The 71,735-nt window shown below is 42.4% G+C and overlaps 1 protein-coding gene and 7 long non-coding RNA genes across 9 annotated transcripts; 3 read left to right on the forward strand and 5 right to left on the reverse strand.

Moving 5' to 3' along the window:
- Positions 1–6,752: 6,752 nt before the first annotated feature.
- On the reverse strand, positions 6,753–11,971 carry LOC144990357 (uncharacterized). The gene is made up of 7 exons (XR_013654339.1): positions 11,341–11,971; positions 10,259–10,341; positions 9,879–9,954; positions 9,423–9,533; positions 7,854–7,881; positions 7,618–7,737; positions 6,753–7,189 (listed from the first exon to the last, which is right to left on the reverse strand). It is a non-coding gene; the product is annotated as an uncharacterized LOC144990357 (long non-coding RNA).
- A 20,464-nt stretch (positions 11,972–32,435) lies between these two features.
- Positions 32,436–33,252, forward strand: LOC144990373 (uncharacterized). The gene is made up of 2 exons (XR_013654360.1): positions 32,436–32,650; positions 33,110–33,252. It is a non-coding gene; the product is annotated as an uncharacterized LOC144990373 (long non-coding RNA).
- A 324-nt stretch (positions 33,253–33,576) lies between these two features.
- LOC144990368 (uncharacterized) lies at positions 33,577–34,764 on the reverse strand. Its single transcript, XR_013654355.1, has 3 exons — positions 34,241–34,764; positions 34,024–34,111; positions 33,577–33,946 (listed from the first exon to the last, which is right to left on the reverse strand). It is a non-coding gene; the product is annotated as an uncharacterized LOC144990368 (long non-coding RNA).
- Positions 34,765–36,734: 1,970 nt separating this feature from the next.
- On the forward strand, positions 36,735–37,497 carry LOC144990369 (uncharacterized). Its single transcript, XR_013654356.1, has 2 exons — positions 36,735–37,159; positions 37,247–37,497. It is a non-coding gene; the product is annotated as an uncharacterized LOC144990369 (long non-coding RNA).
- Positions 37,498–50,614: 13,117 nt separating this feature from the next.
- On the reverse strand, positions 50,615–53,702 carry LOC144990353 (ATP-dependent RNA helicase DHX15-like; the record flags this gene model as incomplete). The annotated part of the gene is made up of 6 exons (XM_078943578.1): positions 50,615–50,735; positions 50,819–50,988; positions 51,084–51,276; positions 51,845–51,971; positions 53,165–53,356; positions 53,438–53,702. Coding segments are annotated over 6 exons (1,011 nt in total), but the record flags the coding sequence as incomplete, so codon positions are not given.
- Positions 53,703–54,156: 454 nt separating this feature from the next.
- LOC144990372 (uncharacterized) lies at positions 54,157–59,297 on the reverse strand. Its single transcript, XR_013654359.1, has 2 exons — positions 58,656–59,297; positions 54,157–57,817 (listed from the first exon to the last, which is right to left on the reverse strand). It is a non-coding gene; the product is annotated as an uncharacterized LOC144990372 (long non-coding RNA).
- A 5,874-nt stretch (positions 59,298–65,171) lies between these two features.
- LOC144990361 (uncharacterized) lies at positions 65,172–67,656 on the reverse strand. The gene is made up of 4 exons (XR_013654345.1): positions 67,440–67,656; positions 67,266–67,342; positions 65,961–66,099; positions 65,172–65,247 (listed from the first exon to the last, which is right to left on the reverse strand). It is a non-coding gene; the product is annotated as an uncharacterized LOC144990361 (long non-coding RNA).
- Positions 67,657–70,046: 2,390 nt separating this feature from the next.
- LOC144990359 (uncharacterized) lies at positions 70,047–70,940 on the forward strand. 2 transcript variants are annotated; one of them, XR_013654342.1, is made up of 4 exons: positions 70,047–70,206; positions 70,319–70,353; positions 70,532–70,593; positions 70,752–70,940. It is a non-coding gene; the product is annotated as an uncharacterized LOC144990359 (long non-coding RNA). The 2 variants fall into 2 exon arrangements; XR_013654341.1 differs by having other exon boundaries at positions 70,048–70,202.
- Positions 70,941–71,735: the final 795 nt, after the last annotated feature.

A 71,735-nucleotide genomic window follows, 5' to 3' on the forward strand; every position in this document is an offset into this window, starting at 1 on the left:
GGCTCTGTGGCTGTCCGCTCTCTCTGTCCTCAAGGCAAAAAGGCTTTTTTTATTATTCAGTCGGGAAGTTGAAAACATACAAAATACGTCATTAGAATGGTGTGTTTTTGTCTAGTCTGCATTTCAGGTGTTGTGGCTCCATAAAAACTCCAGTACAGAAAGAAAACAGAGACCAAAAGTAAAAAACAGGCCTACTGGTGACCTCGTCACATATTATCTGCTACTGAGGGCAGGAACCAAGCATATGTCTGGAGTACAATATACATGCATAAATAGAATCCATTAAATGCCTAATAACAAGAACATAGAAAATACAATAGAACCCCTGTAATGCATAATGAAAAGATCATAGAAAATAATATGGAACCCCTGTTCACCTCAACAATACCCCTGTTTGGATCTCCTAAGAGATCCAAAACAAACATGAAATCAGAACAGACATAATCACACCTGGCCCAACTCACCACAGACCTGAAAAGGCATTTCACAAAAACACCACAAAATGTACGACTCCATAAATGCTGAAATCCCCCAAACAAAGAAAAGTACCACCTGTGGGGGTTCAAAAGGAGAGTCATTGCACCTGAAGGGCACAATTCAATTATCTCATAAATACCTGAAAAGATAGATCATGATGAAGGAGAAGAGAACTGATGATGCAGCTGCTTGGGTCAGCTGGTTCCATCAGAGATGAGAAGAATAAGGAAAAGAAAGCAAAGAGGGGAAAGGGAAAAGAAGATGCTTCCAGGAAACCAGTTCCCCAGAATCCGCAACAAAAAGGACCTGTGGAAGAGAAACCAGAACAGACATGAGGTGTCGAGGAGTTTGAGAAGCCGCCTCTAGAGGATGGAGCTGCTGCGGATCAAGAGGACAAGAAAGATGACGTATATCAGGACAACCTGGGGTTAGAGGAAGTTGGAAAGTGGTTGACATGTCTGACGGGCCAGACTTATTGTGAAGATGTGTTACCCTTTGCTGTGCCTGTCTACACGACCCTCATAAACCACAAGCACAAAGTCAACGTGACCCCGGGTTCTCAAAAGAAAATCAAAACATACACAGATCACAAGATAAACAACACTTATATACAGTTACATACAATCAAAACCCTCCAAACAGTTCTTGTTAAGAGAAGAGGACCAGTCAGTTCGAATCGATGGTTACGAACGCAAGGTTCAATTGAATGGGAAGGAAACTCAACCACTGTCAGGTGGGAGTGAAACTGCACCACCTGGATCCTTTCCTCTTCTGAACTTGGCAAAAGGTGGGAGGGAAACTCAACCACCTGAGCTGCTCCTCTCTCTTTAGTCCCACCACTAGGGGTGCTCCAGCCCTATTTTTGAGGTGGGGGACTTTAGGAGAAAATGACTCCCGTGGCTAGTGACCCGGGGATTATTCTGGCCCTGTGTGAGTTGAACATTCTTGGGAAACCGCTGGATCAGCTGCTGCCTGGAGGTCCTGCTGGACCCGTGTCAAAGGGTGCTGAGTTTCCTCTGCTGCCGTGCACTGGCTCCAATGAAACCAGGTGCCACCTTGCCCTTGGACCCTCACTGCATGCGACGTTCTCTCCGCAACATGGAACGGCCCCGTCCAACGTGCCCCCAACCATCTCAGTTTGATGACCCTCATCAGCACCCAGTCGGGACCTGCGTCAGTCTCAGTGGTTACACCTTCTGGTCTCTTCGCCGCCTGTTTGGAGAAAACTGATACAAAACTATGGAGAGCATTTTAATAATCAGGGTGAGACATTGTGTTATTTGAGGTTCCCTGAGCATGGAAACCGTGACTGTGGCCCTGTAAAAAGTTCTGTCTGCTACTCATGTGGGTCAAACTCACTCTCTGAATAACTGAGCATCTGATTGACATCAGAGTATATGTTAGTGCGCCAATTCCTTTTAATTTGGTCTGTGCACAGATCTTGCCCAATTTAATTTGAATGTTTGATTTATTCTCGCCACCTTTCCTTGTGACAGTGGGCGTTCTAATGTTTCAAGTGAATGTTTCAGGCCTAACAACCTTTTGCAGGTCCTGGTTTCTGAAATGGATTCCATTGTCAGACCTGACTATTATGGGAAAATCATGGCATTTACTATTTTATAATTGATTTTAAACTGATTTGCTATTTTCCTTCTTGGTGGGCCATGCCTCTGGCCACCCAGGAAAAGCATCCAAGCACACCAACACATGACTGTAACCTCCGATGGAGGTCACCATGTCTGTTAAATTAATTATGATTTCTCGCCCTGTCGCTGGTTCCACTGGAAACCTCCTTGCTTTTGTTTGTTTTTCTGGTGACACCCCCTTTTTGTAATCTTACCACCTCATCGATGCATGGCTCTGGCTCCCACTCTGTTTCTGAAAAGCTCTGCTCCTTCTGCTTCAGGTAATCCTGCTCGGCAACTTCTGCTTTCTGAGCTGATCGGGGACCTGTTAGTCTTTCTGCCTTTCTGACCACATTCTGATCATTCTGATCTCCCACTACTGCACATTCTGATCTCAATGCATCCTTGCCATGCCTGAAACAACAACCATCTGTATGCAACTCTTTGCTCCCTGTGGACCGCACATCTGACCTGATCTTTTCCTGTTTTTTTTCACCTGTTCAGCACACACGTGTTTTTTTTCACCTGTTCAGCACACACGTGGTGTTCCTGTGGTCATTTGGTCTGTGATGGTGATCCCTTTGTGTGTGAATGTAATATTGGGTGCTTCTAAAATGTTGTTCAGAGAGAGAGTGAATTCCTGAAAGTTTACGTAAGCCACTCCTTCATATGTGGTCAGTATTTGTAATGGGTGTCCCGTGACTATGTGCTAGCGAGGTTTGGTTACTCCAAATGTATGTTTGATGCAGTTGTGATGTCTCTTATCCATGTTTTCTAACATAACACTTTGGTACATAAGTATTACTTCTCCTCCCCCTTTTCTCTGGAACAGAACACTGTTTGCAAGATCTTCTGTTCCAGAAACATCAAGGAAAAAGGGTTTATGATAATCTGGTGTTGTCAGCTCAGAGGCCGCAGCCAGGGCCTATTTTAGTTTAATAAAAGTATTTTCAGCCTCTGCAGCCCAGTGAAGGTCTGACTTCAGGTTCTTCCTATTTTGCTGTCTGACCATGTCATGGAGTGGATGGGTCAATCCTGTTTAATTGGGAACGTAATGTCTGCTGCATCCAGTCAGACCTAAAAATGACAACATCGTCGACCTTCATGTGCTTAGCATAAGACGCACAGCTGATCTGTGGGACTGGGAAATAATGTTCTAAGAAATCTACTTGTCTGCGGCACACCTACAATTTTTGCGAACCTTAGATCCTGTGGCTGTATTACGGCTAAGAATTACGCCTGTGGCGTTTAAACATGCATTCACTGTTTGAGCTGTTACCAAAATTGAATCCACATACTGGATGAGAGTGACGTTGCCTGGCAGGGGACAGTCAGAAGTTTGTTAGATAGTTAGTTTGAATCATATTATGTATGTATATAGTATGTATGTGTGTGCTGTACGCCCATCATCCTGTTTGATACGCAGTTCCCAGACGAACCTGCTTTGTCACAGCTCCTTCTGACACCCTCTCAGAAGGAAGACGTTGTCCTTACTGCTCTGTCCTGTCAGACGTCATCAGATCCTCCTTGGTGTGTTTCATTTGCTTTTGTATATGCAGGTTCCCCAATGACCTCTGACCTCATGCTGTCTCCAGAGTCCCAGCTTCTCTTTATCTACCTTCAGCCATGTCACCAACACAACTCCAATTAAACAAAAATGTAATTCACACACCCAACTACAAATGGTATTTTTAAAACACAGACAACGCAAAGAATTATACAGTCCATAACTTTTAACACAATCAAAACCTTTACCCAAAAGCACAAAATACAAAACACAACACTTAGGTATAACCCTTAAACAAAATAAACCCTTTTAATGAAATAAGACTGTTAGTGTGTAACTAGTATTAACCTTCATGTCCCCCCCTTTATCTGTTTTTTTGTCTTTTTTTTATTCACACACACACACCCGGACTTTGTCCGCGGGCCCGCTCCACCAGAAGAGCTACACAGGAACGTGCAGCTGCACCTACCTCTCTGTGTAAAACCTCAACCCTCCACTGCATTACAAAATAATATTACAAAATATTCCTATTCTGATTTAGAATTTCTCAACAACATCAGACTTATAAACAGGACAGTTCTTAATTAACAATTTAGGATAAAAGTTGTCACAGTTGGTTCAGACATCGGCTGCTCCTCCTTTTCCAGCAGAATTTCCTCTCTATCTGTGCCTTCCAGGTCTTTTTATTTTTAACTCTACTTTCATGTTGCGTGACCCTCATTGACATTTTATCTAACAGATTTTCTGAAATGTTGTGGAAGTCCAAATGGAATTTTTAAAGACCAGTAAAAGAACACCTCATCATATGTTCTGCACTTTGCCACCACACCACCAGCCTAGACCACCAATTTTAATCCTCCTAAAACTGCACCCTCACATTCCTCTCTGGCCCATCCGGGGCCCAACCATCATTGTGAGTTTCTCTGTCAAATTCTCCCTCTATATTACCTACTCTATATACATATTAGGACAAGCTCAAAAATGCCAATATAGTATAGGATCCATTATTCTACTGTTGTATTCATGTATCTATCAAAACTATATCCGTATGCTAATATAGTATTAGATTTATTATTAAACTATAATAGTTGTGTGTTTATTAATATTATATCATAATCCAGAGGTCTGTGCTCCAACTTCAACAGACTCCTGCTCGTGTTGACACCGCAAGGTTTCCAGCAGAGCTGCTGCTTCGGAGCACACATGGCTTTCACACTCACATACGCAGCCGTGCACTTCATTCACACCAAAACCACATAGCACAACAAACAACACTGCAGAGCCTATACTATACTATGGGGACACCAAAGGCACTTTATAGTGATAATGACCCAAATAGTCATGTTTAGACCTTTGCCCCTTAATTTTGGATTAGTAAACCCCGTCAGTCAAGAAGCATTCTGGGAGGGGGGAGAAATTTAGGAGGCAGCCATTTTGTATTAGCTGTGAGATCCTGCTGGCTGGTGTAAGTTGTAGAAGGTAAGTTGAATTTACTCTAAAAAATAAATTTAAGGAAGTGGGAGACATAATTTTTAATAATGTTATTTTTCATGGAGGAGCTTTGTTACCACTTTTATCATAGTTATCAAAGTTAAGGCTGCGGAGTGCGCAGCCTTTTCCCCTGCCGGCCGCAGCTCTCTCGACGGCAGCCAGGTAGGGGGAGGTGTGTTCGGTGTGTGTGGTACTTTGACGCCGCACGCAGATTCAGCGGTAAACTCTGTGAATTCTAATCATTGCGCAGAGAAGAGTGAGTAGTTGTGTCGTGGGTGTTTGCTCTCGATGGAGGGGCAGTAGGTGCTCGCGCGCACGTTGTAACCCCCCCCCCCCCCCCAGACGTTGCGGGGCGGGGGGGGGGGGGGGGGGGGTTCATCGTCACTTTAATGGACTTCCTTTTGCTAAATCCCGCGTTGTGTGCAGACTAATTTAAAGGAAAATGTGAGAAGCTACTGTTATTGACATGACATTATTCTATGGAGTTAATTCAGTCTCAATAATCAGAAATGCACACAACCGGTTTTACAAATGCACACGCTCCGATTCACAAATGTCATTTTATGCAAACGTGAAAAATAAATTCGGAAATACACACCCTGTGTTTCACAAACACACAGATTGTGTTTCACACATGCACACTAAATGTTTTACAAATGCACAATAAGTGTTTCTCACAAATGTGCACACTGTGTTTCACAAAAAACATTTTAGAAATTCACAATAAATGTATCAGAAATGCACAGTAAGTGCTTCACAAACATGATTTTTAGGTATACATGTGATGTGAACTCACAGATCATTCGAACTGCAGACTGTGCATTCAAAATCCCGTTCTCGTTTGTGAATCTCCCCGTGTGTGTGAGAGAATTTTCTACGGTGAATATTGAGACTCATCTGACGGAGCGGGTCAACTAATGTCACCATTGGCTAGTGAATCTGTCAATCAAACTCATCGGCAAAGCAGGCGGGTTCGCTTTTAGCCAATCGAATGGCCCCTTACACTTTCTCTAAGCTTTCTGCGGGTGGCAAAAGCCCCGCCCTTTTTTGATTCTGGACCAGTCGGTCGTTAGCGTGTTAGCCTTAGCATGGCTTGTCGGTTTATTGCCTTCGGTTGTCAAAAATTACTGGCTTGTGCAACTTTTCAGTGGACCTGGAAGCAAGGCAACAGTGGTTGAATGCAGTTGACATTGAATCCATCGAACTCTGTACTGGTCATGAGATTTAAAATGAATGTTTCACTCGGGATTGTTTGTACGTTATTCTCTTAGCTTTCATGCTAGCGTCATTTCAACACTCAGACACGGTTTTGATCATATGAAGGTGGAGGAGAAAAATCTTCAACTTCCACAGGTTTTGTGGAGAAACTGGCATCACTTTGCTCCGTACCACGCAGTGGGACTACATTACCTCAAGTTCATCTCACTGTCAATCACAGACGCCCAATATACACATCCCCTGCTCAGCCCGAGGTCACTTTGCTTGACCTTAATTTTATTTTTTTAATAACTCAAATGGCATTGATTTTATATTGTAACCATATACATATACACCTCTTGGCCAGGTCACCCTTGCAAAAAAGATCCTCATCTCTCTGGGTTTTATAGCTGGTTAAATACTACACAACAAAAGATGGTCATAGAACAACAAAGTGCAAACATTCACCCTTTATTGCAGAGTAAAATTCAGTGAAAACATGGACAGATTAAAACATCAAAATTTAAGCAAATGTGGGATCTCTACTGATTTGAATTTTATTTAAACTGGAACTAATTTTCATAACTTCCTTACATACAATGAAGTCCCTTGAACAATACACTAGTATTGATTTGAACTCTGTCTTACTCCCCTCAGTCTCTCTTCTTCTGTATGAAATTATGTCGCCTAAATTAAGTTCTAAACACACTGGACAGTAAAGATGTAGGTCCACTCCCAAACGGTGTGAATTCCACAATGGATTGATGTCGTCTTGCAGTTCCAACATTTGTGGACCCAAAAGAGGACTGTCCCATACCGGGACATTGATCCCAGGATGAGGTTCAGTCATGGATCCACTCCCCTCCCATTCAATCTCTGGAACCAGCATACCCTCACAAAAAAAAAAAAAAAGATACTGTTTATGAACAGCACTGTTTTTTTGTGTTTTAGATTATGTAGGAACAGTGACCGACTAATAATAACTTATATTGTTGCTGGCAGGCAGACCTCATATCTCCATAACTGTTTATAATTTGCAAATAAGTGAACCTTAACAAAGTAGTGACATTAGTACATCTGATGGCTCATAAGGCCATGCATTGTGATGCATTTTGAACTTGCAGATGTGCTATTCTTCCTACAAACAAACAATTTAGGGAAATTGTTTGCACCACACAACAATAATCCTTTTCATTCATTTTCGATGAAAATTCACTGTAGTCATTATGATTTCATGATACTCTTCTTGATACTTTCCACTTTAGTCAAACTGCACACAAATCAGTTGTCCAGTACAGTGAGATTAAATAAAGCATTTACCCGGGGATCAGAAACAGGGTTCTGGGTCAAGCCCAACTGCCACAGCTGATTTGGTGTCATGCTTTGCTCCGTCCTGATTGGATGGCTGTCCCACGCGTCACTAAAGACATCCAAACTGGCCTGAATGCGTGGTAGAAAAATGTAATGGCAGCAGAATACGTGATGTGACTGATATTGAGCAAGGCTTGGTCCTCAGGAGAGTGCAGGATGTTGTAATATAAACCAGTAACACTCACGAAGACATCACACCAGAGGAGCTCAATCCTGTATTTGGAAAAAAGCAAAAAGAAATATTATATTGTCAGATTTATTTTTAATACATCATTCACTTTTATGTATCAGGGCTCCAGACTAACTTTTTTCACTAGGAGCATAGTGGCCCCTAACTGAAAATTTTAGGGGCACAACCAGAAAATTTAGGGGCGCATACCGTAAATCAACATTCTAACCAAATCTACTAATTTCCACTGTATTACAAATAAATACTTTAATAATAGATGCAGAAATTACAATGTGCCGTTTCTAATTCAGTGTCATATTTTATTCTGCACTTTTGAAGATGCAATATGAAGGTAAACTGACAGCACCATCGCTGTCACGACAGTACAACTAAGTAAAAATAGTAAAAAAAATACCATACATTTAGAATAAAAAAAGTTTTTAGTAACAAGTGATTACCGTAGTAACCTTTCGTAATTTCACAGTTTCAAACAATACTTAAATGTATGTAAATATTAGAGGATGGAAATTCATGTTGGTGACACCAAATAGGTTTAGCCAAGATGCACAATAAGCGTGTTTGAGATCACCCAGATGGACGCAACACTGCACAGATCACCTGGTGTGTGACGTATATTTTTGTTTTTGCTCCAACATCACCTGTCAATCAAAACAAAAATATCCCGAGAAAGGGGTGAGAGCAAGACACCAATCAGAGCGAACGCAGCTGGAAATTTAGTATTGAACTGACTAAAAGCTGCCCTACAGACTACAAAACAATGCATTATGGGACATGCGTCCTGATGGGTTTTTTGTAGTTCACTGATCAATTAAAATAATTTAAAATACCAACTGATTAAAAAAAGGCTACATCCATTACAAAACATTAAAATAATTATAGAAGATGTAATATCACAGCTCATACTTAGGGGGAGAGGCATATTAAAACGAAATTGAATGTTAAGGACAACTCCTAATTCCTGGTCTCTTTCAGTCTCGCTGCAGCTTCGACTTCATGCGAGTTTGAGACCCCTGCTGTACACTCTGTCACTGGTACACTAGCTGCAGGTCGGAAGAACGAATCAATAGTTCGCTTGCTCATAGCTCAGACACACATATCAGGTTGTGATGATATTTGTCTCCGTTTCCTTCCCACGGATGTTTACGCGCGCTCGATTATCTCTAGGCCCCGCCCCTCCACATATTTTAGCCACTTGCAGTGACTTTCCCTATTCTTCTCAGACGCATTGGCCGCCTCAGGCATCACTCAATGAAACGCGAGTGTGTGCTCGCGTGTGCTCCAGTCTTATGAGTATTCGCGCGAGTGTGTGTGTGTGTCTGCTTGCGTGCGCTCGCGTCTCATTGATGATTTCATCTCTCATTTCATCGATCATTGACGTGCCCCTTCCACGTTTAATGTATAAAAATACGGAGGGTGGAGGAGGCAAATTTACTGGTAGCACATGTGCGACTGGGTGTAAAATTCAGTTGCACACTCTCAAATTTTGGTCGCAAAATGCGACCAAATGGACGCAGTCTGGAGCCCTGTGTATATATTAAAGCTTCTAAAACTAGGTTCAACTCACCGTTGATTGTGTGTACACTTTTCCCACAATGAACCCGTTTGTGTCAGTTGTACGTACTGTGAGCATTAACTCGGCTATGCCCACATTTCTCCTCCGTGATCTCCTCTCACCCTGACAATAACATGAAAATCATGTCTCAAACACATAATTACAAATGCATCGGCAATACGGAACACATCAGTTTAAAATGTAATGTTCTTATGTATGATGCCAATAAGTAGAATTTCTAGGTTAAAAAAATTGCAGGAGTGGGTTACATGTATCACTGGGGAAAAAATGAGGTGAGAGAGACTGTTAAGGGGGGGTAAAATGTTATTCATGAGGGGAAAGAGTTTTAGAGTTGCCTTTGTTTATGGAGAGGAGTCTAAAAAAAGTAATTTTATTTTGTACAAATAACCAAGTACTTATACTGCCTGATATGTGAATAAAATATTTCTTTATGAATGACATGAATACCTCAGAGGAAAGCCATAAACGTTCACAGCGTCACTGAAGAAGGCCAAGTGGGTGTCTGCACAGTGTTGTCTGCTATCTTCTCAGGTACAGGATACATGGAATACAAGTACAAATACTTTCAACTGACAGATGTTTACGGCGGCAAAAATGCTAAATTCCCAATTGACAGGTAAAACAGTAATACAATAGGATGATAAAATATGAAATAGAATAGAATAGAAGGGTATTTAATAATCCCTGAGGAAAATTTTTTAAAATGGCCATCTTAAAAAAAACACATAAACACACATGCATTACAAATAGAAATATCACAAAATAAAAAGATTGATAAAAAAAGGTAAATAATTGGAAAATCAGTGGGTAAAATTAAAAGAAATTACTTGTAAGATGCCCTGCCAGAGAGTTGTATTGCCTGATGGCACGAGGAACAAAAGATTGTCACGCTGTCACGCTTCAGTAATTCCTAGAGAATAAATAAAAACACAACAAACATGGATTAGATCATTTAGCTGTCTGATCTTAAATTACATAATTTTCAAATATATGAAAGGGGAATTTTTTTAAAACACTCTTGCTATGATTACTTGAGCTTGTAGTAAAGAACACCTTTAAAAAAATCAGAGACAAGACACTGATCACAGGAAGCCTGTGTGTAATATTTACAGTAACTTCTACTCTAATCACTGTTGACAGCTGATTTCTCCCATCCACCCTTTCTGTGACTACTTATCGACTACAAAACAGCCTAAAAACATAATGTTTGGGATTCTTGTCATTACGTCATTGGAAGTAAAGATACGGGGATTTTAGTGGCTGTTACTCTGACACAATGTCACAGGGCTGGTCATCACAATGAATACGGGTTCTAACGTTAGAAACTTAATGAGGCTTCTTTCATTCAACAGTGGATTCATGTCTGTTATATTTAAAAAATGCCGTTTTCATGAATGTCATATGAATTAACTTTGTTGCACAGTCCACCCCGTCTTAAAGTCTGGGTTGTGAAAATGCTGTGTCTAACTTTAACCCGGATCGCGTTTACATAAGGCAGCACACGGAACAACTAGCTAGTTAGCATAGCATAGCATCAGTGTTTAAACAAATCGCCGTCTCCAAATCAATACTTTTTATTAAACTTTCTTTGCTGCTGTAAATCCGGCATGCTTTTCCCCTTAGTTCCTTATGAATCATGTTAAGAACCTACAGATCATTGGCTATAGACGCTAGCTTGAACCGACACCGGCTTGAACTTCACTCACACTCACAGGCAGCCACAACTTGCACAGGCTAAGCAAAACAAAGCTGAGCTAATTTGCGGTGGGGGTACTCTGCAAACGACTCGGCTGCAGTGTTCATAAAGCATTCACACATGTCACTTGGCAAAGGAGAACGCTTCAACTTGGTATTCAATAACATTACAGGACGCACAATGAGGGAATGATCAAATAAATGCATTACTTACGGGCTGAGACTGATCCCGTTCAGAAGACCTCTCCGCCATGTTTGCCGCCCGCGTCCTTTCAACTGCTGTGCTGAACAGCTCCCTCCCTCGTCACTTTGAAAGTGAGGAGTGTAAGGGGCCATTCGATTGGTTAAAAGCGAACCCGCCTGCTTTGCCGATGAGTTTGATTGACAGATTCACTAGCCAATGGTGACATTAGTTGACCCGCTCCGTCAGATGAGTCTCAATATTCACCGTAGAAAAATCTCTCACACACACGGGGAGATTCACAAACGAGAACGGGATTTTGAATGCACAGTCTGCAGTTCGAATGATCTGTGAGTTCACATCACATGTGTACCTAAAAATCATGTTTGTGAAGCACTTACTGTGCATTTCTGATACATTTATTGTGAATTTCTAAAATGTTTTTGTGAAATACAGTGTGCACATTTGTGAGAAACACTTATTGTGCATTTGTAAAACATTTAGTGTGCATGTGTGAAACACAATCTGTGTGTTTGTGAAACACAGGGTGTGTATTTCCGAATTTATTTTTCACGTTTGCATAAAATGACATTTGTGAATCGGAGCGTGTGCATTTGTAAAACCGGTTGTGTGCATTTCTGATTATTGAGACTGAATTAACTCCATATTATTCAGCCTTTCAAAACCGTTCCACCTACTATGAGCTAGCTAAGTGGAAGTCATGATTTGATCTTCACACAGTGTACTTGTGTGTTGGCTGTCAAAGATAGATATAATTATTAATTTTGTTACTAGGAAGATATGTAAGCGATAAATGTGTAGCATAATTCATTTAGAAATGTCTAATTTGACATTTAAAATGGATTAATAGAAATGCTTTTTAATTTTCAAAATGAAGCTGCATTTTTTGACTCAAAATTAAAAAGAAAAAGCAATACTTCAAAATACTTTTTCATTTCCTTCCTCAACACAGCTTTTTCTGTCACTTAATTAAAATTAAAATTAAAATGGTACAGTAAACCCTTGTTTTTCGCGGGGGTTACGTTCCAAAAGGAACCCGTGATAGGCAAAATCTGTGAAGTAGAAACCTTTGTTTTTTCTTACCAATAATATACAATTAAAAACTTAATCTATTTCAATGTATAATAAAACTATTATACATTGAAAAGAAAGAACAAACCATTTTACAGGCTTAAGCATTTGTTTCACAAATAAAAGTACTTTAGAAACGTTTTTTTTTTCAACAGACCTTCTGTACTGTACTGTCAAATAATAATTTTAATCATCGATGTGAACAGAAGGCTTCAAATCGCGGAGATTAGCCCCGCCCACCGCGACCCGAGAGTAATTGAATTAAACAGGAGAAAATTTAAAATGATAATAAAAAATACAAAGTACAGTCGGACAAATAGTGACTCAGGTGTATTTCACTGCTCTTCAGACTGCACGAAGCTGCAAATAAATGTGTAAATATATGGGAATTACATCAGTCTTTATTTTGTTCTGGACACCACTGGAAACACAAATTCATATGATGGTTTCTCAGATCGCAGCAGCATTTCCGCCTTCAGCGATCATCGGGAGCTTCGTGCTCCGCTATGCGAAGGCAGCTGGCGGTCCGAAGAATTAAAGCTTGTCCGCGGTGCGTGATGAAAAAGCATTTCTATTAATCCATTTTCCATGTTAACCATGCGACTCATCCTCGAGGGAGGGTTTTTTCGCTGTGGCGACCCCTGATGGGAGAAACCGAAAGTGAAAGAAGAAATGTCAAATTAGACATTTCTAAATGAATCATGCTACACATTTACCAGAGAACGTCTTGAAAATGAAATGTCAAATACCATTTTCATTTTAATTAAGTGACAGAATAAACTGTGTTGAGGAAGGAAATGAAAAAGCATTTTGGTGGATTGCTTTTTCATTTTCTTTTTCATTTTCAAAAAATGCAGCTTCATTTTGAAAATGAAAAAGCATTTCTGGTTTTGACTTTGCTTTTTATTTATGCTACAGAGTCGCTTCAATAGGAAGTTACATCTATCATAACGGCTGGTTTTTTTTTTTTGTTTTTTTCCCCCCCAGAAACTAACAGAACGATAAGCAGTCTCCCCTCAAGTTGAGGAACGGTGAGAAATTGTTTCCTTATTACATTTTTTTTGTGTATGGAAAGTATAGTTAGATTGATAGATAGATATGCTATGGATTTTTTTCTGTTCCATTTTTTTAACCTTTGAATTCTCATTCTGAATGTTTTTTAACCCTAACATTTTTGATGACCCCGAAATTCAATGTTAAAAAAAAAATTCGAGGGGGAAGACACCGCTTTCCTTGTTTCACTAGAACTAGTCGATCTAAGAACACACTGATATCCAGCCAATCACATCATGATAACGATGTGTCGTCAGGGTTCAATACTTTTTACTAGAGGTAAGGTGTGAGGTATTGTCCCCTCACTCCTCAAGATCGCTGCAGTCAGACCCATCCTAAAAAAACCCGGCTCAGACCCCAATTCCTTTCATAATCTTCGTCCTATTTCTAACCTCCCCTTCATTTCAAAAATTCTTGAAAAAATAGTCGCCTCCCAACTTTCCCATCATCTCACCCAAAATGATCTTTTTGAACCCTTTCAATCTGGTTTCCGTCCCCTTCATAGCACAGAAACTGCCCTACTAAAAATCACCAATGACCTTCTCCTTGCAGCTGATTCTGGACTCATCACCATCCTCATCCTCCTCGACCTGAGCGCAGCATTTGACACCATATCTCCTCCTCCACAGACTTTCAGCCCTCGGTATCGAGTCCATCCCCCTCCGCTGGTTTCATTCTTATTTTTCAAGCCGCTCTCAGTTTATTCAACTGAATTCTTTCAAATCCCAACCCTCACTTATTTCATCTGGTGTTCCTCAAGGTTCTGTTCTCGGTCCCCTCCTCTTCATTACCTACCTGCTACCCCTTGGCAATATATTTCGTAAATTCAATATTGATTTTAATTGTTTCGCGGATGACACCCAGCTCTATCTGTCCAGTAAACCCAACTCTTCTATTCCACCTGCCTCCCTCTCCTCCTGCCTGTCTGAAATAAAAACCTGGTTCACCCTAAACTTCCTCAAACTTAACAGTGATAAAACCGAATTACACCTCGTAGGTTCCAAATCCACCCTTTCCAAAGTTTCTAATTTTAACCTTTCCATCGATTCCTCTCCAGTTTTCCCCTCCCCTCAAGTAAAGAGTCTGGGTGTCATCCTTGACAGTACATTATCATTTCAATCCCATATCAATAGCATTACTCGGTCAGCCTACTATCATCTACGTAATATTAATCGACTCCGCCCCTCCCTCACCATCCACTCCGCCTCCATTTTAGTTCATAGTCTGGTCACTTCTCGTCTCGACTATTGCAATGCTCTTCTCTTTGGTCTTCCCAACAAAACTCTAAATAAGCTTCAGTTAGTCCAGAATTCAGCTGCCCGCATCATCACCAGAACCCCCTCCTTCCATCACATCACTCCCGTTCTCCAGCAACTGCACTGGCTTCCAGTAGCCTTTAGGATTAAGTTCAAGATCCTTCTCTACACTTTTAAAGCCCTCCATAGCATGGCTCCCTCCTATCTCTCTAATCTCCTCTATATTAACACTCCCTCTCGCTCTCTTCGGTCTTCTTCCTCCCTTCAGCTCTCTGTCCCTCCGGCCCGTATGGTCACAATGGGGAGCCGTGCCTTCAGTCGCTCTGCTCCCCAACTCTGGAACTCTCTCCCCCCAGACCTCCGTAACACTGACTCCTTTCTGATCTTTAAATCCAGACTCAAAACCTATCTGTTTAAGCTTGCATTTCCGGAACACAGTTTCTCATTTTCTGTCAGCTGATTTTACTAATGAATCCAATTTATTTATTGTTTTTAACTTGTGATTTTATTGTGTTTTACCTCTAACTTTGTACAGTGACCTTGGGTGTTTTGAAAGGCGCTTTTAAATAAAATGTATTATTATTATTATTATTATTAAGATTTTCAGCCCGAGTCCGAACCGACCTGAAATTCGGGTACTAAAATGAATACCGTAATTTCCGGACTATAAGCCGCTACTTTTTTTCCTGCGCTTACGGCCCTGCGGCTTATTCAGTGATGCGGCTAATTTATGGATTTAATTGGCAGCCGCCATGTACGTACTTTCGGACTCAGTGAATGGTTTGAATTCCCTATCAAACACCAAGCAACAAGTCATTTGTTTTTCAACACACCTCTAAGCAGCCAAACAGCATGGACTTGACTTCAGGTCTTAGACACGTCAGTCATGGTTCAACAAAAAGAAACACGCATGCCCGGCCGCATCCCAGAACAGGGCTCCAGACTACCGTAAATTCCGGACTACAAAGCGCACCCGATTACAAGCCGCACCCACCCATTTTCACGTGTTTGACTGCTTTTATACATACACAAGCCGCGTCAGAGTACAAGCCGCGCATGTGTTAGGCAATATTGTCATTCTGACAGATCAAGGCCAGCATCCCAGAGTGAGTGCAATTTATTAGCACATTGTGGGTGGTGCCAGCTTTGCCTATGGCTCACGTATTTGAGTGTATCGACATCTGTCAAACAGCATGGACCTGTATTCTGTTCACAAGTTCCTCAGTTATGGTGTTTTTATTTCATTTCTTTTTTACTTATTGACAATCTAGGTATCATACATAAAATTACAAACAGTAACCATATAATCAACATTACATCCCTCAGTTATAATGAGGAAATTTACATCCGCGATTCCACATTTCCCATGAGTCTTAGGGGCTAAAGGCGGGGCCAACGCCCGGCTCGCCACACTGTTGTATGTGTTTAAGAATGAGCAAGTATCAGCAGTGCATGGAGGGGTGAAGGGGAAAAGCTCTCCTTCCGCTTGTGTCGCAGCAGCGTTATGGGAGTAACAGGACTGGTTAAAAAACACACCGGTAAAATAAAGCAGCGGCGACTGAAAAGGGCGCGCCTCAGCGCGATACGCGCGCCTCAGTGCGGCGCGTGCGTCAGAATTCAGAAGCCTCTGCACTCCGCGGACGCCTCTGCGCTCCGCTCCCGCCCCGCAGGCTCCTTGTCTCCCCTTCCTATCTACTCCTACACCTCTGGCCAGGGCGGCTTCAAGGAGGAGCACTTCGTCCCCATTGCGCCGGTGTAAGGAGCAAATAGTTTCTGTGCAGAGCAATCGGACTTAAAACTGTACGTTTTGTGTATGAGGGGCGGATGCGTTGTTACGTGTGGGAGCCATCAGACTGCCATCGGCCCCGCAGCTCAATCAGCAGGAGAAGATGTCTCCAGCTCACACGGAGGCTGTGAGTTTTTCAAAGCAAAATTCCGCTTTTACGGTTTCCTTAGAAACCGTAAATGGAGTGTAAATTCACTCCGTGCGCTGTTCTCTCCGTCACGCAGCAAACCGGCTTTTCCAAACCCGTTGGTGACGGTGGACTTTTTTACGCTGCTTTTAACGATTGCTTTTAACTTGAAAGCTTCATCATATTGTAGCGGCGATCACATGCACGTTGGGTCTAATGGCCCCAAAGGATTCTGGGATGCGGCCGGGCATGCGTGTTTCATTTTGTTGAACCATGACTGAAGTGTCTAAGACCTGAAGTCAAGTCCATGCTGTTTGGCTGCTAAGAGGTGTGTTGAATATAAAAGCCTTGTGCTTGGTGTTAGATAGAGAATTCAAACTATTCACTGAGTTCGAAAGTATGTACATGGCGGCCGCCAATTAAATCCATAAATTAGCCGCGTCACCGAATAAGCCGCAAGGCTGTAAGCGCAGGAAAAAAGTAGCGGCTTGTAGTCCGGAAATTACGGTAACTTTTTTCAATAGGAGCACAGTGACCCCTAACTGAAAATTTTAAGGGGCACAACCAGAAAATTTAGGGGCGCATACCGTAAAACAACATTCTAACCAAATCTACTAATTTCCACTGTATTATGAATAAATGCTTTAATAATAGATGCAGAAATTACAATGCACTGTTTCAAATTCAGTGTCACATTTTAATCTGCACTTTTGAAGCAACAACAACAACAAGGTAAACTGACAGGCGAAGGTAAACTGTAAAAGAACGGGCGATGTTCACTGGACATCAGAACAATCGATACAGATACCTGAGATCAAAGAGAGGCTCAAAAACTGAGCTATAAATTTATCTTGGTGACACCAAATAAATGCAGCCAAGATGCACAATAAGCGTGTTTGAGATCACCCAGGTGGACGCAACGCTGTTCAGATCGCCTGGGGGGTATTCCAGAAAGTAGGTTATGCTAGCTCCCACGGTAAGTTTGAGGCTAAGGAAGTTGATAACCTCAGTTTTCGGTTCCAGAAATGGAGGTATGTTTCAGGGTAGGTCAAGTTGCCATGGCAACTCATGCTCTGAACATAACCTGGTCGGGAGCAGGTTTAGTTGAAGGTTAGTTTGTTTACAGAGAGGTGAAGCAGCATGGCGTGTCCATTTGAAGATGATTTAGTGGATGAAGAAGCTCAGATAATACTTTTTACACCGTGAGAGGGTGATAAGACCACATATGGATGTTGGAAAATTAAACTTTTTTACTTTGATCTAACTTAGTTATTTGCTTCAGTTAAGATAATTCATTTTTTTGTTAAGTCAGTTTAAAAATAACACGCAGTTTTCAAACAGTTATTTTACTTTCATTCAAATTAATTCAATTAAGTAGGTGTAACGTTGGTCCTGCTGTTAGATCGGCACCGCAAGGGATTGTGGGATATCATTCCCCTTGCCTGTCTGGACAGATTTGGGTTTAAGTGTGGGTTTTTGACCAAATGTGTTTAGTTGTTTAGCTGTTTTACTGTGTTTTGCCATGTTTTTCTGAGTTATTTTGTCATACTGTGCTTATGTCTCTGCACCATGAGTAAGAGTGAAGGAGAGGATAATGAGTTTATATAGCACCCCTTCCAGGTAGTTCTGTAATGTCAATGACGGAAAATTCTTTTTTTCCCCCCGTCCTTTTTATTGTTATAAAAATGAGCATATCTGCCGGCTCATACTTAGACATATGAGAGATCAAGAAAATAATTAATTAAGATGGTAAAAATATTAATTGAATTGGAGTAATAAGACATTTAGTTAGATAAATACTTACATTTGAGTTGTAGAAACAATTATTAAGTTTTATAGACGTAAGAAATTAGGTTGATTAAATTTAACTCAATTATATGTTACCAATAGAAGTAATTCATTTAAGGTGGCAAAATTGGATAAGTCATATATACAGTAAACCCTTGTTTTTCGCGGGGGTTATGTTCCAAAAAGAACCCGTGATAGGCAAAATCCGCGAAGTAGAAACCTTTATTTTTTTCTTACAATTAATATACAATTAAATACTCTATTACACATTGAAGAGAAAGAACAGACCATTTTACAGGCTCAAGCATTTGTTTCACAAATAAAGGTACTTTAGAAACGTTTTTTTCAACAAATAACTTCTGTACTGTACTGTCAAATAATCATTTTAATCATCAATGTGAAAAGAAGGCTTCAAATCGCGGAGATTAGCCCCGCCCACTGCGACCGGAGTAACAGGATTAAACGGGAGAAAATTTAAAATGATTATGAAAAAAATACAAAGTACAGTCGGACAAATAGTGACTCAGGTGTATTTCACTGCTCTAGACTACAGACTGAGCCGCTGCATCCCGACTTTGCTTTGCAGTGTTATCTTCTTTTGAAGCCCGCGGTGCAGCTGTGTGTGTTTGTTCGGGAGAAGAACATAGTGATAGGCAGTTGTTGTCGCTCTTTTTTAGAGAAACGCAAAATTGCAAGAGAATTTGCACGTACGTAATGTAAATTTGGCAAGCTGCTTTACGTACCTGTACATTTTAAACTGCAACGTTATTTTTGTATTTATTTTTAACTGCAACGTTATTGACGCACAGGTAGAGAAGAAGCAGAGTGACTTTTTAGCCAATCAGAATGCAGAACACAATGCACGATGCAAATCCGTGAAGTAGCGAAACTGTGAAAAATAAACCGCGTTGTAGCAAGGGATCACTGTATATGCGTCACAAGGAAAATGGAAATAAGATCAGAAACTTGCGCGTTTACTTTGTCTGTTCTTACTACAAGCAGAAACTCTTTCTTTTGATGATGCAGCCGTGTTACTTTTTTGATGGACGTATAATCTTCATACGCCGTCATTAATCTCAGACTCCGTCTCACTGAAGTATAGCGCTTTCTTTTTTTCTCCACGCGTTTCCATGGTGACTCCAGAAATCGGTGATCTATTGAGAATGTCTTTATGTACCTGCTGTGCACGCACATTAACCCAGGGTTACCAAGTCGAGTGTAATTACGCCGACTCATACCCGGGGGGTATTCCAGGAAGCATGTTTAAACTAGCCTGACTTTAAGCCTGAACTCTGGCTGAAATCCGTCTGAACTTGCTTACTCTGGGTATGTCGGTTCCAAAAGACCGGATATGAGTTGGCGTAATTACGCTCGATTTGGTAACCCTGGGTTAACGCACGGTACATAAAGACATTCTCAATAGATCGCCGATTTCTGGAGTCACCATGGAAACGCGTGGAGAAAAAAAGAAAGCGCTATACTTCAGTGAGACGGAGTCTGAGATTAATGACGGCGGATAGAAATTATAAATCCATCAAAAAAGTAACACGGCTTGAAAAATAATTTAAATAATTTAGTTAAATTAATTCAAACTCAATAATTGTTTATACAACTCAAATGTACATATTTATCTAACTAAATGTCACATTACTTCATAAATCTTTTTTCCATCTTAATTACTTATATTTCTTGAACTTTCATATGTCTAAGTTTGAGCCGGCAGATATGCTCATTTTTATAACAATAAAAAGAACGGAAAAAAATGCACGGAGTGCAAAAATTCACCACAGTGTATTCCATCACTGTCATAACAGGATAAGGTGGTAGGGGTGCTATATAAACTCATCATCCTTTCCTTTACTTTCACTCATGGTGCAGAGACGTATGCATAGTAGGACAATATAGCTCGGCAAAACACGGTGAAACACAGTAAAACAGCTATACAACTAAACACATTTGGTCAAAAACCCACACTTAAACCCAAATCCGTCCAGACAGGACGGATTTGGGTTTATCTAACAGCATCATCAAAGTTACACCTACTTAATTGAATTAATTTAAACGAAAGGAAAATAATTGTCTGAAAACTACGTGTTATTTTTAAGGTGACCTAACAAAAAAATGATTTATCTTAACTGAAGCAAATAATTAAGTTAGATCAAAGTAAAAAAGTTTATCTTTCCAACATCCATATGTGTGTGGTCTTATCACCCTCTCATGGTGGAAAAAGTATTATCTGAGCTTCTTCATCCACTAAATCATCTTCAAATGGACACTGCATGCTGCTTCACCTCTCTGTAAACAAACTAAGCTTCTACTAAACCTGCTCCGGACCAGGTTATGTTCAGAGCATGGGTTGCCATGGTAACTTGACCTACCCTGAAACATACCTCCATTTCTGGAACCGAAAGCTGAGGTTATCAACTTCCTTAGCCTCAAACTTATCGTGGGAGCTAGCATAACCTGCTTTCTGGAATACCCCCCCGGTCTTTTGGAACCGACATACCCCGAGTAAGCAAGTTCAGGCGGATTTCAGCCAGAGTTCAGGCTTAAAGTCAGGCTAGTTTAAACATGCTTCCTGGAATACACCCCTGGTGTGTGATATATATTTTTGTTTTTGCTCCAACATCACCTGTCAATCATCACAAAAATATCAGGAGAAAGGGGCGGGAGCAGCAAGGCCCCAACCTACCGAACGCAGCTGGAAATTTAGTACTGAACTGACTACAAATAATACATTATGGGACATGTGTCCTGATGGTTTTTGTAGTTAAGTGAGAAATTGAAATAATTTAAAATACCAATTGATTAAAAATAGGCTACATCCATTACAAAACATTCAAATAAATATAAAATATATAATAACACAGATCATACTAAGGGGGGAGAGGAATATTAAAACTAAATTGAACTGAACCCAATGATCCAGGCGAGCCGCTGGTTCATCTCAAACACGTCTATCCTTTGCATTTTCACCACGTGTTTTACGTGCGTCTCGGACTAAACCGTGTTGTTGCTCGAACATCTTTGATGCTAAAGGCCCGTTAGCTGTCACGCATGTAGGTGTGGGACATTTATTCTCCTCAGCTGACCCGACTCCTGCGAGAGCGGTGAGCTGCCCTAACAGCCGTGCATAACCCGTTTGGTTGGGGGGATGCGACGCCGCGCGCTTAACCGTAACCCCCGTAACATCCGGGTCTGTGCGGCCCAGAGAAAAGTTCAGCACGGACTGCATGCATTTAGAAAATTACGAGCGAATAGATACGTTCTAAAAAGGAAAGTAAGGAACTCCTTCATGTGATCCGGGGAGGGGGCTGTCAGGTTTCCTGCTTTCAAGCCCGGTCATTGTCACGCCCCCAATAGTCATTTACTCCACTGTGATTGGTTGGTTTGTCAGCTCCGCACACGACAATGAAAAGGTGTCATTCATACAAACTGGAAGGACGCATTAAAATTACACTTTCATTTCAAGGTGGGGGCCACAAATAGCCCGCGGGCCGCGAGTTTGAGACCCCTGCTGTAGACTCTGGCACTGGTACACTAGCCGCAGGTCGGAAGAATGAATCAATGGTTCGCTTGCTCATAGCTCAGATGCACGCACAGGTTGTGATGATATTTGTCTCCGTTTCATTCCCACAGATGTTTACGCGCGCTCGATTATCTCTATGCCCCTCCCCCTCCACGCATTTTAGCCACTTACGCGAGTGTGTGCTCTCGTCTCATGAGTATGAGTGCGAGTTTGTGTGTGTATTTGCGTGCGTGTGCGCTCGCGTCTCATTGATTATTTCATTGATCATTGACGTGCCGTTTCCACGTTAAATGTATAAAAAATACGGAGGGTGGGGGAGGGCAAATTTACTGGTCACACATGTGCGACTGGATGTAAAATTCAGTCGCACACTCTCAAATTTTCGCATTTTGCGACCAAATGGTCGCAGTCTGGAGCCCTGCCAGAATCCTTTGGTGCCATTAGACCCAACGTGCACGTGATCGCCACTACAATATGATGCAGCTTTCAAGTTAAAAGCAGCGTGAAAAAATCCACCATCACCAACGGGTTTGGAAAAGCCGGTCAGCTGCGTGACGGAGAGAACAGCGCATGCTCAGGAGGGAATTTACCTCGGAGTCACAGTGACATGAGTCCATCTATTAGCAGCTCCATATATATGAGATGATCTTTTAAAGGTATGTTTATTATTGTTTTGTTATGGTTATTATGAAGCCCCTCTTTGCTCATCATTTTATTTTTAATGATCAGTGCTTTTTGTGGCAGAACGAAGTATGGTTATGTGAAGGCTAACATGCACTACAACGTTTAGCCTGGATGAACATGAATCCATGCGGGAAAAGCTGCAATCTGCAGCTTGGCTGCACGTAAATATGTGGGAATAACATCAGCCTTTATTTTGTCGGGACACGACTGGAAACACAAATCGACGTGATCGTTTTTACGATTTCTAAGGACTGAGCTGAAAAGCTCACAGCTGGAGACATGTTCTCCTGCTGCTGGTTTACATAAAGCTGCGGGACAGATGGCAGTCTGATGGCTCCCACACGTAACAACGCATCCGCCCCTATCCACAAAACGTACAGTATTAAGTCCGATTGCTCTGCACAGACACGATTTGCTCTGTCCACCGGCGCAATGGGGACGAAGCGCTCCTCCCTGGAGCCGCCCTGGCCATAGGTGTCGGAGAGGATAGGAAGGGGAAACAAGGAGCGCGCTTGGCGAGCACGGAGCGCAGAGGCGTCAGCGGAGCAACAGTGTTTGTTATGAAAGGAAACCTCTGACGCACGCGCCTCGTTGCTTATTTTACTGATGTGTTTCTTTTAACCAGCCCTGTTCCTACCATAATGCTGCCGCGACACAAGCGGAAGGAGAGATGCTCTCCCGTTCACCCCTCCATGCATTGCTGCTATTTGCTCATTCTTAAACACGTACAACAGTGTGGCGAGCCGGGCGTTGGCCCTGGCTCTAGCCCCTAAAACTCATGGGAAATGGGGGATGAGGTGCGCATGGACAACATTGCACCAGATTTGTTGGATTTTTTAATCTCCTTTCTAGAGCCTTTCTGTGAAGCACAAGGAGAACTGGAAGGAGATAAATATACCACACTGAATCTAGTTTGCCCCTGGAATGAGAGGTTAAAAAAGCACTGTCAACCCAGTTCTGCGGATAATCCTCAGCAGGCGTTTGTGCGCCACAGGCATTCTGAACTTTTGAATCAAAAAGTCAAAATACATATGTTGCACAAAGTTGCACTATTCCTGTGGCCTAACTTCAACAAACTCAGAATGATGACACCGACAGAAGTGTCAGAGGAGCATGCACATGTCCGCACACTTCTGGAAGAAGAAGAAGAAGAAGATCAAAGAGGAGAAGCCACCACTACTTTTGAAAACGAGGAGGACGAGGCGCACACGTTCAGCCCCCTTTCTCCACCTGCAGCAAAACGAAAAAGGGCTTCTTTTTTCAGTGAGTGGGAAAATACGGATGATGACGATGATGCTCCTGTTCAAGATTAGGTTAACTTGTATATTAGTCAAAAGCACGCCATGGCTGATCACCGAGATTTGCTTGGCTGGTGGAGAATAAACTCGAGTATATGCCCGAAATATGCCAAGTTAGCAAGATCCGTGTTGTGCATACCCGCAAGCAGCAGCAGCAGCAGTGAGCAAGATTTTAGCGCAGCTGGCCGTACGATAGATTAGCGGAGAACTTCACTGAAACCTGGTACAGTGGACGCAATCTTGTTCCTGCAGGACGACCACAAAATATAAACAAGGTCAGTAATATACTGCTGTTCAAATCACCATTTTAATTATTGTCTGAGGCTTTAATTATTTCCCTTATTTCACAGGAATAAAGACCAGGACACGTCACGACGAGGCCGCAATTTGCAGACCAGGCAGCGGTTTAAACGCTTTCATTGTATTTATATTTTGCACAGTTTGTAACGTTTGTTTGTTCATGTTTGCCATTTTTTTTTATTATACATTCACTAAGCTTTTGTTTTTTATTCAAACATAATAGTTTTTCTTGTCTGCCCTTTCTTGTTTGAGTTATTTGTAATTATTAGTAGGCTTATTTTTACGCACTTTGTTTGGTTCTTTTTTTTTTAAATAATGTTCTTAACACATTATTTTTGTTCTTATTTATTCAAATTAGTAATGTTTTATTTTATGTAGCTTGCTTATTTATATATTACTTTATAGTTTGATTTTTTTTATTCCAAAAGCGTGTTCCTGAAAATGTTCCTATTTATTTTGTTTACAGCAGGTTGTTTTTTGTGTGTTCCAATGCAAATTATTAAGATAAAGAATGTTATTCTTTATTAATTTCTCTAGTTTATTCATGTAGATTTATTGTATTTCTGTGTTCTTGCTCTTAGATCATTTTGTTAACTTTTTTCCATGTTCAGAACAAGTTGAAGATAGAGAAAATTAAAGCTTTTATTTAAAAAAAAATTCATTTCCAGAAAGAACCTTAACATTCATTAATGAATGAATGGAAACATTAAAAGCATTGTTACTCTTATCACTGTTAAATACATATTTGTCCAAATTAGCTTCACTGACTTTGAGTTTGAAAATTGTAAAGTTACTTTTTTTTTTTTTTTGTTAAACCAGTAAACTGAAACCTAATCTTTATTCTGGATTTTGCTTCATTAATGCTCACAGGAACAGCAATTGAACTGATAAACTTAGCCAAATTCTGGAGCGGATGGGAGATTTTGCTGAAGAGCCTGTCTGTGGAGATGGTTTGCAGCTGCTATCCCACAGCCTCCACCTGCTATGAGATCTTGAAAACTCCCAGGTCATTACAAAGACTACACATCTTTCAGATGTGATCTCCTTGCCTGTATCCAGACATGTCATCCAGGATTTGGGCTCCTGGAAATTCTTGGGTTTTTATGTTCATAAAAATTTTGTTACCAGGAATTTTGTTGCAGCATTGAATGTTTTACTCTTGTTAAAAAAACATTGAGTTTTTGCTCTCAAATAAACCACTGATTCAAAAAGATGTTAATGTACTTTTATTTTATTTTTTGTAACGACATGTTTTTGTGGTAACAATGGAATTTTTTTGTAAGGAATTTGTCCACATTAGTGTTCATCTAAAACTGGCATATGACAAAACTTTGGAGACGGATTAAAAAAAACACTAATAACCAATTAACTGATCTAATCTTTTTACATTTTTAAACCATTTCTCAGCTTTCTCCACTGGCCTCTTGTTTTTTTTTTTTTTTTTCACAACTGAACAGCTGCAATGTAAACATTTCAGCCAAAGGAGTCTGATTCAGCTCTTGGGTCAACTGCACTTCTTAAAGCTGCCATCTGTTCATCTGTCAGTGGGCACAATGCTGTTCGGCACAATGACGTCTGACTGGTCCTGATTAGGAAGTCCACTCTCCTCCCACGTAACCCTTGTGTTTTCCTATGACCCCACCCTTACATTAATGTGTTCTCCCTACCATGATAAAGGTGAAGAGGATTTCATGTAATCCATGGTCACCAGTGAAGATCACAAATATTGAAGAAAAAAGGTTCAGAGCACTGTTTAGTGGTTTCTAGATCAGTGGTCCCCAACCTTTATTGTGACACGGACCGGTATGTTATGTGGTGGACACACGCTGCAGCAACGCTGCAATAAAGGCAGAGACACGTGATAAGACGTACTCAGCGCTTTTATTTTGACACGTTGAACATTGTACATTGCAAAGGTGTTGTCATCCTCTCCCATTCCCACACTCATGGTGCTAAAGAGAAGTAAACATAACAGGAAGAAATAACTAAGGGTGAAACAACATAACTGCCAGAGGAAAGGACACGTGGGCAAAAAGAAACAACCTTGGTCAACCCTATTTGAGCTGAGTTCCTCAGCCTGCAGAACTCCGACAGCAGACCAAACGTGCACGTGACCGACACTACAGTACTACAAAATAATGACTTGCATGAAAACTCTGGTATTTTCCAAACATAACGATAAACAGGAATTATGACATGAGCTACGTCCTCTGCCCGCATCACTCCCTGGTCGCTATTATAACATTTCAACGTGCCTTCAAAATAAGGGCATGGAAAATCCGACTGACTACAATGCTGAATGGTTGGAGGGAATCTCCCGTTGGGATAAATCTGAATTTTAAGTAGGACTCCTGATACTGTCTATTAAATGTAGCTTTCTTTTTTTGGGAGTGGAATGCTCCTCTTCTGTCTGCTGGCTGGGCCTTTTCCCCTTGGCAAAGAAACTTTCCAAAAACATTTGTTTTTTTACTCATTTTGCTAGTTCCTGGGTTTTATTTTATCCGTATCCTATTACGTGACTGAGACGAGCGCATTGGCTGCGTCAAGAGTAACATAGACGGATGGAACAGAGAATGGGGCAATTTTCAAAATAAAAGATCTTTCAGATTCCGAAATTAATAAAACGGAAGTCATTTTCTGTGTGGCCCGGTACCAAATGACGTACCGGTCCGCGGCCCGGGGGTTGGGGACCGCTGCTCTAGATGTCCCAACGTTAAAGTGCCTAGGATAGCACAAGGGTTAATATGCAGAATCTCCATGTCCTGCAAGCCACAGAAATAAATAAATGGTAAAGAGCAAATAAACTGTCGTGTTATTTAAACTGAGGGAAGCAAATAAGGGTCCAACTGTTTGCTTGTTAGGGCGCTTTATTCGAACATTCGTTAGACAGCCTTCTACATGTGTGTCTCTCGGTCTAGCCACGCTTCCCGCTGCCCCACACCGCTGTGACGTCATAACAATGCGACCCTGTAGTTCTTTAACAGAATTATGTTTAACCAATGGCATAACACCACATCTCCCCTTTTTGAAATAGAACAAACAATCATTAGACTATCATTGTTTAACAACCCTCACAAGGAACTCTGCATTAAGGTTGAAGAGTGTTTCTATAGAAAGTAGTTATAAAAAAAACACAACTACAAAACATTCTTTTTCTCCAACATCCCTGAAAATGTTTCATATTCAAACAATCTATAAGTCCAGTCTGGTTGGTTTTATAACAGCTCTCCCAGACCTGGTTCTGGGGGTAGATGTCAGTTCAGATGAGTTCGGGATCAGCGACTCTGGTGGTTGTTGTTCTGGAGCACAGCCTGAAACCCGTTGCTCTGTGTCGCTCTGGCTCTGTTCGTGTAAAGTCTTCATGGCAACAAGGTGACGTCGATTTCTCCTTACTGTCCCATGAGGTCCTTCAACCATGTATGAGCGAGGGGTTGTGTGTCTGCTCACCACAGCTCCACTTGATCCTAAATCTGGTATCCATACTTCTTGTCCTGGAACAAGTTGGTGAAGGTTCCGTGCTCGATGGCGCTGATTAAATATCTGTGCATCTTTCATCCTCTTCTCGGTCTCCTTATGTGAAACAGCCTCCATGTCGGGAAGAGCAGGTTTTAGAAGAGCTGGAAGTGTCGGCACTGTGGTGCGAAGCCTCCTCCCCATGAGAAGCTGAGCAGGGCTGTATCCGTTCTGCAGTGGAATAGCTCTGTATGCGAGCAGTGCAAGATAGGGATCAGCAGCTTTCTTCAGGAGTTCTTTTATGGTCTTGACTGCTCTCTCAGCCTCACCATTACTCTGAGGATGTTTGGGACTGCTGGTGATGTGATGGAATCCATACGATTGTGCAAACTCTGCAAAAACAGCTCCAGAGAATTGAGGCCCGTTGTCTGTCACCAGCTGCTCTGGAATGCCGTGGCGTGCAAAGATAGATTTTAAATGGTGAATCACATTTGCAGACTTTGTGGTTGAAAGCAAAGCAATTTCCACAAATCTGGATGTATAATCAACTACCAGCAGGTAAGTTTTAGCTCCCAGCATGAACAAATCTGCTCCCAGTTTTTGCCACGGTCTTCCTGGGTACTGGGTTGGCAACAACGGTTCTGCAGGATTATACCTCTCTTTACTGCAGATCCGGCAGTAGAGAACTAACTCATTTATCTGTTGGCTTAATCCAGGCCACCACACCGACTGCCGTGCACGTTCCCTGCATTTCACGACTCCTTGGTGACCTTCATGCAGTGTTGTGAGCACCCCATTTCTCAGTGAAGAAGGGATAACAAGCCTGTCACCCTTAAGCAGCAGTCTATCCTGTACTGAGAGTGATGCTCGTTCCGCCCAGTAGGGTCTGATTGCTGGTTCACCGTTGTAGTGAGTCGGCCATCCTTGCTCACAGAGTTGCATCACACGTGCACACACACTGTCCTGTTGCAGCTCTTGTTTCAGGTGATCCAAATAGAAGGTGCTTGCTGGTAGGTTCTCCATTATCCTGTCCACATATATGTTTGTGTCCTCCAGCAACTCCTTGTCATCCGGTGTTTCATTATTCAACAGGGGAGCACGTGATAGCATGTCTGCCGTCCACAAGCTCTTTCCTGGCACATGCGATATGGAGTAGGAATAACGCATACGGCGCATTTTAAACCGTTGAATGCGTGGAGGAAGGGCATCCAGTTGCTGGGACCCTAACAAACTCAGGAGAGGTTTGTGGTCAGTCTCCATCTGGAAGTGCTTGCCTATCAGGAAGTTTCTGAACCTTTCACAAGCCCAAGTGAGTGCTAAGGCTTCTTTTTCTATTTGGGCGTATCTCTGCTCTGTTGGCGTGAGAGAGCGTGAGATATAAGCCACAGGACGCCAATCGCTGCCCCATTTTTGGAGTAGGACGCTCCCTAGTCCATACGACGATGCATCTGCTGAGACTTTACTGTCCCGGTTTGGATCATACATGGCCAACACTGGAGGTGAAGCCAAGGAATCTTTTAAACCTTGAAATGCTTGAGCCTGGTCAATCCCCCACACCCAGTGGTTCTTTTTAGAAAGAAGATCTCTCAGGGGTTTGTCTCTTTCTGCCAGCTGAGGGATGAACTTTCCAAGCTGATTAACTGTTCCTAGAAAACTCCTCAGTTCAGAAACATTTGTTGGTTCTCTCATTTTTTTCACCGCTTCTGTCTTGCTTGGATCAGGACTAATGCCATTGGCTGAGATGACATGTCCTAAGAAGATCACCTCCTGCTTTGACAGCTCACATTTTTCCACATTCAGTGAAATGCCTGCCTCCTGCAGCCTTTTAAGCACAACATGTAGGCGAGTGTCATGTTCTTCCTGTGTTCTGCCCCAAACCAACACATCGTCCATGTGACAAACCACACCTTCCAGACTGTTAATGACTTCTGACATTCTGTTCTGGAAATGTTCAGGAGCAGAAGCAATGCCAAAGGGTAGCCTCCTAAAATAGTAACGGCCAAAAGGTGTAATAGAGGTGGTGTATTTGGCTGACTCTTCTGTAAGGGGAATTTGCCAAAATCCCATATTAGCATCCAATTTGCTGAAAATCCTGGCTCCAGCCAATTTGCGTAGTGTCTCTTCCACTGATGGCAGGATGTATTTTTCTCGACACACAGAAAGGTTGAGGTGTGTGAGATCAACGCAAATACGCACCTTGTCTGTTTTCTTTTTGGGTACCACCACCATGCCAGAACACCAGTCTGTTGGCCCCTCTATTTTGGTTATCACACCTAAGTCTTCCATGCGGGACAGTTCCTGCTTCACTTTGTCCATGAGCGGCAATGGAACTCTCCGAGGTGTCTTTAATGAGAAGGGCTGAGCATCTGGTCTTAACTTGATGTTGTATGGCTGCTTCACTTCACCAAGACCGCTGCACAGTTTTGGGTAGCTGACTTTTAGTGTTTCGATGCTGAGAGTGTCTATTCGAGTAACTAACTCCAACTTGTGAATAGCAGGTCTTCCCAGCAATGCTGTGTGCAGGTGTTTCAGGATGTACACATCCTCCCTTGCTTCTTTAGCTCCTTTCCTTAGTCTCATCTCTGTGAACCCGAGGACTTCCAACGGCTTTATTCCCGGTCCAAACAGAGGCTTGGTTGGTTTTTGAAGAGTGGGTGGGCAACTGTCTCTGAAGATCTCTTTGAACACCTGAAGTGGCAAAACTGTGACATCAGCTCCTGTGTCTATTTTGAATGACACACTTCTGTTGTTTATGATGATGTTTACCATCCACGGCTCTCCGTTGCTGGTAACACTGCCGAGGAATAAGGCATTGACATCTTCCTCCACTTCACTCAAAGTCTTCCTATTTTTACACACTCTCATGTAATGTCCCTTTTTTCCACATGCATGACATACTGTTTCATTAGCTGGACACTCACGTTTTGGATGGGGTGATGAGCTGCTGCACTTATGACACTGTGCATTTGGTTTACTGTGTTGAGGCCTCCACGATTTGCTCTGTTTGACATCTGTATGTGATTTGGTTTTAAACTTTCTGCTGCTTTTGTGCACCCTGTCAACACATTTAGCATCTCCTGGCTGTTTCCTGGTGTCACCTTGCAGTGAAGATTGCTGCCTTTTCACTTCCTCGCTCTGTCTTGCCATGTTAATAGCTTTATCCAGCGTAAGATCCGGGTCTAGCTGCATGCGTTCAGACAGGCGTTTATCTGACAAACCGACCACCAGTCGATCCCGTATGAGCTCATCATGAAGTGTCCCATAGCCACAGGGTTCTGCTAATGCATACAGTGCAGTAACAAAGGCATCCACAGTCTCATTTTCTTCTTGCTTTCTCATGTTGAATTTTGCACGTTCATAGATAACGTTTTTCTTCACTATGAAAAATGCTTGGAAGCCATCTCTCACCCCTTGATACGTCCCTCGTCGGTCTGCAGGTATGTTCAGTCCACGCATGACGTCATAAGCTTCATCACCCATGCAGTATATCAACGTATTTATTTGATTTTCCTCCGTGCTTGCATTCAGGTTACTGGCAATGCGAAATCTTTCAAACCTTCTTATCCACTTTTCCCACTCTTGCGGCTTTGAAAAGTCGAAAGGCTCCGGAGGTTGTAGATTGAAGGTGGCGCTCGGCCCCGCCGGCACTCGCTGCGCGTTCTCGTCTGCCATGTTCGAAATCGGCTTTTTTTTTCCTCTAACAACTTAACAGGACTTCTGACACCATGTCGTGTTATTTAAACTGAGGGAAGCAAATAAGGGTCCAACTGTTTGCTTGTTAGGGCGCTTTATTCGAACATTCGTTAGACAGCCTTCTACATGTGTGTCTCTCGGTCTAGCCACGCTTCCCGCTGCCCCACACCGCTGTGACGTCATAACAATGCGACCCTGTAGTTCTTTAACAGAATTATGTTTAACCAATGGCATAACACCACATAAACCAACATCACAAGGTACTCCATATATTTGTATATACCTCCATGTTTTCTGGTTCGGGAATGGGATGACGTGCACGACTCATGTTACTCTCTGTTCTTAAAGGATGATTATCCCAACCACTGCAGAAAGTGTCCAGGTAATCTTGTAGACGTGGTAAGAACACAGTGGCAGCAGAAGAGGTGTTGTACACTCGCAATGCTGAGGAAGCCCTCTTCTTCAGGGTGAAGGAGGTCACTGTAGCACGTGCAGCTCACAGCAACCCGCAGATCTCTGCAGAGCCGCTCAATCCTGGGTGATTATAAACAGTGATTCAGTAAATAGAGTATTCCATTAAAAGTCTTTTGTAGGAAATTTTTAGGAGAATTTTCAAAAATGTTTGAGTCTGTTTGGAACACGTGAAAACATTCCTGAAAAGCAAAGACCTGCTGAACTACCCGCAATTCAGAATAAAGGTTAAAAGAATTCAGAATCTGATGGAACAGAAAAACGTCCACAATATGCTTTTATTGTCTTCGTCCATTGTAAAATAAAATTGAAGCTAACAAACCGCTCAGCTTTTAGCTACCTCAACGTTAACCATTTTACGTTTGTCTCCTGAATTACCAGATGCAAAAGTCACCGGCGCAGGGGGCGGCGGCGGAGAGGCCGGCGGCGGAGGGGCCGGCGGCGCCGAGGCCGGAGGGGCCGGCGGCGGTGAGGCCGGCGGCGGAGGGGCCAGCGGCGGTGAGGCCAGCGGTGCCGAGGCCGGCAGCGGTGAGGCCGGCGGCGGTGAGGCCGGCGGCGGAGGGGCCGGTGGCGGTGAGGCCAGCGGTGCCGAGGCCAGCGGTGCCGAGGCCGGCAGCGGTGAGGCCGGCGGCGGTGAGGCCGGCGGCGCCGAGGCCGGCGGCGGAGGGGCCGGTGGCGGTGAGGCCAGCGGTGCCGAGGCCAGCGGTGCCGAGGCCGGCAGCGGTGAGGCCAGCAGCCCAGAGACCGCCACTGCAGTGGCATAGTGCAACGAATCGAGCCAGGGAGGACCGGAGGCAGTCTGCTGCCAATAGAGTGAGTTCTAAGTCTTTGCTCCAAAACATGACGTTTCTCTTTAACCAAAGTACATTTTAAGAACGATGCATTCGTTATAACATACTCAGTATACTGTATGAAGTTTCAATACTTTTTGAGTGTTTCTCAATGAAAATGCTTTTCATCAGTGCATCCTTTCCACATTCAAAACACCGCATTTCTCCACAATATATATTTATAATATATATATAAGTACAATTTATAGTTACAAATACTCTTTTGAAATTGACTTCAAATGAAAACAGACACTTGCAATTTAACCTTTTTAGAGTAATCATCATGAAACTGTTTTCCATCTAGCACACTGACTTATGTAAATGCTTAGTATAGGCACAAAGTTTAAAATTTCACGTCATTTTTCTTATTATAACAATTTTATACACACAGATTGGTTGCAGTTTTTCCCAGTGAAGTCAAATGTTTTTTTTCTGTTGTCAGGTTCTCCTGGTGAGGCTTCTGGCTCTAGTCCGATCCCCAAGAGCAAGGGCCCGCCTGATACGAATTTATGGGCCCCTGTGACCAGATTTTGGGGGGGGGGGATTTAAAGAAAAATGTAATAAGAATAAAGAAGAGAACAAAAAGTGTTGCTGATGTGTTTTTCTATTTTTTTCATTTTGCATTTGATATTTTTTTCCTCCATTAGGTAAATTTTGAAGAACATTTTAAAAATCTTTTACACAACACAAAATCCCCAACCAACTGTCTGTAAGGGACATCCCTGGTAGGGGGTACTGGGCCCTTGGCAGCGGTATTTGCAAAGTTCTACTGGCCTCTTTATGCATCTGAGTGTCCACACTCCCCAGATCCAACGCCCGATAAAATTAACTTTCCACGTGTCGCTGATGAGGATGCTGAAATTCTAGGGAAACCCATCACTATGGCAGAAGTCTCTGAGGCCCTTGCTGGTTAACTGGATTGAGTGTTCCCAGTTTCTGCTTGACTGAGCTCACCTGATCCAGGTGACCAGTTATAAATGCAGCGGGGTTAGCTGCAAAGCAGACGGTAAGAAGACAATTTAATCATCTTCATTTTCAGGGATCATCTCAGAAAGAATCAACAGATGTTTCAAAAGCCAAGAGAGGAAGAAAGACGCTGCTAATTACACGAGGAAAATAGTGAAGGAGGCCTGAATGGACGGCGTGTGTGGACTCACCGCGATGGAAGTCATGATGCCCTGTTGGTGGCGCCCCAAACCCCTGCCTTCCTGCCAGCTGTAACATTTTACTCCCAATATTGTTGCTCGTCAAGCCATCTTTTGTGGGCTGTTCGTAGTTTCTGTTGATCAGAAATGACAGGATGAGATCAAAGCTCTCAGATGATGCTCGCAGTGACACTCGCCAGTTTTAACTTACACAACTGGAGCTGAAGCTTGATAGAATTTCCTTTTTCAGTGACGCCATATTTCCCCCTTCTTTCTGCAGCTCTGTCTATGTATTTCAGCTGTGGACAAAAAACCTTCATTACAGACATTCCTGCAGTGATAAATATGCACAACAAGTTCTGGTTCTGTGCAAAGGTCACAAGAGGTGACATATTGACACATGACTACTGTGTGTATTTCTAACTCACCCATAATGTGAAGAACATTCCTCTCAGTGGAAGCAGTGATGCTGTGCTTTGGATTGAAGGATGGCTGGGATGTCGGGTTGGTGGTTGAGATACGAAGGACTTCACAGAGATGGCTATCTGTCATTCTGGACCTCAGTCTGCTTTTGTTCTGATGTAACAGAGAAAATGTTTGTTCACATATGTATGTTGAGCCGAACAGGCTGATCATTCTCTTTCCGTGGCGTCTCATCAGAGGAAACTTGGCATGATCCAAACTCTGATAGAAGTCAGGGAGGGAGAGAAGCTGATATTGACTCTTCAGAGAATCATCACATTGCATTTCAATCAGCTCTAACTGCAGACTCTCCTCCACCTCTTCTGCCTCCACCAGGAAGGGGCTCGAGAACAGCTTGATTTGTTTTTCAATGACAGAAAAATCTTGAAAACGCTGGTTGAATTCCGTCATGAGAGATGTAATTACAGAAGCATATTTCTCCTTTTTAGCAGAAAGATCTGCCTTTGGAAAAGCAGACTTGATTTCAGACAACGCAGGGAAGTGTGCAGCGTTAAAGCTTCGTATTTGTGTCTCAAACAGGCGGAGTTTTACACAGAAGGCTTTCATGTGCGCATACAGATGGGACACCAGCTGTTCTTTGCCTTGTAGGTTCTTGTTCAGTATATTCAGATGATGAGTGAGATCAACTAAAAATGCAGGGTCTGCCAGCCACAGAGGGTCACTCAGTTTATGAAGAGGTCGGCCCTTCTCTTTCAAAAACTTGTCGATTTCTGATCTCAGCGGAAAAAAACGCTGCAGTAAAGAGCCGCGGCTGAGCCAGCGTACTTCGGAGTAGTAGAGGACATCCCCGTATAGCATCCACGTCAGATAAGAAAGCTTGAAATTCCCTGTGGTACAGTCCTCTAGCTCGAATTATGTTGACAGTTTTTACAACAGTGTTCATCACATCGCCCAGCTGGATAGTCTTGGCACACAGTGCTTCTTGGTGGATTATACAGTGCATCCTAACAGCCTCACCTCCACTCTCTTGTACCTTGTTGCACACCATGGATGCCATTCCTTTGCGCTCACCCATCATGGCTGGGGCTCCATCCGTTGTTACTCCACAGAGCTTGTCCCATTTAAGCCCCATCTTTTCAACTGCCTCTGACACCACATCAAAAATATTTTCACCCGTCGTTCTGCCTTTTAGGCTCATCAGATCAAGCAGCTCCTCCGTATAGCAAAAATTATCATTGACTCCCTGCAAAAAAATTCAAAGCTGTGCGGTGTCTGTGACGTCTGTGCTCTCATCGCACGCTATCGAGTAAAAATCAAAAGCACAAGCTTTCTCTCTCAGCTGAAGTTTCAGGTTAGCTGACAAGTCCTCGATTCTCCGCACCACCGTATTTCTGGATAAGCTCACGTTGTTGAAATCCTGCACTTTCTCTGGGCACATTACTTCTGTGACTTTGATAAGGCACTGCTTTATGAAGTCCCCGTCTGAGAACGGTTTGCCCTGCTGGGCAATAAGTTGTGCGACTTCATAGCTTGCTGCTGTGGCGTTTTCCTGTATTTTGTTAGCACGAAAGAAAACTGTTGTTGGGCTTGCAGGCTAGCTGCCATCTGTTTGAATTTCTGTGCTCTTTCGGCACCTGTGTATGAAGCGTAGCTGCTTTGATGCTTGGTCTCATAGTGCATTTTATTCTTTCATCACGGCAACATCTTCAGTGCAAATCAAACAGACACACTTTCCGTTGATTTCCTTGAAAAAGTCATTTTCCCACCGTGTTTGGAATTTCCTACATTTGGAATTTCCTACACTCCCTTGCAATCTTTCGTTTCGGCGTGGCCATTTCGTGTGAATCGCGGTAAGCAGCTTCACTTGTAACCTGTAGTACAGGACCAGTTGAGTTGTCAATCAATCTGGCTAAACTGGAGAGCTGTTCGTGTCCCGTACACCACACAACTCTCAGTGAGCAGGAGGCAGAAAGAGAGAGAAACTACAGGTGTAATATTTTTTCCAGCACAACAAGCCCATTTGGTTTGATAACGCCAACATCGAACATTGCACAGGCATCATCAACATCTACTCCTTCCACACTTAGGGTGCAACAACAAGAAACAAACATAACAGGAAGAATAAACTAAGGTGAAACTACAAAACTGCCATTTGCAAAGAAACGTGGGCAAACAGAAACGCTCATACTGAGCCCTAATTAGATCAGGGGATCGATTCCCACAATCCCCTGCTGCTACAGACATAAAATGCACATTTGCTTAATTTTGTTAGTGGAAAACCACCTTTCTGTGACCGACTCCATCTAGTGTTGAAATTGAGAAGTGCAACAGAGTTGAGCTCAAGCGTCATGCGGGCCATTTTCAATTATATTTTCAGAATTGGCTGCGGGCCAATAAAAACGGACCCGCGGGCCGCAGTTTGGACACCCCTGTTTTAGAGAATGAGGAGTGGTCACAGGGAAAACATTGTGGCTAAATGAAATCGGAAGATTCACAGGATCAACCTGGGATGCTTTTGGGGCAGAGGAGGACATGGTCACGTGTAGACTTGAATTCCTTCACAGTACAGAATTTGTACAAACATGTCTTAATCCAGCCTGTCCAACTGCAAAAAGAAGATACAAAGTACACTGTATTTATTGATAACACATTTACCTATACTTATTTAGCAAACTGTTTGCTTGTTTTTACTGTTACTGTAACAGAAACGTTAGTTCAGGGCTGGCCAACCCTGGTCCTCAAGAGCCTCAACCCTGCATGTTTTCCATTTCTCCCTGACCAGCTTGCTGCTGATTAGCTGACTCAATTCATTCCACATCCTGATTGACTGAACACACCTGATTTAGATAGTCACCATCCAGCAGTCCAGGCCTACTTAAGGAGCTCCTGGACCAGTATTCATCGCCAGTCTGTTGCCCCTGATGGTGCTGATTTTGGCCTCACGTCTAGTTCATGTCAAGCTACCTTGTTCCAAGCCTGCACCTAATTTATCTTATTTTACCTGTCTCCAGGAAACCCCAAGCCACGAGTGGTCGCCTGAATCAGCCGTTGTCTGGAAACCTCACTCAGTCTGCTTCATCCGGTGTCACCGCGAGCCTCTGCCGATCATCCAACCTCCCGGATCTCTACCGATGCTGCCGACTCCAAACCCTACTGACGGATCCACCAGTGACGCCACAGAAACCAGCCTCTCGTATTGTGGCCCTCACGGAACCTGCTCACTCCCTAACTTTGCTGACAATTAAATCCGCTTACTCACCACGCAGCTCTCTCCTGTGTTTTCTTTCGGGTTCCAGCATCTGGGTCTCAAATGTTCTATAGCCATGACACTTTATAGTTCCTTTTTTGGTGTTTTGCTTTAAGTTGTCCTTCCCTTGTCCCTATTACCCTTAAATTGCATAAAATCAGAAACTGTGTTGAACGTATTCTTCAGTATCTAAATCATAATTTAATCCAGGTTTGAGCAGTCCAGGTCCAGCAGGTTTTGAACAGGACCCGGTCTAAGGTGATCTTAGTGGGAAAAATGCAGTGGATTGTTCCTTTAATGCATTCGCAAACCGGAAGCTGTGAATCGGAAGCCAACTTCAGCGTCGTAAAAAGCTTTAGGTGAATTTTGAAGTAAATTTTAAAAACAGTTTACACAACACAAAATCACCAACCAACTCTTGTCAACAAAAATGACTTAAAGCCCCCCTAACTGTTTAAATGAAACAAGCCGTCTATTACAATCTGCCATTTGCAGGAAAACTTTTTTTTTTTCAAAACCGAAAAAAAGAGGCAAAAGTTAAAACGGGGAAAACAAGCTCCAGATAAAGTGTAATGAGAAAGTATGGGCATCCCTGATAATTTACAAGATTTTTCTTCATAAAGCATTGGTTGTTCGGATAATCAATTTCAGTTTAATATATCATATAGCAGATGAACACAATGATATTTGAGAAGTGAAATGAAGTTTATTGGATTTAAGGAAACTGCTATAATTACTTAAACAAAAAGAGGCAGGTGTGTAAATGTGGGCCCCCAAACAGAAACCTGCCATCAGCATTTAGTAGATCCTCCTTTTGTAGAAATGACAGCTTCCTATAGCTTCCAATATGGACCTGGATTCTGGTTGAAGGTATTTTGGACCATTCCTCTTTGCAAAACATCTCCAGTTCAGTCAGATTTGATAGCTTCCAAGCATTGGACAGCCCGCTTTAAATCCCACCACAGATTTTCAATAATCTTCAGGTCTGGGGACTGAGATGGCTATTCCAGAACATTGTACTTGTTCCTCTGCATGAATGCCTTTGTGGAATTAGAGCAGTGTTTAGGGTCATTGTCCTGTTGAAGTATTCAGCGTAACTTCAACTTTGTCACTGATTATTGAAATTTTTATGTAAGAATCTGCTGATACTGACTGGAATCCATGTCTCCTTCGACTAAGACCAGATTTCCAGTACCTGCACTGGCCGCACAGCCCCGAAGCATGATGGAACCGCCACCAAATTTGACCGTGGGTAGTAAGTGTTTGTCTTGGAATGCTGTGTTCTTTGTTACCGCCCCTTGTTATGTCCAAATAACTCCATTTTAGTTTGATCAGTCCAGAGCACCTTATTCCAAAATGAAGCTGACTTATCCAAATGTGCTTTAGCATACCTCAAGTGACTCTGTATGTGGCATGTGCGCAGAAGAGCCTTCTACCGCATTACTCTTCCATACAGCATCTCCTCGTGCAAAGTGCGCTGAATGGTTGAACGATGCACAGTGACACCATCTGCAGCCAGATCACGTTGTAGGTCTTTGGAGCTGGTCTGAGGGTTGAGTTTGATTGTTTTCACCATCCTTTGCCTCTGCCTATCTGAGATTTTTCTGGGCCGGCCACTCTGGGCCTTTGCTTGAACTGTGCCTGTGGTCTTCCATTTTCTTACTATATTCCTCACAGTGGAAATTGACAGCTAAAATCTCTTAACAGGCTTTTCCCTTCACCTAAACTACGATGTTGAACAATCTTTGTTTTCAGGTCATCTGACAGCTGTTTTGAGATGCAAAGTGGAGAAAAACTTGCTCTTGGCCACCTTAAATACCTCCTCTCATGATTGGCTTCCCATGTGTATGTAGGTCAAGGGTCAATGGCAGGGCAAGGCAAGGCAAGTTTATTTATATAGCACATTTCCTGTACAGAGACAATTCAAAGTGCTTTACATGAAAAATTAAAAGAACAATTAAAAACAAATAGTAAAAATGTGATCATTAAAATAGAGTTAAAAGATAGTAAACCAGATTTGAATTTAAAACAAGCATAGATAAACAGTGCGGACATAAACTTTTGAATACAAAGTAACTAAATGCAGCTGAGAACAGGTAAGTTTTTAACCCGGATTTAAAGACACTAAGTGTTTCAGCAGATCTGATGTTTTCTGGAAGTCTATTCCAGATCTGTGGAGCATAGAAAGTGAATGCAGCTTCTCCATGCTTAGTTCTGGCCCTAGGGACTGATAAAAGACCGGATCCAGAAGAGCAGAGAGGTCTGGCTGGTACACACTGGGTCAGGAGGTCAGCCATGTATTTTGGTGCTAAACCATTCAAAGCTTTATAAACCAGTAGCAGAACTTTAAAGTCTATCCTCTGACAGACAGGTAGCCAGTGCAAAGACCTCAGAACTGGACTAATGTGGTCCACTTTCTTGGTCCTTGTGAGAACCCGGGCAGCAGAGTTCTGAATAAGCTACAATTTCCTGATGGATTTTTTTGGTAGTGCTGTAAACACACTCTTACAGTAATCAAGTCGACTAAAGATGAAAACATGCACTAGTTTCTCCAGGTCCTGCTTAGACATCAGATCTTTAATCCTTGAGATATTTTTGAGATGATAATAGGCTGATTTTGTACCTGCCTTAATGTGTCTATCAAAATTTAGGTCTGTGTCTATCAATACACTCACGTTTTTGGCCTGGCTCTATAATGATGTCCAACCTTTTTTCTTTAGCCCCAAAGACAATGACCTCAGTTTTGTTTTTGTTTAGCTGAAGTAAATTATGGCACATCCAGTCATTAATGTCCTCAATTCATTTCCCAGGGGCTTTTACAGGGACTCGGTCGCCTGGTGTCAGTCTAATATATATCTGTGTATCATCTGCATAACTATGGTAGCTAATGTTGTTGTTCTTTATCACTTGTGCCAGTGGGAGCATGTAGATGTTAAATAGAAGTGGTCCCAGGATGGAGCCTTGGGGTACTCCGCATGTAATTTTTTACTGGCTCAGAAGTGAAGTTACCAATGGACACAAAATATTTCCTGTTTTCTAAGTACGTTTTGAACCAGTTTAATACTGGCCCAGTGAGACCCACCCAGCTTTCCAGTCGTCTGAGTAGTATTGCATGGTCGACTGTATCAAACGCAGTACTGGGATCCAGTAGAACTAGCACAGACATATTCCCACTGTCTGTATTCAAACGTATGTCATTAATCACTTTGATCAGGGCCGTTTCAGTGCTGTCATTCTGTCTGAAGCCTGACTGGAAGGCATCATAGCAGGTATTTTTTATTAGGAATTCATTTAGCTGATGGAAAACAGCTTTTTCAATGATCTTGCTTAAAAATGGCAGGTTTGATATCGGTCTATGGTTGTTCATTTGAGTTTTGTCTAGACTTTCCTTTTTTAGAAGAGGTTTAATTACAGCTGTTTTCAGTGGATCTGGGAAAACGCCAGATGTTAACGACAAGTTGATAGTCAGGAGCAGGTCTGGTTCCAATGTCTTTGAGACCTTTTTGAAAAAGCTTGTGGGTAGAATATCCAGACAGCAAGAGGAGGAGTTCAGTTGCGATAGAACGTCCAGCAGTTCTTTGCTGTTTATGGGTTGAAACTGAGCCATTGGATTAATACTGGTTTCTAGTGGATAGGGTTCACTTGTAGTTGATGAAACTATGGTTTGTCTAGTGTTTTTGATTTTGTCCCTGAAGAATTTGGCAAAGTCATTACAGCCTTTGATGGAGTAAAATTCTGGTGCCACTGTCACAGGGGGTTTTGTCAACCTGTCAACTATATTAAATAGGACCCGAGCATTATGGGAGTTTTTGGTAATAATTTCAGAAAAATAGGACTTTCTTGCATTGCACAGTTGTAAATTATATAAGTGAAGTTTCTCTTTATAAATGTTATAATGTACCTGTAGTTTAAATTTTCTCCGTTTCCGTTCAAATTTCCGACATTCTCTTTTTCCATTGTTTACAATAATGGAATTTCTCCATGGAGATTTTTTCCTACCGGAGATCACCTTCACCTCACTAGGAGCAATATTATCCATGATATTTGACATGTTGGAATTAAAACTGAAAACAAGTTTGTTGACTGAATTCCCTGAGAGGGGAGGAGTCAGGGAGAACATCATGTAAAAATCTTCAGATGTTAATATTTACAGTAAGCGCAATGAAAAGAGCTGGGAGTGATAACATTTGATTCCTAAAACTTCAGGTCCCTTGCAACAAATGGCCTAATGAGATAAACTCCTAAACTGGATTACATAACCAATCCAGAAAGAAGACAGGAAAAGTGTTGCTGCTTCTCCTTAGCAGCAGGAAGTCTGAAAATGAAAGGAGGCGGGTCGTTAAGCTGTTGTAGACGGTCGTAATGGAGCAGCGTGAGGTTTCAGTCTGCAGTCCAGGCATTCAAGTCATTCCGCCTTAAATTCCTTGTAGCTTCTGCCTGCAGGTTAATCAACATCCCTTCCTGCTAAAAAATCAACACTCAATTATAAAATTCAGTCAGAAATGACAGACACGCCTCTGATAAGAAACAATGAGAAGATTTATGGTTTCAGTAAAGGAAGCAAGAATGCAATTACTTTACTGGTCTCTTTGAAAAAAAAAAATTAGTAATACATAACCAGGTGTTACGTCCCTCTTCAGAGAGGAGGGAGAAATGTGTAACATAAAGAAAATTATGATAACCGGGCGGGGTTAAAGTTGGCCACACAGCCGGGGTCGTAACAATAGGTAATTTACAATAGAATATCCTAAAATGGTTGACAAGAATAAGAGAATTTCACTTCAATTCTGAAAAACAAATGTGGCATCAAATCTAAATAGGCTTCCTTTTTAAGCTATTTTCTTTTAAATAAATGTGGCTACTATTAGGACATAATGGGCTGCAAACACAAAAGTATTTCTGTTTAGTTTCTCCTTTTAAATTAGGAACTGTATTCTGCAAAGTAAAACAGAAACCGCAATGAGGTTATTTTTATATGTGTGTGCCATCAAGACCATCAACTGCTGTGTTTTTGTCAGTGTGGTCATTAACCCTTGTGCTATCTTAGATGACCCCACCCTTACATTGACGTGTTCTCCCTACCAAGACAAAGGTGGATAAAGGTGGAAAGATTTCATGTAATCCATGGACACCAGTGAAGATCACAAATCATTGAAGAAAAAGGGTTCAGAGCACTGTCTAGTGGGTCTAGATGACCCAACTCCCAATGTTAAAGTGCCTAGGAAGCACAAGGGTTACAGCAGGTTTTCTCGCCTTCAAGTGGTTCAAACTGTAGTCTACACCAGTGTTTTTCAACCTTTTTTGAGCCACGGCACACTTTAACCTTGACAAAATCCCGCGGCACACCAGCATAAAAAAAGAAAAAAAGGAAAAGCTCATAGTCTGTATTGATCTACAGTCCCTCTGCAATCTTACATGCATTGTTGTGATAATTGTTGCAGAAAAAGCTGGAAGCTGCAGTTTTTTTTTCTAAAAGATGTATTAAAACTTAAGTTAAAAGATTAAAAAACTTTTACATGTGTGTTGGTTGTTGTTTTAAGACGTTAAGAGGAGAGACTCATTGTGCGCTAAGACAGTCACTTTAACCCAATGCACCTGGTGCCGAAAATCCAGCGACTGCAGACAATCAAGCTTCTCTGAGCTCCATTGTTTTGTTCACTTGTTCCACTGTCTGACACCAGATTCTGTGGAAAGCTATACCGCCTAAAACGAGCTTTAGCTGGTATTTTTGTTAGAACTGAGAGACTTATGAGCTAAAGTGAAACAAGGAAGTGAAGACTTTAACCACTCCTGATTGGTCAGACTGATGACATGTGATTAAGCCTTCAAGAATGATTGGTGGAGACAGTTAAAGGGGCGGGACCTTTCCTAAACCAGCTGAAGCTACGGCTAAATCCCGGTACCGTCGTTCTTATCAAAATGTCTTTAATAGAATCAAATAAACACAAAGAAAAAAGTATTTACAAGAACGTATGTGTTCACACCCAGGCGATTTTCGCTGACGATGAGCCGAGCGAACATGCAATTTCATTCCCTGACATTAGATGGCGCTTAATGTAAAACAGAAATACTCCTGTACACAAGGTGGCTCCTGTACACAAGGTGGCGCTGTGCAACTTTACGCTTCTTAAACTCGCTTTTCACTCAGAAGAAGAGAGTAAGTATTTACGCGCTTGTCAGAATCATACAAAGAAAACATGAATATTTCAAGCACCAGTAGCTCCAACTGGTGCTTAGTTCGGGGATATTTTACAATTTCCGTCATTATTTCTTCGCGGCAGTGTAGACGCTACTTGACGTATACCTTCTTCACTTGTATGTGTGCTCAGAAAGGCAGTTTGATGTTTGAGTAACATGAGTAACACACAGAAGGGCATTGGTAGAGACTCCAGAGGAGCCAAACACCAACTCCTGGTGGACAGAACAGTCGCTCAAGACTGCAAGTCACGACACACCAACCTGTATTGATTACAAGAAGGCCTATGACTCAATGCCACACACATGGATCACTGAATGCTTGGAGCTGTACAACATCAGCAGGACTCTAAGAGCCTTCATAGGAAGCTGTGGAAAACCACCCTTGAAGCCAATGGGCCTATCCAGGATGAAACATCCAAGATGCATGAGTACATCAAGCTTAAGGCCCCAACTGACAGTGTGCTCAGTGAATGTCTCAGGCAATGGAGAGCAGAGGATACAGTGCTGGAGGACAGATCCTCATGGGAGGACAAACCCCTGCATCAGACCATATGCCAGTCCCAAGCATTCTTTCTCGATCTGTGCGTATCAGCATTCAGCTTTGGTCATAGCCCTTGAAGCATAAGCCACTGGTTTCCAGTGCTCACCCTCAGCCTGGAGTAAAACAGCACCGATGCCATCTTTGGAAGCATCTGTTGACAGCTTTATCTTCTTGGTGTGGTCATAAAAAGACAACACTGGTGCAGTGGTCAGCGTGTTCTTAAGTTGCTGCCACTCACGCTCATGTCTAACTGTCCATTTAAATTCACTCTCCTTGTGCAGAAGCTAACGCATGCATGCCGTCCTTGATGTTAGGTTGGGAATGAATTTCCCTATGAAGTTGACCATTCCCATGATGTGTAACACTCCTGTCTTGTCTGTGGGTCTTGGCATGTTCTGTATTGCCTGTATTTTGTCTTGATCTGGTTGAACACCACTTGCTGACAGTTTATCTCCAAGACAGAGTATTTCTTCCACACCAAACTCACACTTGTTTTTGTTAAGTTTTAGTCCATACCTTTGTATACGATCCATCACTCTGCACAGTCTCGCATTGTGTTCTTCAGCTGAGGACCCCCATATGATGATGTCATCAATGTAGACTCGAACTCCTTCCAAATCCTCGATGATCTGCTCCATCGCTCGGTGAAAGATTTCAGTTGCTGACTTTATTCCAAACGGCAGTCTGAGAAAGGAGTGGCGTCCAAAGGGAGTGTTAAAAGTGCAGTACTTTGTGCTGCTTTCATCCAGCTTCAGCTGCCAGAAACCTTGTGAGGCATCGAGCTTTGTAAAATATTTGGCACCTGACATTTCACTGATGATTTCCTCACGTGTGGGTATTTGGTAGTGTTCTCGTTTTTTGCTCTCATTTAGGTCTTTAGGGTCCAAACATATTCTCAGCTCTCCATTCTTTTTCTTTGTGATGAGCATTGAGTTGACCCAGTCTGTTGGTTCATTGACCTTTTTCATTACTCCTAATCTGATCATTCTGTCCAACTCTTTCTTTAGGCCTTCTTTCAATGGAGCCGGAACTCTGCGTGCTGCATGCACTACTGGTTGAGCATCGTCCTTTAACTGTATTTTATAGGTGAAGGACAAAACACCAAAAACCTTGAACACATCTGTGAACTTCTGGACTATTGCTTCCACAGAGTCTTTTACTGGGCTTGTGGTTGGGATGATTCTGTATATTCTTTTCACAAGTCCCAATTCTTCACAAGCTTTGTTACCAAGAAGTGATTCATGTCCCTCATTCACAACAAAGAAGAACAGGTGGTGCACTTTTCCTTTCACTGACACACTCAGTCTGCATGTGCCCAAACACTTAATTGGCTGCCCATTGTAATCTTTCAGTCCAGAACTTTTCCTCTTTATTTCTGGTTTATTTTGCATTGCGTTCATGTCAGCCATGTTGATGAGATTTGCTTTTGCACCAGTGTCCAATCTCATAGTGACTTCAGTCCCATTTATCATTAGTGGAGCTAACCATTTATCCTCTTTAGTGACATCATTTTCCTTGTGTGGATTATTTTCTTGTTCATATTCACAATTTACCATTCCAACAAAGAAAGTGTCACCTAGCTCTGGCTCTTCAATTAAGTTTACAGTCTTTCCTTTCCTTCCCTCTGTTCGTTTGGAGAAACACTGTTTGGTTGCCTTGGCAGTTGGAGCATTGCTTACCAAAAGCTGGACACTGTCTGGGCTTGTGCTGTGAACCGCATCTCCTGCAGCTGAACTCCTCCTGCTGCTGCTGTGCAGGCCGGGTCTGCAGGCGTCTCTTCCGCTGAAACGTCACCGCTCCAATCGCTGCAGTACCGTCGCTCACCTGCGCTGAGGCGACCGCAGACATCTCATTAAAGTCTTCACATGTTTGTGGGACAACTCACTGGCCTGGCAGATCTTAATGGCCCCCAGCAGCGTCAGTTCAGTCTATTGAAGCAGCCTCTCTCTGATCTTGTTATCCTCCACGCTGAAAACAATCTGGTCCCGAATCATGGAGTCCTTCAGAGTCCCGAAATTACAGGACTGCGCATTTAAACGGAGGTCGGTCAGGAAGCTATCAAACGGCTCTTGTCCCCTCTGTGTCCGCGACCGAAACACGTATCTCTCGTACGTCTCGTTTTTCTTCGGAGAACAGTGCGCGTCAAATCTGCCCATAACAACATCCAACTTTTCTTCATCACCAGGATTGTCGAACACTAACGTGTTGAATATTTCAATGGCCTGTGGCCCTGCTATCGTTAGCAGTAACGCTACCTTTCTAGCAGTCCCATCGCTGCAACATACAGCTGGAATTGCTGCTTGAAGGTGCGCCAGTTTTCGTCGACATTTCCCGTCAGTTTCAAACTCTCCGGTGGTTTCAAATCCATATCGTCTTTTAAGTTTTACTCCTGGTACCATGTAATGTTCGTGTTTTCTAAAATGATGAAGAGGCCCAGTTAGCTTCCAGTAACTTCTTTTATTAGCCACGTTGTGCTACATCCACCATGCCACTTTCTTCTTCTATGCAACCACTTTAATACCAACCGGTAGAGTAGAGCTGTGACGGTGTCGAATTTTTCATCACCACGGTGATGAACCACCAGGGGGCGCGGTGTCGCTGTGAGAAAAAAGAAAAAAACACAAAAACCCCCGGCGGCCGCATCGGAAATAAATACAATTACAACGTACTATTCTTTGTTAACAAATAACAGTAAAAAAATAACAACTAAATATCTAACTTGTGAACTAACTTATAGGTGTTGTAGATTGACTGTGTGTGTGTGCAGAGCGTCTTGTGTAGGAATAGTAGGAAGGTGCGCAGACGTGTTTTGGGGGTGTGTTGATTCTTCTTCAGTGGACCGCTCTGGAGCTGCAAGCAAGTTTCACCAGTGCTCTCTGGTACAGACATCTTCTCAGAATATTATTTATTGCCCAGTAATAAACAGACTGCAGGCACTGTCCCTTTTCCGGTAGCAGCCTGACACCCATGAAGACACCCAGGAGTCTCCGCCTTTGTTTATTCAGACACGTATGTTACGCTGCAAAAATAGTTCCCAAACAAAACATGTATTGAGTTTCATGGAAATCTAACAGCGCGCGTTCATGTTTGGTGTTACGGACTGAAGGAGGACAGTAACCCCCCCCCCCCCAACACAAAATGAATACAATAGAAATTAATAATACAAAGCAGTAAATTTCCTTGCGAGACGGAAACTTCTGTTGTAGAATAAGGATGTGTGCTTCTGAAAGCGCGCGCCTGTTTGTGTGTAAAGGGAGCCGCGTGTCACGTGCAGCACAGAGACAGACAGTGGGAGCACGCGCGGTGGGAGAAAAGGAGACAACAGTCTGAAAGAAAGAAGGAAAGTCTGAACCCAGGACTAGGAGAAAAAGGAAATTATCAGCAAAGATGAATATGTTTAATGTGTTTATTACAGTTCCAAACACGCACCATATGCAAAAAGTAAAAAAAAAAGTGCGTAAAAAAGTGCGGTGATGCAGTGATGACCTCATCACCGCGGTGATGTGGTGATGCGGTTATCGTCACAGCCCTACGGTAGAGCCACCTAGTGGTCAACATAAGTTATTGCATAATATCACAACTGTTTGCCGCAGAATAGATATCATGGACACAGACATTATCAAACAAGTTGTGGGGAAACTTGGTGACTTATTTTCACTGCAGCTGGATGAATCCACAGATATGAGTGGACATGCGCAACTTGTTGCATTTGTAAAATATATTGACACGGACGACATCTGTGAACACATTGTATTCTGCAAAGAAATGGAGGGGCGAACAACCGGAGAGGACATTTTTAATGTCGTTAACATGTTTATCAGCTGGAAATCCTGCAGCAGCGTCTGCACAGATGCGGCTGCATCAATGACGGGCAGCGCCAAAGGGCTCATAGCACGGATTAAAAAAGAAAATCCCCACATCAAGTGGGCCCACTGTGTGATACACAGGGAAGCGCTAGCGTCCAAGAAAATGAGCCCTGTGTTGCACGATGTTTTGAACGACAGCATTAAAGTTATAAACTTTATCAAGTCAAGGCCACTTAATGCACATTTGTTCCGCAGCCTCTGTGAAAATACGGGAGCTGAACACACAGAACTGCTCCTGCATCCTGAAGTACGCTGGCTGTCCCGTGGATGAGTACTGAGCAGGCTGTTTGATTTGCTAGCTGAAGTGCACACCTTCCTGACAGAGCACGGATCTCCCCATGCCACCATGCTTGAGAACATGGACTGACTTGCTTTGCTATCTGCCAGATATATTCAGGAAACTGAATGAACTGAACATGTCCCTGCAGGGCAAGGACACCAGCATCCTGAGCCTGTATGACAAGGTGGGTGGTTCCCTGAAGAAAGCAGAGATGTGGAAAAGGCCATGTGATCAGGAGGATTTCACCTGCTTTCCTCAGTTGGATGTGTTTCTCTCAAATGAGGATGTGGCGACAGCTCCGGTGAAGTTAGTCAGAGTGGGACATTTGGCTAACTTGATCAGTGGTTTTCACTCCTACTTTACTGACATGGATGAGAAATCTGTGCAGCTGGATTGGCTGAGAAACCCATTTCTCTTGTCTGAAGCAAACAGAAGCAAGCTTCCTGTCACTCATCAGGAAAAACTGATGGAAGTAGCATCTGACCGTGGCCTGCAGATGAAGTTTGGTGCATCCACTCTCACACAGTTTTGGCTGTGTGTGAGGCAGGAGCACCCTGAGCTGGGACAGAAAGCTTTGGAGCAGCTGCTACCGTTTGCATCCACATATTTATGTGAGGCCTCCTTCTCAGCAATGATGCTGATCAAAACAAAGCAAAGAAACAGACTGTGCCTGGAGAAGAGCTTGATCACTGCAGTTGCCTCCTTGCCACCAAGAATGACAAAGATCCTCAGTGAGGTGCAAGCTCATATTTCTCATTGAAATGTATTGAGTGCATTTTTTTCTTCCTGTTCATAAATCACTGCCTGTTACATACTGTCCAATTCAAGTCAAATGTTCAATGAAAAGAGATTCACCTGCAACTTCTTTTTTTATCCTAACAGAGTTAACGTTAATTATTATTTGTGAGCAAATCTTTATTTATAAAGTTAATTTATTTTGTAAACTAAATATTAATTATTTATAATTAAGTTATAGATTTATTTCTGTGAACAGATTTTTTTTTATTCATGTACATTTTTTATTTTATATATTATTAGCAGCATTTTGCACATTTGAGTTTTGACTGGTTTTATGCCTTCTGGTGGTCAACTTCTTCTGTTTTTCCTTTTTGTTTGTACATCCAATGTTTGCCATATGAATGTTTTTGTCAGGTTCACTGTTGTTTGGCTTGAATAAATCTGACTTTACAGCACTGTACCTCTTTTTCTTCCAAAAATGTTTTGCTCGTGTCAGGGGGTACTTGACTAAAAATATATTTCTAAGGGGGTACATCACTGAAGAAAGTTTGAGAACCACTGCACTAGACAGTGCGCTGAACCTTTTTTCTTCAATGATTAGTGATCTTCACTGGTTTCCATGGATTACATGAAATCTTTCCGCCTTTATCCACCTTTGTCATGGTAGGGAGAACACGTCAATGTAAGGGTGGGGTCATCTAAGATAGCACAAGGGTTATATGTGCTTTTTATATCCAAATGAATTCCAAATGACAGCAGGAACTAGCTGACATGCTGTAGGAATTAGGGCTAAAATTAATAGAATCAATAATTTCCAGAATTGATTTAAATGCGATTCACCAGAGCCTGGATTGATTGGATTCAATTTTGACACATTTAGTCATATTTGTATAGAAATACATTTATAATCTACATATGTTTTTCTATTGACCTAATACAGTTTACATCTTGTATAAATGTAAACCAATAATAAAACAATGACATTATTAACTCCATATGGTGTTCCATGGTTTCTCAAATGGAGAAGCTCCAACAAAAATGTACAGATCATTAACAGATTACAATAATAAATGTTCTGCCTCTTCTGGATGTCTGTCCTGTTTCTGTTTAGCCACGGTAGATGGAGCTCGCGGTTTAGTATTATGATTTATTCCAGAAGATTGGACAAAAACTGTCCTTTAGACCACAAATATGGAGTCCTATACTGTTCATAATTAAATAAATAAATATTTAATTAATAAATAAATATGACCTCATGCAAATACACAATCAACCAATAAATCTCTCATAAATATATAAAACGATCATGAAATTGTAAAAAAAAGCTGCACACAGATTTTAAATTAGCCATTATATTATTCAATATATTTCATTTTGCTTTAAAAACCTGTTCATTATTTTAAAACAGCATTTTAAAATATTCATTTTAATCATGTGGAATATTATTATAATTCTACATCTTTTTTCAGAACCTCGGATTTCAAAATCAATATTTTCCAAAGTAGCTTTGTTTTTATTTCATGTTGCTGTTTTTCACAAGGCTGATTTATTTCATGAAGAGCTTTTTCAGCAGACTTCACATTGTGGAAAGTTGCTCATATTGTAGTACCTGGGTGCAATCTTCACCAGCCTGCAAAAAAAAAACACAAAGACGTACGGTTAGAATCCAAACCACTTTTTTTTTACTTTGAATTTAGAAGCCTGCACACTCACCACTCTGGTTTGATGTCTGTGCACGTTCTGATGTAGTTCTTGGTCGTGAGGACAAACTCATTGTAGAGCACCCACTCTGGCTTGTGGTCCAGGACAGTGGACGGGTGCAGCTGAACCACCTGGTTGTCTTTGACTGTGAGGTAATGTCCTGTGCGTTCCAAATGAGCCACCTGCAGAAGAAGCAGAAGAGCTCTAAACCTTTGCAGGGCAGGAGTAACACCAGCAGACGTACATGCCGGATGAAAGCAGCGTCAGCTCGTCTCACCTGCATGAAGAAGCCAGTGCAGAGAGCACGCCGGATGTTGATGTAGTAATCTCTGCTGGTGAACTCTGTGCTCCGCCTGGGCAGGTTAAAGCGGTCCATAATCCTCGACAGCTGCTGATGCACGTTGTCAGCAGACATCAGTGAGCGGTAGTTGACAAAGATGTCATAGCACCACTGGTTAGAAAATGTGTTTCTCCATTCATGCTGACTGGCTTAAAGTTGTAGTGATGAATAGAAAAACATGTTTTATTCAGTACAGCCAAACGTCTTAGTGTTTTTTGTCTATGTCAGGTGTGTCCAAACTCTGTGCAGAGTTAGAAGTTGAATAGTAAAGATATAAACATATCAGATTTTTGGTATAAAATCGACATATCCTACCTTAAATCTTAATATTGGACAACTGCCATCAAGTAAAGGAATCTGGATTATCAATTTCTACCTGTCACTTAAAATAATCGGCAAGCAAATTAGATAAAGATCAAATATTTTCATAGAACTGGGCACAGCGCTGCTGCCATCTGCTGGCCAAATGTGAAATAGCTTTCTTAGACTTGTGTCTCATCTTCCCATAGTAATGGTTTATCTTCTTCAATAACGTTTTATTGAAGGGGCTGCAGGTCAGAATAGATTCGATGACAGGCCAGACTGCAGACATACCTGGTTTACACAATATAAAGTTGTTAGATGATTGTGTGAACTAAGCGTAAGGTAAACAGATAAAAACAAAAGAAGACAACTCCGTGCAGAAGCTATTCTGACACTTACTTTGTTTGAAGGCATGGTAGACATTGAGCATCGTCAAGTGGTCTCCATCAATGTGAGCAAACCTCATCTTGGACTCGTCAGCTGCCTTCTTAGCCTCCGTAGGACGGACAAAGCACTGTGGGACTAAACAAGGTTGGTATGGGCCCCAACAAAGCCGCCCATACGGATGAGTCAAACGTTCACAGAAAAATGGAGCAAAGCCTATGATGCTAGGGCACTGGACACAGCGTTGGGACAGGGCAGGACCACACTATCAAAAGGGTAGAGGGGGAGCTGCGGTCTTTTCTCATGGTCATTTCCAACAGTAATGGATTTTAGTGCGGAGAGAGGGGAGTCATTAAGCACATCTGTAAAACAAGAGTTTTCACACAACTACAGTGTTAGGAACACCAGCAACGACTGAACTTTGCAAAACTTCAGGATCTGACTTTGGAATTCCATAAAGACTACAATTTTGACAGAAAATGTTAATCTCAAGGTACACAACACAATTGTAAACAACTAACAATATTGAAACTTATAGTTATTGTAAGTAAAGATTAATACTGGAACTTTGACATAAACCCAAGTGGTGCCTGCCCTATCCACATGTATAAATGATTAAAAAAATATCAACTTAGTCCACCCTTAATTAAAATAAAATTGAGAATAAATGTCTCAACATTTCTGCACCTAGAAAATAAATTCTCTAAATGTTTAAAAGTGAAAGGTAACAAGCTGGCCAAAAGGACAGGGTTTGTGTTTATTCTCAAAAACTAAATAAAGATTTTTATAAACGATTTGTTTCAAAACGTTAATCAGAACGTTAAGCTTTTTTTTCTTTTTTTATGTAATCAAGAAGGAACCGAAAAGTCATTCAAAATAGTGCTGCACTCATTTCTTTTTTTTCTTCTTTATACTTTATTTAACCCTCAATGGGGAAATTCTTTGCTGCATTTGACCCATCCCCTGGGGGAGTGGTGAGCTGCAACTGAACTGCGCTTGGGAGGCAGTAGCGTTACGGGCCTTGCCTAAGGACCCTCACTGAGTGATGTTAACTGCTCGTCATTGATATGGTAATTGCCCACAGTAACATTGTTTCTTCCCCTCCGGGAATTGAACCCTGGATTCCTGCATGGTAGCCACTCACCTTACCAACCAAGCTACTCAGCCACCTCATCCTGTTGAATGTACAGTCTTTGGCTGATTTAGTAGCCGAGATCATTTTTCATCAGAAAAGAAACCGTGTTGCAGACGTCTTTACTGGACACGTTATCAACCAGATCAGACATGGCCTACAGCAGGCAAGAAGATGTCAGCCCAGTCCTGGGCATTACCTGACAGCATGGCGGTGATGGAAAGAATTTCGTTGGAGCAGTTAAACTCGCAGCTCGCAATGACCATCTTTGCTAGCTGAGGATCCAGTGGAAACTCCGCCATCATGGAGCCCAGCTCGGTGAGGTCTCCGTCATCGTTGAGAGCGGCCAGATAGTTCAGCAGTTCAAGAGCTCTCATGAGGGTCTCTGGAGCTGCAGGTGGAGGGAGACAGGTGGAGCATTTAGGTAGAGAAATGGAAGTTGGAACGGTCCAAATTCAGCAAAATGACTCACCTGGTGGATCCATGAAATTGGACCGAAGAATCTCGGGGTATGTGTTATCCTGGAGAAAAGAGAATAGAACTGAACATTTATTAATGACATTTTTATTATCAGAATACAGGTTGTTGCTCAGTTTGTAAATAAGGTTGTTGTCAAGGCAAAGTGTTAAAGCGTGTTTGCAAAATATGCTTCTAGAGATGGTTTGACCCTTTAACACTTGAGATGCAACACCTAAATAACACACATTCGTTTTGACATAACACAACTCCTCTACCGTTCACGCCATCGACGTTAATCAGCTGATTGTGACGTGGAGGTTTGCACCACAAATGTAAATGGATGCATAATTGGTGCAAAGCCGATGTTCTCCGTGACAAAATCAGTTGATGTATGTTGATTACAAAAGCTCTTCACTATTGTAAATTTTTACATATCAGTGCAAAACTGCTTTTCCCCGCTTCTGCTTGACTTGTGTTAATTGCGTAAACGTTTTGGAAGTCAAAAGTATGTAAACACTCTGGTATAAGAGGATTAAAATGATATGTTTTTCCTTAAGGTTTCCCATTTGTCCAGTTTGTATCCTTAGATCTGTAAAAACTGCTTTTTATAAACTAACTGAATTGGTTAAATGTACTAAAGTATGAATCAAAATGAACTATAAAGCCAAACAAAATTGAAAAAGGTTTGGATCTAAAAACATTTTTCAATTTACAGGAATTTTCTTTTAACCACTGCAAGGTGATTCATTTCTCTACATTTATTTATTACAAATGGTTTGTCCTTCAGTTTGCTGAGCATCTATGGGTTTGTGAAAGATGCAGTTTTACTTGTTAGAAGGATTTCTTAAATAGTCCAACAGTTTTCATTCATGTGAAGCCAGACCCAGAGACTGCTTCCAATACAAAGTATATTATTTCATGCTTTATTATAGAACTATGAAAGACAGTGGGACAGTTTTTTTTCATTCAAAGAGAAAATGGTTTTGATTTCTGCAGAAAAAGTCACTTGCCTGCATCTCAGTTTTGTAGGCTTTCTCCGTGTAGAGACGGAAGCATTTCCCTGGTCGTGTTCTGCCGGCGCGACCCGCCCTCTGCTGGGCAGAAGCTTTACTGATGGCTGTGACCAGCAAAGACTCCACTCTGATCTGAGGATTGTACACCTGACAGCAACTTCTGGCTCGTACAGGGCAATCAATGAAAATATTGTCTGACCTTAAACCAGTGTGTGGCCTAAATCAGGTAGAGATGCACTTTGACATCATCAGATATGACATCATTACAGTCTGATTAGACTGAATCAAATTGATGTCAAAATGAGTCACAACGATGTCATTAGACACATTACATGTAATCCAGTGTCAGAATTTGACAGAATTACATCATCAGATAATAGTTAAAAGTCTACATATAGACCTCTTGGAAATCAATGAAAACATTTTTTGATAGGTGCACGCGGAATCCCTCACACGAACAAAGAAAAAACATGGAGTCAACAAATGCACATCACTACAAAGACATACATGGCAATGTCCTGTTACATATATGTCGCAAAAATGAAGAAACACATTATACGACAAGACGAGTGGCACCTGGGGCAGCAGAGAAACTCAATGACACCAAGACAAAAAGAGACAGCGGTGTCATGAAAGGGGAAACGGGAAAGGCAAAAGAACCCTTTCAGCTAAACGAGTGGACCCATAGGGACCCGTATCAACTGCCTTCCGTTCAGTACGGAAATCCAGCCCGCACTTCCTATAACCATAGAAAGAGCTTGCCACCCAGCAAACCTGATCAGTGCCTTCAAAATGATGTCCAGCACGAGCTCACACATCCTCAAACCAGCTCCACTGGCAAAGACCCAAAAGTCTCTGTAAAAGGAATGAGTCAGGACACGTCACCTGTGGTGTGTGTAGGGAAAAGAATGACTCTGGCGGACCCTGCTACAAAACCACCCAACCGGCTTTCTATCTTGGCATCCATGAAGCCGGCAGGGAACCTTAAAAAATTAGCCAAATAAATGTACAGTTTTTAGTTGTAGGCCAGTTAGTATAGTAACTTTAGACATTAGGATTAGAAAAGTTAAAAAAGGGAGAAAAAATATAGGGTCGGGGTTAGAGCATAAAAAGTAGGAAAGATTAAAATGAATGAAATCATGAAATTGGTTTCTGGACATATGCCATTATGTAAATAAGTCATTTTTGTATTGATTGTAGGTTTAGTTTTCAATGCAAAATAATGTGTGATCAAAAAGTAGAAAGGGGTAGAATTACAAAAAGAGGACTCTAGTTGCTGAAAGTTTTTCATTCTTTTTTTAAGTTTATTAGTATTATTTTAATAACTTGTCATGTCCAACAGCTGAGAACAAAATAGGAGCTGAATGCTTGAAAAATGTAAAAGCTTTGCAATATAACATCGGACATGGGTCTAGTTTGCAAAATCTGAGTTTGGAGTCACATTCTCAAATCTCTAGGGGAAGTTTGTTCTAGTGCGAGGCCTGCAAATGACCAAAATACAGCAAGAATGACACATTTACATCATTATAGCAGACTTCCTGTGCGACTGACAACTTGGTACCAGGAAACTTTTTTTGGTTTCCATGTGATGAAGAAGCCCTGTTAATATCAAGCTTGTACGTTCAAGCACAATGTGCTTGGGCCCTAATAACAAACATTACAAATACAATAGGATCCTGAATTTACAATATATCCCATAGTATTTTTGGCAGAAAAAAACGTGAGATTACTTAAGGTTAAAATAATTACATATTTTTATGATCATGATAAATGCACTTGTACAACGAAATAACGCTGGAACACAGAAGAAGAGGCCAGACAAAGAGAGTGAAAGAGAGATCTTGATGCACACTCGCTTAATTAGGCAGAGAAATATTGCAGCCCACTAGGCTTTAAATAGAATAATGCAAATCAAATAAATGGGAATAGATACATATGAAATTGTTATTTTCTATAGTTTTGTTTAAACAAAATTTAAAATAAAAGCTTTAATTTTCTCTAATTTGGTCTGAAAATGGAAAAGTTAACAAAATAATCTAAGAGCAAGAACACAGAAATACAATAAATCTACATTAATAAAATAGATAAATTAATAAAGAATAACATTCTTTATTTTAATGATTTGCATTGGATCACACAAAAAACAACCTGCTTTAAGAAGCATTGAAACAAAATAAATAGGAACATTTTCAGGAACACGCTTTTGGAATAAATAAAAAAATCACACTATAAGCCCCTACACTCTAAAAAAATGCATCACCTCAACAAAATAAATTAACACAACCCTTTCCATTAGTCATTTAATGTTGGGTCAACTTCTAATGAAATTAAGTTCAACTAACAAGTTAAGTTAAGTTGAGAGAACTAGATTTCCTTTTACAGTCTAGAGTATCTTATATTAGCACCAACATACAATTTAAAAGCATAAACATACCTTTTGAAGTTGACCACTCATTTAAATACATTGTTTCAACTAGTTTTATTAAATTTAACTGAAAGGATTTTTATGTTGTATTAAATTTATTATAATAATGATAAAATTAAGTTTTTAAGTTGACACCTCTAAAAAATGTAAGTTGCTTCAAATGGACTTCTTTCAACAGCTCTTGTTCAAGGCAATAATATAATAAATTGCCTTACAACATGAGTGCTTGGCAATGAAATCTTTCTTTCAGAGCAAAATATAAAATCCCCCCTAAAAAACAAAAACAAAAAAATGCTCTGACATGCTCAAAATTTTGAAATTCAACAGGGATATTTTGGTTTAAACAAAGTTATATACTTCATTGTTGAAACAGAGTATCAAATGATTTGCATGAGTTAAAACTCTGCGTATTAAAGAGACTTTAGATTTTTAAAATAAGCATGCACACATTCCTGGATGTAAAGACTTTTTAAACACTTTTACTGAAAACAAATATTTGTGCAACATTTGGAGCTTCACAAGATCAACAGCATGGGTGCTTTTTCAACGGTAAATCATCTTTAGTATTAAAAGGAAATCCACAAATACATATTAAACATATTTTAACACAAAAGTGACAACTTCAAAACAAACCACTGGGTCTTGTGTTCAGAAGATACTGTTTTTGGACCTCAGCACTGGGCTTCTGTCAATCAAAGCCAAAGAACAACTTCAGAAATACTTCAAGAGTGCATCTAAGTTTCTTTGCAGAGCTCAGATTCTGAGCACCTCAGAGCAGCAACTGTTTATCTGGAACCCAGTTCTAGAAAATGTGGTATCAGCACAGCAGCCAACCTCTGCAGGTGAGCCAGATGCTCAGGTATGATGCTCAAAAGTAGAAATGTTCACGACCAACCTTTTTCTTTCTTCCTCTCGTGGCTTTTGAAACATCTGTTTATTCTTTCTGAGATGATCCCTGAAAATGGACATGATTAAATTGTCTTCTTACCGTCTGTTCCTTGCGAGCTACTGTCCTCCATGCTTTGCAGCTAACCCCGCTGCATTTATAACTGCTCACCTGGATCAGGTGAGCTCAGTCACGCAGAAACTGGGAACTCTCAATCCAGCTCATCAGCATTCGCTGAAGCAGGGTTAGCTGCAGAACAAGCAGGGCAGCAGCTCACAAGGAACAGGACTGGAGACGCCTGAGACTGATTACAGATCAACAACGCCCTCTGGTGTTTAGCTGATGCATAACAGTAGAGCTGTATCCCATCATGCATCACACATATCCCATACGTGGCATGTACCAACTAGCCTTCTGATGTAAAATGACTGCTAAGGAGTATAATGCTTTTGTAGAGCTTTTTAAAATGTATAAATCTGATCTCTAAACATCATCCGTGTCTTCCATGCAATGTAATGAGACACACAGACAGAAATGTGAAGGTGTCTGCTGTAAATATAACTATTGCTCACATCCATGTTTATGAATGACTAATTATTTCACTCACATAAATTAATTATAGTGTGGGAACAAAATATTTATTATTTTACCCATGTCAGGTCACGGGCTCCTTAGTAAGACAATAAAAAGAAGAACTTTTTTTTAAAAATACCAAAAGCCTAAACAACCCATGTATAGAATACAAGCTTTGATAAAGAAAAAACACCAAGGCTAGAAACAGACAGTTCTTTGTGGCTGCCAGCAATAACTGACTTATTATTAAAAAGACTGAAGCATCAGCAAGTGTCACGCGCTTTGATGAAAGGTTTGCACCACTTTATGCTATCCCAGCATGCAAAGCACGTACATCCTGACTCTGAGACTCAGATATCAGACACCTCCCCTCTTCGTCATCCTCCTCCTCCTCCTCTTCATTCTCATGCTCAGCCTCACTTCCTGGAACCTGCATGCAGAGACACAGCATGGGATGGTGGGATTAATGAAGTCATCAAAGGGAGAACAGTTAGCAACTTTTGTTCAGCATCATCCAAACTTACATGACATTCATTCTAATGCAGAATAATGGTCCCATTTCTACTAAGGCTGGGTTGATAAAAATCAATCTGAATCGATCCAAGATTAACAGATCAATAATCGATCCGTAAAAGTAGAGATCGATCTTTTATGCCTTTCCTTTTACGGTGACCTAACAGCAGTAAAGCCAAAGCCTTCTAGCTTGAATCAGGATCAGGAATCAGGATCAGGAATCAGGAAATCTTTATTGTCATTTTATCACATGATAAAACGAAATTAGGCTCTCTGGTCCTGGGCTAGTCGTTTACATTCAGACATAAATAAATAATATGATATCAATGTGATATCAATATGTTAGGGTATGGTTCCTGGTGAGTATTGCACAGAAAGTATGTTTCCAATTGCACAGTATATTATATTAAGCATTGCACAGCCCTGTGATATTGCACATGAGAATTAGCTTGCTGTCCATGGAGGGGGGGGGGGTGCAGTGATCAATCGGAGTTCAGCAGTCTGACTGCTTCAGGGAAGAAACTGTTCCTCGGTCTGGTGGTCCTGCTCTTTATGCTCCTCAGTCTCCTGCCTGAGGGGAGCAGGGAGAACAGAGGGTGTGAGGGGTGAGTGGGGTCTTTCAGGATGCGGGAGGCCCGTTTCCTGCATCTGGTCGTATAGATGTCAGTGGTGGACGGCAGGCTGCAGCCCACAGTCCTCTGTGCAGCTTTTGTCACTCGTTGCAGAGCTTTCCTCTCTGCCGCAGAGCAGCTGCCGTGCCACACCGTGATGCAGGAGGTCAGGACGCTCTCCACCACACACCTGTAGAAGAAGGTCAGGACTGAGATCCCCATCCCAGCACGCCTGAGCCTCCTCAGGAAATAGAGGTGCTGGTGTGCCTTTTTGACCAGGCAGGAGGTGTTGGTGCTCCAGGTAAGGTCGCTGGAGATGTGCACGCCAAGATACCTGAAGCTGGAAACCACGTCCACCACGTCCCCTCCGATGTGAATGGGGGTAGGGGGGCATCTGTCCTTCCTGAAATCCACGATCATCTCCTTGGTTTTCTTCCCATTGATACAGAGGTTGTTGTCTCTGCACCAGCTCTCCAGATGTTCCACCATCACAGTGTGGCCTAGTGAGGCTGCATCAGCCCTGCAAGACTGTTTCCAGCACACAGACTGGCAGATCTTCAGGGAGGCAGCTTCGCATGAGGGGGAGGTGGACCTGGAGGATTATGCATCAGGAGTCCTCGGGTTCATCAGTAAGTGCACGGATGATGTCACCAGCACCAGGACTGTAACAAACTACCCCAATCAAAAACCCTGGCTGAACACAGAGGTGCGGGCTCTGCTGAAACACAGGAATGCTGCGTTCCAGTCAGGTGACAAGGTGGCACTCAGAGCAACATGAAGGGAGCTGCATGCTGGAGTAAGGAGGGCCAAGGCCGCCTATGCTCAGAGGATTCAGGGACACTTTACATCGAATGACCCTCAGAGTATGTGGTAGGGCATTAAGTGCATCACGGACACCAACACCAGAGATGCACAGTGCACTGAGAACCCCTCTCTACGCACTCAACCTCTTCTACTCCCGCTTTGAGGACTCCAACACCGCCCCTCCCAGCACCAGACTCACCATCCCACCTGGCGAAGAGCCTTTCAGCGTGACGCCTGCTGAGGTGAGGAGGACCCTCCAGAGGATCAACCCTCACAAAGCTGTTGGACCCGACAACATCCCTGGACGGGTGCTGAGGGACGGTGCACACCAGCTCACAGAGGTGCTGATAGACATCTTCAACACCTCCCTGAAGCAGTCAGTGGTCCCCACCTGCCTGAAAACCGCCACCATCATCCCAATCCCCAAAACATCCACAGTGACAGGTCTGAATGACTATCAGCCGGTTGCCCTGACACCGATAGTCATGAAATGCTTCGAAAAACTGGTCATGGCCCGCACAGAATCCATCGATATCACCAAGGACCGGCACCAATATGCATACAGGTCAAACTGATCCACAGAGGACGCCATCTCCTCTGTGGTCCACACAACCCTCACCCACCTAGAGAACAAGAACACGTACGTTCGACTGCTCTTCGTGGACTTCACATCAGCTTTTAACACATCATCCCGCAGACCCTCACCCAAAAACTACACACACTTGGACTGAGCCCCACTCTGTGCAACCTGGTCTTGGTCTTCCTGACAGACAGACCACAGCCTGTGAAAATCCGCAACGTCTCCTCCTCCCCGATCACCCTCAGCACCGGCTCCCCCCAGGGCTGTGTGCTGAGCCCCCTCCTGTTCACCCTGCTCACGCACGACTGCACAGCGAGTCCCCCCAGCTGTCTGATCGTGAAGTTTGCAGATGACACAGCTGTGGTTGGACGCATCTCCAACAACGATGAGTCCGACTACAGGCAGGAGGTGGAACATCTGCATCTGCATCCGATGAGGTATAATGGAACTTCCCATTGGACGGCTCATGCTAACGCTCGGTCTCCCTAAACATACATTTGCTGACTGAATGAACAGCAAACCCGCCGGGTGTAAACTGTATTAGGTCAATAGAAAAACATATGTAGATTATTAATGTATTTCTATACAAATATGACTAAATGTGTCAAAATTGAATCCAATCAATCCAGGCTCTGGTGAATCGCATTTAAACCGATTCTGGAAATTACTGATTCTATTAATTATAGCCATAATTCCTACAGCATGTCAGCTAGTTCCTGCCGTCATATGGATGTAAAAATCACATATAACCCTTGTGCTATCTTAGATGACCCCACCCTTGGGCTTGTCGCCCCTGTCCTGTGGGGGGGGCGTTCTGGGGGGGGGGGGGGGCATTATTGGTATGGGTCGGGGGGGCTAACGGGTCGGGGTCTCCGCTGAGGCAATCAGTGGTTGCCTCGGCCGGTTGGCCTCCTCGGTCCCGTCAAGGCCTGACCAGAGCTCCTCTAGGGCCGGCGTCTGGGGGTGGGGGCCTGGGCTTGCTCCGGGGGGGGGCGACGCTTTCTGGCTCCTCTCTCTCTGTGTGGGGTGGGTGGTACCGGGCCTGGGGTGTCGGCGCCTCCGGGGGTGGGGCCCCTGGGCTGGGTGGCCCTGGCCCCTTTGCTGGGGGGGGCTGGGGGACAGCTGTTTGACCACCGGGGGACAGTCTACCAGCTTTCCCCAACTTACCCCCTTCCTAATATAACCTCATATTAGGGTGAGGGGGTGGGGGGTCTAGCCTGCGATGCGCCTTGGGGGGGGGGCTACTTGGCAGTGGCCCCCCTCCTGTGGTTGCCGTATGGAGTGGGCCCCCCCTCTTTCGGTTTTATTTGCAGCTTAGACATGTAGGGTCCTTGGTAGGGGGGGTGCTTGGACATCACTGCAAGCAAGCAGCAGATGTCCTCCTGGCACCCTACCCGCCAATTTTAACCGCACCTTAGACATTTAGGGCCCCTTGGTGGGGAGGGTGAGGGGACATCACTGTGAGTAATCAGGAGATGTCCCCTTAGTGCCCTACTCGCCAATTTTAACTGCACCCCCCTTAGTACACACACCCCTCCCCCTTCAATATATACATTCCAACATAAACACACACACATGCACACACACACCCTCTCAAACACACATACACGCACACACATTTTGCAAGGAAGGTGGGACCTGGGTCCATCTGTCCCCTTCCCCTTCCCTGGTGGGGGGTGCGGGCCTCTTGGCGATGGCGGCCGTGTCCCTTGGTTGCCGGCTCCCTGGGCCCGGCAGTGCTCTCTCCGCACGGTGGGGGGGTTCATATTACACCTGAGCCGGGGGTGTTCGTGTCCCTGGGGGATGGGTCCTGGTCCTTGCCCCTGAGCGCTGGGCCCCGACAAACTTCCAACATGGCCGAGCCTGGTCGGGCCATATTTATAACACCCCTTGTGGGCCACCCTTTTTTCCCCGGGGTTCCCCCCTCCTGGGCAGGGCGGCGGGCCCCTGCCTTGCTCCTACCTGGACCAACCGTGGGCCGGGTGGGTGGCTGCCTGGAGTGCGGAGCGGGTCTCCCTTGGGGGGTCCTGGCTCGTACCCGGGGTTGGGGCGGGGGGATGCCCAGAACTCCTGGGTGGTGGTGGGGTGCTCGTCTGGGGCTGTGGGCGTCCTTCTCCGGTGGGGCCCTGCGTTGGGCTCTTCCAGCGCGGCGGGGGGGCTGCTTTCCTGGCTGGGCTGGGGCGACGCTTTCTTTCCCTCCACGCCTCCCTGCTCTCTGGCTCTGGGGGCCTCGCGGCGGTCCTGCTGGCCCTGGCCTGGGTGGCGGTCTTGGTCGCCCGGGGGGCGGTTGTTCCCTGCCTGTTCCCGTGTGGCGTTGGGGGAATTCCGGCTGCCGCTGCTGCTGCGGCGGGGGTCTGGGTGTGGGGGTGGGTGGGCGCTCCTCCTCCTTCTTTTCACATTCCACCATCCATTTTAGAAGAACATAAACACTCACCTGAGCACAGGTATTAGCTCACCTTTGCACTTATAGTTTGCATGATTGAATGAATGAAAGATTTCACACTAGTTGGTTTAAAGGCATAGGTATGCGTTCGTGAAAACTATCTGTTTTGTGTACATGTTGACATGTGAACATTTTTTGCAGCCTGCAGGTGTGTTGATAATATTTGAGTGTGTGTGAACAGGCCCCGCCCTTTTTGTACTACATTTGAACCGTACCGTAATGATAAACAACCAGTAAACCTGTCTGCTCTATGCTGCTTCATGGTCTTACCCCCCCCTCTCACTATGACCCCCCCCCCTTTGACATCCCTCCCTCTTCTTCCCTTCTTTCCTTTTCCGTCCGGTCCAACACCAAAGATTTTCAATCATGGTTGAAATGAATAAAGTTTGGCCTCAATTACAAAAGGGGTTTATTCAGACATACCTTTGGTTTGTCTGAAGATTAATAACCCCTCTTGTTAAAGTAAAATATGTCCAACACAAGAGGCCCTCAGCTCTCATCTGCCTGCCTAGCTGTTGGACAGGACAAGTTAAAAAAAATAAAAATAAAAAAAGATGACCCCACCTTTACATTGACATGTTCTCCCTACCATGACAAAGGTGGATAAAGGTGGAAAGATTTCATGTAATCCATGGACACCAGTGAAGATCACAAATCAGTGAAGAAAAAAGGTTTAGCGCACTGTCTAGTGCAGGGGTCGGGAACCTATGGCTCGCGAGCCATATATGGCTCTTTTGATGGTCACATGTGGCTCGCAGACAAATCTTTAATTATATATTTTTTTTTTTCATTAGACCAGTCCTTCTCGGGCGCAGTAGTAACAGTGCTTAGAGAGAGAAATCTGCGCCAGCGCTATCAGTTACTATTATCTATTATTTCACAGAGTTTGTACCAGCTGGAAACTTGTGAATTGACGTGCCTAAAACTGCGCGCTCCCGTCTCTGAGAAAGAGCGCGCAGATGCGGGGACGGGATGTGTGAGGGAGAAAGCAGAAGGTGGGGGTGAGGGGTTGTGGGGACAGCAGGTGAATCGCGCAGGGATTATAAAAACGTAAAACCCGCTGCCTGTCACTCACTGCAGCGTGTGAGTGTATGTTTGGCTCCCCGTCTGCATGTGAGCAGTCTTTCTCACATCTACAGAACATTCAGACCTACGATCACGTTTAAAGTCTCAACGCCTGCATGAAGCAGAAACTCACCACGTATCAACCAGACTAGACCATCAGCAAAACTACCACAAGAAATACTCATCATTTATTAGCAACAGCATAACAATGTTATTAAAAATAATCCACAGACTTATTGTACTTTAAAAATGTTGAAATTAAATCAAATGCACACATTCATTTGTATATTTAGTTTTAAACAAATTGTCGCGGACTGAGTTGGATGGCTGTTGGGCCGCGTTAAAAGTTCTGGAGTTCATTGAACGCGTCAAGCAGAGATCTGATTGGCTCTCAGTTCTGTCGCTCAGCCTGTTGTTAGGTAGTTTGGACCAATGGGGTTCAGCTATGGGCCGAATAAGGGAAATGGGAGGGCTGCAGCGGTAGCAGGGGAATATAAAGTTGGGAGAAGCGCTCTCGTCTCGGCGGGAGAGATTCAGGAGTTGCTGAATTAATTGAACGGCGTTTGTTGCGGTCTGCAGTAACCAGAATAAAGAATCTTAAAAGAGGTTAAGTCTCAGTGCCTCAGTGTGGGGAAGGGACACTACATTATTGTATGGCTCTTTCGAAATTACATTTCAAAATATGTGGCATTTATGGCTCTCTTGGCCAAAAAGGTTCCCGACCCCTGGTCTAGTGGGTCTAGATGACCCAACTCCCAATGTTAAAGTGCATAGGATAGCACAAGGGTTAAATAAGCTCTGAGGGGGAAAAAGTGAAATGAATTTCTAAACCTTACTTTGACTTTTTTGTCGCCTGCATCCTCCTCTAAATATCTTGTTCCTTTTCCATAAAAGAGTGAGGGGGAACCGGCTGAAAAACATAACGCTCATGCTCAGTGTCAATGATGAAGTACTGATGGAGGAATAAATTGTTATATTATTTAGCTTAAAACATGAGATAGATGCAAACTGGAGTTTGATCAATGTTAACTACAATCAAACCAGCTTTTCTTAGAGAAATTCATGTGAAATGATTTTATGCATTGATTTGATTTTCACAGACAGAAGACATTTTAGAAAACTCATAGTTTTGTTGAAATACCGTATTTGTTGACAAACTATCTAAATCTGAAATCAATGGACACATTTTGAAAACTACCAAAAAATAAAACAGAAATAAGAATATGGAAAAGATTGTGTGTTTTTAAAATGACAGAATGATATCCTGGGTCAAATCTGAGATCTTCTGTCAGGGTTTCTTAGGTCAAAGAAACTGTTAGCTGTTATTTTTCTTTCATGAATTCATGGTTTTTTAAAAGTATTTATTTAAAAGAAAATACCCATTTATTGGCAGAATGGTAAAAACATAAGCATGCTGTATGTTTTAAAGTGCCTCACAATGGTTCTAATTTGGACACTGTCTGGTTATGACGAATGTCTGACAGCCAAGAAAAAAACATTTCTGTTAGCGAAACTATGATTGTTTTCATTTACATGAATAATTAAACTAGAACTGTCAAACTCTTTCATTTACAGTTAAAGCCTCCTTAAATCTTTAAGCAAGAATTAGTGGAAAAGAAACACCTTGGGTGCAGTAAGCTCAACTTTTGGGTTATTCTCAATCTCCCACAATCCTTCATTGAAGCCTTTTCTTTTGTTGGGCTTTGCATACTTCTCTTTGTTGAGCAAATACGGGAAGATGTCTTTTGGACCAAGAAACGCTCTGTAAAAAAGAAAATATCAGGTGTGAAAACGCTGTCAGTAGTTTCTGCCTCATCACATAGATGTGTGTGTTTGTGCATGTAAAAATGTTCATTTTAGCAAGAAGACGGTCAATTCTAAGCAGATAAAGGTTAAGTAAAGGAACAACACAGCCAGTTCATATCTGTTGAAGGACATTGAATTTGAAAGACATATTTGCATGTCTTGTTTGCTTCCACATAAAGTATTTGTTACTTTTCTAATAATAAATAATGAGATGCATTGGATACACAAAAAGAGTTTCCTGAGAGTTTTGTTTTTGTATTTGGTACATGGAAAATCCAGGTAAACAGTGCATGACAGAACAAAAATACAAAGAACAGGACACATCTCAAAGATCACTTTCTAATGAATGCAGCTTAGCATCATGTTGTCACTAATACTGCATTCTTATGACTAAGAATCACTTTAATAGCAAATTAAAGTTATGTATTGGTTAGCCTGGTAATTATGTCCAGATCTCCCCACAGAAACTGTAAGATAATATTTCTAAAGTGTCACCTAATGGAAAGAGTCAAAGTATCATGCAGTGAGTCATGCAGTGAACAAATCCAAATCTATTTGACCATGTCATAGTATACACATGTTATATTGCTCTTTGGTTTGACCTCATTTTACATATTGTATTGAAGTGTGGGGAAATACATATGAAACTAATATAATGGCCTTAATTCTATTACACAAGAGAGCTATTCCAAGTATTTACAAAGCTAAAGTTAGAGATCACACAAATGAACTTTTCTTCAATTCTGCTCCTTTCCAATCATGAAAACTTTCAATATTGTACAACAAACATGTAAACATTTTGAAAAATAAATGTTTTCATTAAAGTGAAGAAATAAATGAATGAAATGAAAATGAGTTGTAACAAGTGAAAGTGTGTTTCTAAAGCTCATTTGTGAAAAGAACATCTGTGTCTGAACTGCATTACAAGTAAAGTTTGAGTTTCTGCATTTTGACTTGAACAGAATAAGATTAAACATGAACTGTTCTGAAGTAAAATCATTTTTTCTTCCTTTGAGGTTTAATATTTTGTTGTCACTTAAAAGCAAACTCATAAGCAAGATAAATGTTGTACACTGCTCTACATCAATGGATGCAAAACCATCAAAAGGGCGTTTCACCTACGTTTCAAGGGTGCCAAAGAAAAATATGGGGTACTTGATGTTGGATGGCTTTACAGCCCCATCCGGGACCTCATCGATCTAGAAAGACAACAGTTGATATTCCACACACCGGCGTTTTGCTTTGTTATAAATGATTGAAAAGCGTTGAGCTGTTTTATATTTGCTTTGGACTTACTCTTGCAGGCCAGTGAGGATACCCTTCATTTTAGCAAAAATAAGGTCCGCTGGTTTCCAGTCTCGAGCCGACAGTGAAGATTTGGCACAGAGCATGAGACTGCAGAAACAAAGACAAGAAGATTCATGGCAAGTACACGAAGGAGAACAAGTCTGCATGGGGCAGGAACAAGGTGGCGGCCATCTTGGAGGCTCCAGGGGACGGCACACCTGTGAGGGAAGATGCAAAACAAGCAGAGGAGGAGCAGAATTCATTCGTTCTAAAGGTGGATGGATATGCATCTCAGTCTACACCACGGAAAGGTCTTCTGATGGACAGCGGTGCTTCTGCGCACATTGTGACAGATGAAAAGGCCTTCAGAAGGTTTGACAAAACTTTTCATCCAAAGAATCACGTGATGGAGTTAGCAGATGCCACGAGGAAAACTGGGAGTGTCCTGAAGAAAGGCAACGCCCAGATCGAGACAAAGGAAAGGTGGTGAACTTCACTCTTTCATGTGCTCTGCTGATTCCTGAATACCCACAGAACATCTTGTCTGTGGAGGCTGCAGCTTCTAAGGGAGCAAAATTCCATTTTGAGAAGAGCAACAGCAAGATGATTCTTCCTGATGGAACAACATGCAGCTTGAAGGTAAAAGGCAGACTCTATTACCTGGAGACTGTAGAAAAACCAGATGATGACAATAATGATGAATGTAACACCTGTTTTGATCTAAAAACCTGGCATGAAGTACTGGGTCATTGTAATTATGGTGATGTGCCTTAACTTGAGTCGGTTGTGGATGGCATGAAAATCAGAGAGAAAGCTAAGAAACCAGGTGAATGTGAGATTTGTCTACAAGGCAAATTTACTCAAACCAGAAACCGAGAAGGTGATGCCAGAGCTAAAGCTCCATTAGAACTTGTACACACGGACCTGGGGGGCCCTATTGCACCAGAGTCATTTGAGGGGTACAAGTATGCGATCACTTTCACTGATGACTTTTCAGGTGCTATTTATGTGTACTTCCTAAGAAACAAAAACAAAGCGGTTGAAGCTACAAAACAGTTTTAAGCAGACATAGCACCCTATGGTAAAGTAAAACGTCTCAGATCAGACAATGGGACTGAGTTTATTTCAGAAGAGTATCAGACACTGCTGAGAGACACTACGATAAAACATGAAAGGTCGGCTCCATACTCCCCCCATCAAAATGGGACAGCGGAGAGGAAATGGCGAACAACAATGGCGTGTTTGAAATGGTGAGGTGTATGCTCATAGAATCAGGCTTACCCAAAGAGTTATGGCCTTATGCAGCCAGGATGGCTACAGTGCTAAGAAACCGATTACTGTAAAAGAACAGGGGAGACACCATATTTTCTATTCACTGGTAAAAGACCAGATCTATCCAGAAGGAGAAAATTTGGCTTAGAGTGTATTGTATACAAACAAAACAAGAAAAAGTTAGACTCTAGAGGCAAAAAGGGGATTTTTGTTGGTTTTGATCGACATTCTCCAGCAAACATGGTATTTTTTCCAGAAACCAAGACTGTGCTGAAACACAGACTGATACACTTCATCACAAAAGAAAAGACAGAGAGTCAGACGCAGACTGACACAGAACAAATGGGAGACTTCTTTGTAGAGCACGTACCAGGACCAACCAAAGACATTCAGTCAGAAGCAGAACAGATAAGGACTGACAACCAAGAGACAGACACCAACGTGTAACCCCCGTTACAAATACACTCAGTAATAATAGAGCATTTTACAATGATATAAAAAGGTCAATAAATATTAATAAACAACATGATAAAAACAGTTAAAAGTTGTGGGGATAAAAATATAGTTTCCCTTTTGGCTTTTCCCATCAGGGGTCGCCACAGCGAACGAGTCGCATGGTAAACTTGGCAATGTTTTTATGCCAGATGCCCTTCCTGACGCAACCCTCTTAAAGCAACCGGGCTTGGGACCGGCACAGAAGTAGAGAAGGGAATAGGGAGCAGCCCGGAGTCAAACCCTGGTTTCACGGACGGAAGGCGCCGCAAACCAGCACGAGCTAAACCGGCTCCCGATAAAAATATAAATAGTATTCACATTAATAATTTATAGGTTTTAGTACTATTACTGTTTAAAAAGAGAAATTGTTTTTGTTGTCGATAAAGTTTAAAGTTTTTCAAGAGCCCACCCCAACCTGTGTGGTTCGTAGCGGAGAGAGAGGCCTGTTTAGGGCAGAGACAGCAAGCACGCAAAGCAGAGCAGCCATTAGCTGAAAAACTACGGTGAAAAACTAAAATAACGGTGCAAACCTGTTGTCTAGCCAGACTGGAAGAGGGGTGTGAGCCAAATAAGATTTTATGCCATTACGAGACGAGTTTTGGTGAGTTTTTTTTTGTATTTTGCCTACTTTTGTGGCGTGGGTTTTGCCGTGATGAGGCGAGCCCAGTTGAGAGTGAGACCAATTCAAGTTGTGAAAAGACGACAAAACATTACTTTTGAGTTATTTATAATTTTCTTTGACACTTCGAATGAATGTATTTTATTTGATGTATTTTGGGTATATTTTGTGTGAAAAGAAGCTAATTTTGCAAGTAGAGTTGGATGTATGAAAAAGAAAAAAGAGTGTGACAGACAGAGCTGTGGGTGGTGGTTTGTCCCTCATGGTGTTCCATAGTTTAGCATTCATGGCCAGCACCTGTCTGTTGAGCTGTGATTGGCTCACAAGGCTGATAAATAGCGGCAGTGGGAGCTCCATCTAGATGCTGGTTTCCTGGTTTGGCCTTGGTAGGTGAGCTTGACATGTGGACCGTTTTTACTAAAGCTTTTAATCATTTGAGTCCTTTTACTAAAGTTTTTAGCATTTGAGTTTGCAACATTTTAAATTCTATTTATACTAACAGGTGGTGGCATGAGTTCTGACCCTGGGGCATGAGAGGTAATATAAGGGTTTGTAAAACATGTGTTTGTCCCAGGGGAGAACTAACTTATTTTTCTTTTTCCAGCAGAGTTGCCACTGCTGTTTGCTTAGTGTTTTTAGTCATTGTTTTTAATGTTTTAATCAAGCTTGACACCCTTGCTTTTAGCCATTTTTAAACTGTTGTGCTCATTTTTAGTATCTTGGTGTCTGGACCTGGCTGAAGGTGGCTGCCTCCTCCTTTTATCCTTATGGTAGCTGGTGGGTGCCATATTTAGTATTGTGTAAGGGGGACCCCCCCTGTTTTCAGACCATAAATTAGTGGTGACCTGCTCAGGTGCACCTCTTCTGTTTTGTATTTTCTTTTAATCACTGTTTGGGTTGTGGTGTGTTTTTGTGTGCATTTGGGCCCTGAGCAGGTACTCCTGGTGAGAGTTGGATCAGAGATCTCCCTTGGTGGTGTTTGTGGCTACCCGCCAGTGCAGTGGGGCTGAGGCGATCCTGGAGGCAGCCGCCCTCATGCAGTGTTGGAGTGCAGTCCAACTGTCCGAGTCTATTTTAACTTTCTCTTTTATGGAATTTGTGTCAAGTTTTTAATAAATTGTATATTTGTAACCTCTGAAGTCCAGTCTCCATTTGAGGTGCAAATGTAAGAGGGCGTTCGGTCACAAGCAGCCGCCATTTTAAGTTTCTAAAGAGTCACGTAGCCTTCTAGTGCGGCTCCGCTTTCATTTTGGAGTGGTCTTATTTTGCATATGGACTAAAATTATTTTTATGGCCTGTCCTGCAGGCCAGGTTTGAGTCCCCTCGAGTAATTGGGAGACTGTTCTGGACTTCTCCTGATCCATGGATGGCGAGCCTACCCAGGGAGCACGATAATCCGGACTGCCTGTAGAGCATCACGTGGTCCTTTACTTTTCCTCACTACTACAAAATCTCTGCCAAGGTCGCGGTAGGAGATTGAACACTAACTGTGGATCCAATACACTTTAAAGGAGCACTACCAAAAACTGGATACGTCTGCTAACAAAATTTAAAGGGTTTTGCTAAGCAATTGGACATTTAGAAAAACCGTTCTTTGCTTGCTTTACATATTGAATTGTCTTTTGATATCTGATATTTTGTAACTTTAAAGGATACTTTTGGTGTAAATTTAAAGTGACAAAACTGATTTAAAAAAAAGTGAAAAGGGTAAATACAGCAAACTCAAAAGAAAGCTTAAACTAAATTTAAGTTAAACAAATTTAGTTTTGTAACTAAAATCCCTTTAAACCAAATGACCGGTCATCTTTAAGTAAAATAGAAACTGAAATTAACTTGAACAAAACCTTTTATTTTTACTTTAACAGAAAAAGTAAAGGAAAAAAACACAAAGGGTGTTTAAGAGGTGTCTTAACATCACT

Source organism: Oryzias latipes (assembly GCF_053564925.1).
Source record: "Oryzias latipes strain Hd-rR chromosome 1 unlocalized genomic scaffold, Olatipes_Hd-rR_3.1 chr1_Y".
NCBI classification, from domain to species: Eukaryota; Metazoa; Chordata; class Actinopteri; order Beloniformes; family Adrianichthyidae; genus Oryzias; species Oryzias latipes.